Source organism: Crassostrea angulata, chromosome 2 (assembly GCF_025612915.1).
Source record: "Crassostrea angulata isolate pt1a10 chromosome 2, ASM2561291v2, whole genome shotgun sequence".
In the NCBI taxonomy this organism is placed as follows: Eukaryota; Metazoa; Mollusca; class Bivalvia; order Ostreida; family Ostreidae; genus Magallana; species Magallana angulata.
The window spans coordinates 358713-430801 of record NC_069112.1 but is presented as its reverse complement, the minus strand read 5'-3'; the positions used below and the strand labels follow the sequence as shown (position 1 = coordinate 430801).

The 72089-nt window shown below is 35.2% G+C and overlaps 4 protein-coding genes and 1 pseudogene across 4 annotated transcripts; 2 read left to right on the top strand and 3 right to left on the bottom strand.

Annotated features, from left to right (window-relative positions):
- Window positions 1-14162: 14162 nt before the first annotated feature.
- On the bottom strand, window positions 14163-16111 carry LOC128173520 (glutamic acid-rich protein-like). Its single transcript, XM_052839222.1, has 2 exons — window positions 14806-16111; window positions 14163-14618 (listed from the first exon to the last, which is right to left on the bottom strand). The coding sequence occupies exons 1-2, from the start codon at window positions 14820-14822 to the stop codon at window positions 14312-14314; spliced, it is 324 nt and encodes a 107-aa protein (XP_052695182.1). The 5' UTR covers window positions 14823-16111; the 3' UTR covers window positions 14163-14311.
- Window positions 16112-21777: 5666 nt separating this feature from the next.
- Window positions 21778-23810, top strand: LOC128171863 (uncharacterized). The gene is made up of 2 exons (XM_052837638.1): window positions 21778-22016; window positions 22683-23810. The coding sequence occupies exons 1-2, from the start codon at window positions 21888-21890 to the stop codon at window positions 23808-23810; spliced, it is 1257 nt and encodes a 418-aa protein (XP_052693598.1). The 5' UTR covers window positions 21778-21887.
- A 1029-nt stretch (window positions 23811-24839) lies between these two features.
- On the top strand, window positions 24840-27142 carry LOC128171862 (uncharacterized). Its single transcript, XM_052837637.1, has 2 exons — window positions 24840-27005; window positions 27089-27142. Exons 1-2 carry the CDS (start codon window positions 24840-24842, stop codon window positions 27140-27142), a joined length of 2220 nt encoding a protein of 739 aa, XP_052693597.1.
- Window positions 27143-29677: 2535 nt separating this feature from the next.
- On the bottom strand, window positions 29678-30993 carry LOC128171861 (uncharacterized protein F54H12.2-like). Its single transcript, XM_052837636.1, has 2 exons — window positions 30777-30993; window positions 29678-30687 (listed from the first exon to the last, which is right to left on the bottom strand). Exons 1-2 carry the CDS (start codon window positions 30991-30993, stop codon window positions 29678-29680), a joined length of 1227 nt encoding a protein of 408 aa, XP_052693596.1.
- A 13394-nt stretch (window positions 30994-44387) lies between these two features.
- LOC128171860 (uncharacterized) lies at window positions 44388-46959 on the bottom strand (annotated as a pseudogene).
- Between the last annotated feature and the right edge of the window lie 25130 nt (window positions 46960-72089).

Genomic DNA, 72089 nt, shown 5'->3' with positions numbered 1-72089 from the left:
CCCTCTAGGTCCCTAATATTAGGGGCCAGCCCCTTTTTCTTGGTATCAAATGAAAGGTCATTTGATTATAAAGACATTTTGTTCAACAAGTGTTCAGAAAATCGTTACCACTCTTGAGATATCTGAGAAAGAATGTTTTAGGGGCCGGTCCCTTATCTCCTTATTGGGGCCGCTGAACCTAATTTTTTAGGTTGCATGGTGTTAAGTACATCATTTTGAGCATCTTTTCTTTTATACTGCATTTCAAAATATTTTTCCGTTTTGAGATATAGGTGAGCAAAGTTTTGGACATCTGACCCCTAAAAATCCTTAATTACGTAACATATGAGAAAATCGTTATACTGTTTGGCTTCATATATGTAAGATAAACATATTTGCTTATATAATTTATTACAAAATATCCCTCGGTAAAGAGTAATGGGTAAAAAACTTTAGAGCCCTTTAGGTCCCTTATTTGAGGGGCCAGCCCCTTTTTCCTGATATCAGCAGAAAGGTCTTGTAAATATAAACTTTTTTTACATTACATGTTTTAACAAAATATTTTCCAGAAAAGAGATAAAGAGAGAAAAGCACAAAAAATTACAACGCTTTTTTAATGTTAATTTTCGAGCCATAGCGAGCTTTGACGCCAGTAGTGCTAAACATACAAAACAACAATCATGCAAAACTTCAATCTTTCGTTTACCAACCGTAGAAATTTGAGCTCAAAATCTCTTATAGTTTAGGAGAACGGCCGCAGACAAAATACCCATATAAAAAATAGAAAAATCTCAATATCTCCAAAACGGATGTGACGTCATCAGTGCAAAAAATTTGCTATCAACTTCAGACCACTATCTATCACATCTGAAAATTTTATGGAGATCAGTTGTGCCGTTTCTGAGAAATCGCATGCACAAAAATGGGAAGAAAAAAAAAGAATAAAAATAATAGGGAAAAAGAAACCGAAGAATAACAATAAGGTCTTCCGTTGGAAACGGAAGACCTTAATAAGAAGAAGAAGAATAAGAAAGTCGACAAAAACAATATGTCTCCCCTTTGAAAGGGGAGACATAATAATCAGAAGATCTCACCGGCAAGTATGGATATGAGATCGAAAAGTGTTCATATAAGTAAGAAACTTGTTGTAAATATTGCTTGTGAAATGAACAAAAAGGTATTGACCTTTATTTTTTATGTACTTAAAGTCTAGAGATGTTTTACCATATAAACAATCCTGTTTATGCATGTATTGAGTCACTATTAAAATATAATTACAAACAGTACGAATTTTTTGTCATAAATCATATTTCTAATGGATCCATTGTCCTTGGATTATGAAACGACAAAGACTCAAGTCTAAATTTTTTAAATTTTTTTTTATTACTTCTGACTTATGAAGTAACATACACTGAAAATAGCAGCTTAAAGATGTTAGACTGTGTGTTTCTCCAAATGAAGTTATTACCATGGTTATTTTGACCACAGCCCAGAATGTTTCATGTTCCTGGAGCATCGTATAATCATAAACTCTTATTGGACTTGGCGTAAAATCTAGATAAAAATAAAACGTACCTTCAGAAGGAGAAAAATCTTCAGTTACTCTTCCATCAATTTTTCACTTGTAGTACATTCTGGTATATATACCGTAAACATTGATTTAGGCATATTAAGTTCTTAAATTCATCCATTGCTGTTTTAAAACACATTGTGGTATAAACCGTACATATTTATATAGAAAAATTTCAAGGTAACCTTCTGAAGGTGACATAAGCCTGTTCTAATTATCAGGATGACTCCAGACTGTTAGTGACCTCAAAAGTTATCCAGGCGGACTTTACCCTGAACTGAACTCATTTATCAAGGTAACCTCAAGGTGACCTGACCTTAGCAGGTGACCTGAACTCGACCTCAGTTGACATGACCCTGTCTTTGACCCTGGCCTAGTGACCCAGGTGACCTGACCTCAGTTGACATGACCCTGACCTAGTGACCCAGGTGACCTGACCTTGACCTCATATGACCAGACCTTGACCTCATTTATCAGGTATCAAGGTCATTGGTGACCCTATACTGACTTCAGACTACTACCCTCACTACTCACGAGCAGCACTTTATGTGCAATTTGGGGTTGAACTGTTTGCAGTGAATTTTCAGTTAAACAATAATCTTTAACATTTCATGTCATGGAAAGTATAATGGTCTATATAATTATTACAACCAAAATCAAAAATTAAAATTATGCCCCCTCCCTGTGGCGGTTGCCGGTTTAAGATTTGCCTCTGTGTGCCTACATGTACATCATCGTGTGCACAGATTTAGAGAAGGGGTGGGAGTGAGGCGTCCAGAACCCCCCCCCCCCATGAAAATTCATTTATATCAATAGTTAAATTACCAAAAATACGCCTTGGACCCCAATGCTCTTACAGACATGTAAACGCTCTAACCCATTGCGCTTCAATGTTAGGTAACATTATTTGGGGGGTAAATATTTAATTAATGTTTAATATACTCCATTGTTTATCTCAATAGGAAGTATACATCACAATATGCAGGTGTCCTGCACCACCTTAAAACTGTTATTTACCTAATAAAATAGTCAAGTGGATTTGAAGAATAAGTCATAAAAATACATGCATGTTATTAATAACTGATCTTTGTCTGAAGTTACATACACAACACAGGTCTACAGGTCTCATTAGCGGGTACTAGTTTTACCCAGCTCTTCGATTAGATGGGTTCACATGTATACATACATGTATTTGTTTTCCATATGCAGAAAAGGATTAGTTAAGATCAGCTAAAGGAATTCATTATTGTGTTTTAATTGTATTATCATTATGATGTTGACCAATATAGGTAAACATAATACATGTGCAATTTGGGGTTGAACTGTTTGCAGTGAATTTTCAGTTAATCAATAATCTTAACATTTCATGTCATAGAAAGTATAATGGTCTATATAATTATTACAACCAAAATTAAATTATGCCCCCTCCCTGTGGCGGTTGCCGGTTTAAGATTTGCCTCTGTGTGCCTACATGTACATCATCGTGTGCAAAGGTTTAGAGAAGGGGTGGGAGTGAGGCGTCCAGACCCCCCCCCCCATGAAAATTCATTTATATCAATAGTTAAATTACCAAAAATACACCTTGGACCCCAATGCTCTTACAGACATGTAAACGCTCTAACCCATTGCGCTTCAATGTTAGGTAACATTATTTGGGGGGTAAATTTTTATTTAATTAATATACTTCATTGTTTATCTCCATTGGAAGTATACATCACAATATGCAGGTGTCCTGCACCACCTTAAAGCTGTTATTTACCTAATAAAATAGTGCAAGTGGATTTGAAGAATAGGTCATAAAAATACATACATGTTATATATAACTGATCTTTGTCTGAAGTTATATACACAACACAGGTCTTCAGGTCTCATTAGTGGGTACTAGTTTTACCCAGCTCTTCGATTAGATGGGTTCACATGTATACATACATGTATTTGTTTTCCATATGCAGAAAAGGATTAGTTAAGATCAGCTAAAGGAATTCATTAATGTGTTTTAATTGGATTTTCATTATGATGTTGACCAAAATAGGTAAGCATAATACATGTGCAAATTTGGGGTTGAACTGTTTGCAGTGAATTTCCAGTTAATCAATAACCTTAACATTTCATGTCATAGAAAGTATAATGGTCTATGCAATTATTACAACCAAAATTAAAAATTAAATTATGCCCCCTCCCTGTGGCGGTTGCCGGTTTTAGATTTGCTTCTGTGTGCCTACATGTACATCATCGTGTGCACAGATTTAGAGAAGGGGTGGGAGTGAGGCGTCCAGACCCCCCCCCCCCCATGAAAATTCATTTATATCAACAGTTAAATTACCAAAAATACGCCTTGGACCCCAATGCTCTTACAGACATGTAAACGCTCTAACCAATTGCCCTTCAATGTTAGGTAACATTATTTGGGAGGGGGGGGGGGGGTAAATATTTAATTAATATTTAATATACTTCATTGTTTATCTCAATAGGAAGTATACATCACAATATGCAGGTGTCCTGCACCACCTTAAATCTGTTATTTACCAAATAAAATAGTGCAAGTGGATTTGAAGAATAAGTCATAAAAATACATGCATGTTATAAATATCTGATCGTTGTCTGAAGTTACATACACAACACAGGTCTTCAGGTCTCATTAGCGGGTACTAGTTTTACCCAGCTCTTCGATTAGATGGGTTCACATGTATACATACATGTATTTGTTTTCCATATGCAGAAAAGGATTAGTTAAGATCAGCTAAAGGAATTCATTTTTGTGTTTTAATTGGATTTTCATTATGATGTTGACCAATATGGGTAAACATAATACATGTGCAATTTGGGGTTGAACTGTTTGCAGTGAATTTTCAATTAATCAATAATCTTTACATTTCATGACGGTCTATATAATTATTACAAACAAAATTAAAAATTAAATTATGCCCCCTCCCCGTGGCAGTTACCGGTTTTAGATTTGCTTTGTGTGCCTACATGTACATCATCGTGTGCACAGATTTAGAGAAGGGGTGAGAGTGAGGGGTCCAGACTCCCCCTTCCGCATGAAAATTCATTTATATTAATAGTTAAATTACCAAAAATACACATTGGACCCCAATGCTCTTACAGACATGTAAACGCTCTAATCCATTACGCTTCAATGTTAGGTAACATTATTTGGGGGGTAAATATTTAATTAATATTTTTACTTTATTGTTTATTTCAATAGGAAGTATACATCACAATATTCAGGTGTCCTGCACCGCATTAAAGCTGTTATTTACCTAATAAAATAGTGCAAGGGGTTTTGAAGAGTAGGTCATAAAAATACAAATAACTGATCTTTGTTTGAAGTTGCGTACAGAACACAGGTCTGCAAGTCTCATTAGCGGGTACTAGTTTTACCCAGCTCTTCGATTAGATGGTTTCACAACATGTAAGTGTTTTCCATATGCAGAAAAGGATTAGTTAAGATCAGCTAAAGGAATTCATTATTGTGCTTTAATTGGATTATCATTATGATGTTGACCAATATAGGTAAGCATAATACATGTAGTAGCAGTACCACAATATAATGAGATCCCAGCGTACATAAAATTTACTTTCACTTTATAAATGTGATCTCCCTTTGACAGCATACTGTATCATCATCTTTTAATATTTAAATAAGCTTATCAGCGTTACCTATCCTAACGCATTTATAAAGTTTCTGTCATTTTAGTTGCAAAAGTTATTTTTTTCTTTTGTCAGACTTACACTATTGAGTTGACCCCGTATAAACAATTTCGTATTTAATTTGTGTATTACATGTAAGTAAGTGTAGACACTTATCATTTTTATATGAGTTATAATGCATCAAATACAATGTAGGTCAAGACCTTAAGGGGCTGTTCGGACCCCACGAAACAGGAAAATGCAGAATATCATTTAATTTTAGTACATGGACTTCATGGTGAGCAGTTAAGAGAAGCTATGAGTTCAAAAAGGAAGCTTGTTGACCGGGAGATGTTCATTCAAGCAAAGAAGCCAGTGTATGTACTGAGTGACTTTTTCGAGAACACACACTGCTGAGGATGAACTCGAACATCTCTGGATTAGTTCTTGTGATTTTGCGGAGCTGAGTAGTGTGGACGAGGCGTTTGTGAAGGAGAAATCGATGAGCAGCAAGTGTATGGTGAAGAAGACGGTGAACGACGAGTGTATGGCGAAACTGATGGTATTAGCGACGATGACAGTGATTTAAGTGGTAAAGGTAAAAAGACTTACGAAAACAACAATGTTACAGTCCTGGAACGATCAACAATTTGCCTAGTGTTGAACAAAACGGTGATACGTAAACCGGACGGGACAGAAGAGGAAATTAGAGACTCTCAAATCGTGTATTCAAAGGACTTGAATCCAGAAGGCATTAATTTCATAGGCCACTGAGATGTTACGGGAGGTTCCAAAACATTTTGAGGATGGCAACATAAGAATTGTAAGAGGGGACCTGTCGGTGTAAATAAACATTGGATAAAATTACTTGTAAATATCATGAAACTGTATATATGTACAATTTTGTTTTTGATGTTTTATTCTTTTTTATTTTGCTGTGTGTTGAATATCTGGATATCCTGCTTAATGTGTTAAAGTAGTATTTTGTATAATTATCCTAAGTTAGGAATTGTTTAATTGCAGATGTAATTATTATTATTATATGCTGTAAATTTATTTTGAACGGAGTCAAAACCTTAAGTAAGGGGGAGTTGTAACGATATTTTAAATTCTGTTTTAATTATAACGTCATTTATTTATCATTGCTCTCCGCGAGCAATGTCATTACATAATTGACCCCGCTTAGAAAGATTGCTCCTCGCGAGCAATGCATATTATGTATATATAGGACGAGTAAAAATTACGGGGGGGGGGGGGTTATTATTATTCTATTGCAAGAAATACATGTGCAGTGCAGTTCAGCCGGTGATGTTTTAATATTTTATTTGTGAAACTTTGGATTTTTATCGTGATGTGAATAAACTGAAAATAATTCTACTTTCTATTAAACTAAAGCGTATGCTTTAGTGGTTGGCGTATTATAATCTCAAGGATTTAACTGGGAATTATTAAATTGTGAGTTATCTACCTGTGGATTTCGTAGAATAGAGCCATTTACCGCTCGACGGCGCTACATTAGTCTCCTTGCCAGAAGTACAACAAATTCTTTACTAGTATTGGCTTTATTAATCGATCACTAAACATGTCAGACTCAGACTGCACTGGTTTTCTCTTATCTAAGTGATCATGTCAGACACAGACTGCACTGGTTTTCTCTTATCTAACTTTCCTAGACAAACGGCAAAATTTGTATATTCAGCTTTTATGTGCAGACAATCTTTCCTGTATAAAAATAACAATGCGTAAACTTATGATTTGTATATTCATGTTAATAAAGTGACATATAGGTCCGATGGGCCGGGTGTTTATTCTTTAAGGTATTATATCATATAAATGTATCTTTATTTGTTTATAAAACACATGTCACTATAATAAATCATTTACTAACTTACTTACAACCAATGGTTTATGTAAAATGACAAATAAAAGTTGTGTACCGATACGTGATATGATGCACTGACAAGCTCAGTCTATGATTAGTGCAGCATGTTTAGTTTGTGGATATTTATATTCCATGTCTAATAATGTTATATTTAAATGAGCAATTATTTATTTTATAGATGTCGAAAATTCTTTAGCACAAACCATTATTGCTTGACAAGAATCTGCAACCCCTGCATTGAGGTTGAAGGATGTGGAGATTCAGAAAAAGAGAGAATTCGCTAGGCTAAAAAAATAGATTTTGAGTCTAGTTGGAAAGCAAAGGGACATTATTAACATTCGATTCCTGAAGCATGTAGCTATAGGCATAGCAAATGATGTTGGGCGCCAAAGTAAACTCAAATTGTTACATCCTCTATTATAATAGAACGTGGATCATGTCCCTCCAGATCTCATGAGGGTGAAGCAGCTAAAGAATTGAAGGATTTAGGTAAGTTACGATCCTCATTGGTTAACAGCAAAGCAGCAGTACGTGTTGAATTGATCATTCTTGGTTCAACACCTAGCGAGGCAGGATCATGCTCGATTGTCAGACTGACTGACGTTTTTCATACTAATTGTTAGACCATAATGAATCACCAATGACTAAGGACTTTTCCGACTCTTTTTTTCGATTACGACAATGAGCAAATGGCGGGTGTGACTTGTCAGCGGAGGATGCTCATTACTCCTAGGCACCTGATCCTACCTCATATACCGGTATTTAGAGGTCCGTGTTGCATCAATGAAAATCATAGCATTACTATTTTACGGGAAAATGATCATTTTTTTTTTTATATTTCTTTCATATAAATACATTATGCTTAATTCGTTCAAAACTAAAAATATTTATCATAGATTGACATTGTCTGAAATATTTACTGAAGAAACCAAGTCGCTGTAAGGTGCGCCCGATTATTTTTTTTTAATTAAGCGATTTTACGTATGTATGTATGAGTGTGTGCACTCCATTTCAATTTTCTAGTAAATGAAAAGAAAACATTCCAATAGAATTTCCTCAATCTTTGCACAAATATCCCTTATTGTAAAAGATTAAAACAAATGCAATGTCATATTAATTGGCCAAATTTTTATGCAAAAACTTAGATTAAATTACACCATTGTAAAGAAAGGGGCATACATTATGCCAAATTCGTTCAAAACTTAAAATATTTATCATAGATTGACATTGTCTGAAATATTTACTGAAGAAACCAGGTCGCAGTAAGGTGCGCCCGATTTTTTTTTTTTTAATTTAGCGATTTTATTACAGCTTAAATATCTGTGTGTCTTACTTAATAAATGTGTATATTTATTTAACGAATTCCCTTAGAACAGCACATATGTAATGTAAATGAATGTTTACGAAAATAAATGTCAAAATCTTTTTAGGGATTCATGAGCGAGTTCATTCAAAACATTTTCAACTTATAATTAGATGTTTTTTAATTTGAATGAGTTTACAATATCAGCACGTCAAATTTGACGGATGTAAAGGAATGTAGCACATGTCAGAGTCAGTGTTTGTGGGGGTACGCCAGATAGTGGAGACTTCACAACAAGTGGCCATCAGGAAGGAGACAGGAAAACAGGGGTTCTGGTGGATACTATTCCACTTTATAATAAATTTATTATTGTGAGTGGAAGTCAGAGAGAAGGATTCAAACCGAAGGGACCAGACACTGGCGTAGTGCTCTAGCCAAAACAACCATCGATCATCACGGACATCAAACAACACCTGTAGTGTTTGTCGACTCATTCCGAGTACGACTGGATCACCATGACGGGCTGTGACGTCACCTGGCGGGAGCCCATGCTGCAACCTGATCGCTTTGACAAAAGGCGACAGAAGCAAGTTCTACGACAGCTACAAAGAGTGCAAATGAATCGGTAAGTTCGGGGCAACCCATGTTATTGTAATATAAGTGTAAAAACACTATACACCTTAGCTTTCTACGTCCTGAATATGCAAGCTGTGTTGATGAACTTATAAACCGATAATTAACAAAAGGCTTATCAGTGTGCTTAAGTTTGTGGAACTTCTCCGTGTGTCCCGTGCTTTTCGTGAACGTAAGAATTACCAACATCAGTGATAAATTCCTGTATTTTGAGACAACAAGTTAGAGATAATTATATGAAATTTGTGGACGGACTTTTTCCAGATTAAACTTCCATATGAAGGAGCAACATGAAGTTGAAGTAGACGGTTTGAAATGTATTTTTTTTTTATTAGAAAACGTCTGTACGTATGAAGGAGCAACATGAAGTTGAAGTAGACGGTTTGAAATGTAGTTTTTTTAATTATTAGAGAACGTCTGTACGTAGTTTTGAATCGACGAGACACAATAGAGTGATACACAAGTTCGTGGGACAAGACTTAAAACGTGCGATTGAAAAAGAGATACACTGTCAATCGCCAGAATTGCGGGGAAGCTCGGTAACTATACTACGTACTTTTTCGCCACGCAGGCAGAGAAGCCTTCTAGCGCGAATCATAGCAATGATTGAAACTTAATAAAGAAGGTATCACTTGATTCAACTGAGGACCGTGTAGTCATCGACTTCTCTGCGCGTGACTCTAAGCATGAAATAGACACTAGCGGAAATGCTCGAATTACGAAATCTACGGTTTCGTGATAAATAGTCACTTATCTTATCTAGATGGAATAACGAGAGTTAGTTAAAAATTGCATATCATGTAATCTGAGGATGCAGATCGCGAAGACGCGGATTTTCGAAGTGCTGTGATATCGTTAAAGAAGTCGTCGAGTGTTAACGTGAAGGAAGTATCCAGGAGATGAAGCAGTCGTCGACGAAGATGGTTTTGAAAGACGTAGAAAGCAGACCAAACCGAGATATCTTAATAGCCAATGCTCACTACTGATACGCCTCGATGTCAACTCGACATTTTACAGGAAATTGACATCCGGTCGGTAGATGTCACCATTAAGATGCCTAATTGAGAGTGTTAACCTTTTAGACATCTGTAAATTTAAATTGCTGGGAATTTTTTGACAATTATTTGTTGGATAGTTTATGCTTAAAGTGAACGAATTCGTCTTTCAACACGAAGTTGATGTCCTACTGCTTCAAAAATAGACTTCAACGTATGGGATGCCAAATCTAAAAGTTTGTTAAGATGTCAAGCATTGCTTAGTCGTTTAAAAGAAAGTTGACATTTGATTGACAATAAAAACCGATATCATAATGTTGCTTGTTTTAGGCTGAAAATGAACAAGGTTGTTATTTGACAGGAAGTTAAAGTCCAACGAGTACAAACAAAGATCCCAACATATAGCTGCTTCGGAATCTTTGACAAAATTTTGTTTGAAAATGTTGGCTACAATGAGCAAAGTCGTCATTTAAAATTAAATTAACGTCCGACTGGTACAAAAGTAGATCCCAACATAAAGTATGCCTAAACAAAGAGTGTGTAAAAATGACAAATACCTGCAATGAATTGTGTCTGAGTGAGAGAAATGCGACATCAAATTTTGTTACGAAGGGACAGACAGAAGGACAGAGTGACTCACAAGGGTTAAACAGTAAGCTGTATGCATTGGGGGGGGGGGGTGCATTATAAGTTAAACTTTACATAAATAGTGACTGTAAGAGGCTTGCAGGTCGCTTAGTACTGTCACCGTGTGAAAATGACTTATTTCGAGTGACAAACTGTTTCTTGATTCAAGTGCTAGCTAGTTTTAATTGGACCTTGACCGTTGGACATTATTGTGCTACCTGTTGTTAAACTTAATTATTTCCTTTAATTAATTAGAATTACTCTGTTGTTGACTTATGTCTGTTTTGCCTATAAATACGTCGTTATCCGCTATGGTCATCAGTTAGATTCTGGACCTTTTATTGTTCATACCGGTTGCATAGATCGCATAGAAACGGCCAGTTTAGGGCGTTAATAAATTGTTATGCGGTATACCGACTTGTGTATTTCTACCGGTCAAAATACCAAAAGTTAACAAGTTTTGGCCCCATGAGCTAAGGTTCGGATAATACGAGATTTTTGCAAACTCTTATACCTCTTCCTCCACACACATACACTTGCACACGCCAATTTGTCAAAAGCGAATAACTCTTCATGTCTCCCGAACATTCATGCAATAAATAGTTTATGTTACCGAATCAGACACAATGTATGTATAAGCTATTAAATATATTGTATCAACAAATGAATAAATGTTTTTCAAGCATCCAAATTTATAAGTATGGTAACAGAGGAAATTCGAATTAGCATTTTACTCGGGTGACCGTCACGGCCTGTTGGTCTCTTGTTTGGTGAAGTCCTTCCCCAATTAATTTTCTTCTATATATAAATATGCTTCAAACTAGAAAATGGTATCGATTAGCCTTGTAAAAACAACAATAAGTTGCTTTGTTACTAAAATTGTTAATGTGCGTCCTACTTGGTGCACGCAATATCGCTGACAAGGACTAATCGTGATAGGTCACCTCAGTGCCTGCTAGGGTAAATAAGTTACCCGAGCGGCTCGGGTGACCTGGATAGTAATTAATACACGCTTGCGTTGTATAATATTAGTAACTACAATCACTGATTACACATGCCTCACGTGTAGTCGACTCAAACGTAAGGGATTTATTTCACGTACAAACTCTCTTTAGTGCCACCAATTTATCAAGTTAACTCGTACCTTAAAGTAATTTACTAGTTATGCAGAATAAATAGAGAAAATGTTATGTTCAGTCACTGAAGATAATCTATATACTAGTTAATTGTGAGGCTTTATAAACTGAAGTTGATTGTGTATACAACAGTTTATAAACCAAGCTGTAAAACTATTGTTATACATAAATCCTAATGGAATACTCTCTCGTGCAAGTTATCTCTTATAATAAAAGATTGATATTGTTAACTCATACTAAGAAACGTCGTTTTGTTTTCGGCATGAATTACCGACTATATAGTACTCAAACTTAAGAGGTTTTTTCCGATGACTCAAAGAGTATGTAACCTAACTATCACAGTGATGGTTCAACATGGTCACCTCATGGGATGCAGGGGCAAAGCTCCACTTAGAGTCTGGTAGCGGAGCCCCCAGCTATCTCAATTAGGCGGAAGCGCCTATTGCACTTGCGTTCATGATCTACGTCAAAGGTCAAATTCCTGCCCTTTTTCATGGTAAACTATCGGATGTTATTCAAACTAAGGGCACACAACTCTATAACCCCCCCCCCCAAAAAAAAAAAACTGTTCCGACCCCCGAATAAACATCGTTTTTGATAATAAAACTGGTATGTCTCTAAATTTTTACTTCATCGTTTTTAATTATCCATTGAAATTGCCTATAACAAAGATAGCAAGTGGTAGATCTATATATGAGTTTACGTTTTTGATAGTACAGGAACGAATGTGATAACTCTTGCGATGGTCTGCGACATAAACAAAGGATAAGCACGGAGTCTGAAGCCTGTAGATGAAATTCTGAGGGAAAAATAGTTCAATTTGAAATTGCGTGTTTATGAGTACAGAAGGAAAAATTGATAGGAAAACAGGTAATGAATGGTTTTTTTTTAAAAAAAACAAAGGGTGGGTATAAATCTATTTAATAAAATTATTAGAATGATACAATAGCAGCATATACAGTGATATAGAGGTGGAGGTATAGGCGATGACGTAATTATTAGGGCCACCTAGAGGGTATTTTTAGAAAAGGTAGCAATATAGAGGTCGTGTTCTCATTGGTGGACTGTATATAGAGGTGATGACGTAGTTACTATTGAGGCCCTATAGAGGGGGACTTTTTAGAGCAGTCAATTTATAGAGGTCGTGTTCTCATTGGTTGTTTTTAGAAAGGGAGGTTGAATATACAGATTTAGTGAGCATGTGTAAAAAAAGTAGGAGGTTTTAGGTTATGATGAAACCATAAGATGATTCTATGGTTTGAGAGCATGCGCTGTAGTATCGATAACGTAAAATAGATGATATTAAGCAATACTTGAATTTTATTTAGAAAAAATAGATCGATTTGGATGACCTATTTTGAGCAAACAGTGAAAATAAGGTGTACTTACCTGTGCACAGAGAGAGAGATATTTTAATAAAAAAAATTACATGAAAAAATGAGGTGATGTAGCATGCGCACTTGAACATTAAAAAAGGGTGTATATTAAAAAAATTTAGGGTATATTTTAAAGAGTAGTTACAATTTTTTATCATTTTTTAAAATGCCCTTAACACCAAACGATTCAACTCCTTCGGCTGCGGTAAGCGGGCTGGATACTGCTTTACCAATCCCTGAGCATGAAGACTGGGATTGGGAAATAGCAATGGATCCCTATCCTTCTGGGAGGTTAAGAGACATTGATGGTAGACTAGTGTATATGTTTGATTATAAGTACGAACAGTACTTACAAAATCTACAAGACCAAAAAGAAGAAAAAGAAGAAAAAAAAGAAGAAGAAGAAGAAAAAGAAGAAGTAGCAGAAGAAGAAGAAGAAGTAGAAGAGAAAGAAGAAGTAAAGGAGAAGAAGGAAGAAGAAGAAGACAAGAGAAAAGAACAGTAGCTTCTTTGAAGCTCAAATATTTCAACGGTCGTTTTAACGGCCACCAAATTTTTCGAAAAGATGTCTCTAATACAATGAAACGTGTGCATTAGAGGAAAAGTATTATTCGAGTACAGTAGGTGAAAAGGTTTTTTTTCCCACCGAATGTACTGTATAATGAAAGATTTTTTCTTGACAACCTACAGTTAATTTTTTCATATGCTTAATCAGTTAAGTTTGTGATAAATAACTGTAGGAAGCAAGAAAATTGAAAAAAATAACGGAAATTATATGCTTTTTAAGAAGAAAACAAATTAAAATTATGTTCAATATTTTTTATATAACATTTTTTTTTTAAAAAAACATAATTTTTATAAGAATAGGTTTTATATATAGAACATAATTGCTATCATTTGTTATAATGTCTAAAAAAAAAAAAATAAGTGAACGGTATTGCATAAACGTGATGAAATAATAATGTCCTTATACGTATTTTTTACAAAGAATAATTTTAGAAATGATAAATACAGACATATATATATAAGGCAAAATTCTTTTTTGAGATATAGGTATTTTTCATTTCACATCTAGACATCAGTGGAAAAGGTAAGTTTTTAAATCATGATAAATTACTTAATGATGAGAAAAGAGAGGTAACTCTACAAACTATACAAGCACTGCGAAAATTTCCCGTTAATCCATTAAATACATGATATCCTCAAGTTCTTGTTCAATGTTATCAACTCTCGATTGTAAGTCTGTTAAGCGTCTTTCAATTTCTTCTTTCTCTTCTTTTAACTCTTCTTGTCTATGAATCATCCTCTCCAATATAACACCGTCAATGTCAATTTCCATTTGTTCTGCCGTTTGCTCTTCTTCTTCTTCTTCTTCTTCTTCTTCTTCTGTTTCTTGATGTTGTGTTTCTTTATTTCTGAATTGCTGTAGACCTTCACAAGAAGTACCTACTTCTTTGGTTGATTTTAAGGGGAGATTGGAGTTACTGTAATTATATAAAAAAGAGGAGGGTCAATGTTACATAAGTTTATATTTTGTGCTTAAAATAAGTGAAAATTAAACAAAGAAAAACATTCGGTAGAAAAAAAATTGTTTTATATAAAGTTTTTTTTAAATATTTTTTTCTATATTAAATTATCCTTTTTTTCATTTGCTTTAAATAAAACGCATACCTGACTGTGAAATGCATGGTATTTTCTGTAAACTGTATGGTAATGCTGTTATTAGCTGTCAAGTCATTTCTAAAAAAAAATGAAGAAATGAATATTAAAAATTTAAAAGGATAAATAAAGACAAAAATAAATAAAATAAAATCTGCATAGATGTAAAAAAAAAACTACTTACATAATAATTACTTCCATTTTTTTTTGGAGGGTGAATTGAATTGTTCAGATCTGGTCAGAAAAAAATGAACTTGTCCTATTGGGTTTAAGATTGCAAGGTGATTTTCTTAAAATTTAATTTGATTTTTATAAAAAAGAGATGCATTTTCCCTCCAATTTTTTGTACTGTTTAAGTTTTTTCTGATTGGATATTGGTTTGATTTTGTTATATATTGTGAATGTTGAATTTCCCTCCAAAAACTATTTTACTCCTACTCATTGGATACAAAAAACAAATTCTTTGCAATTAGTACAGCGTAAGATTTTCTGATTGGATATTAGTGCTGTCTTGTTATACATTGTAAATGTTAAATTTCCCTCCAAAAACTATTTTACTTTTTCTGATTGGATGCAGAAAATGAGTTCTTTGCAGCTGGTACAGTGTATTGAAACAGGTTAATGATATGTATATTATCCTACGGGTGTAGATAAAATTGATACCGTAACCCTTTCAAAGTTTGATAAGATTGTACTTATAATGATGTGTAACGTGACGAGAAAGAATTTTTTTTTGTTAAGATGACATCGATTTCAAAAATTGAAAGAGAAACGCATAGTTTTCAAAAATTGAATACAATACTTGATACATTGGTAATGGGTTTTGTAACATTAGTTTAAATTTTTTTGCGTATATTTAAGAAAATGCTGAATAAGTGAAATACTTTTTAAATAGGATGACATTATTGAATGAGAAGTGCAAATCACCCCTCACCCCCCCTTTTTTTTTGCAATTAATTGTAAGAATGAATCAACCCATGGATGTGATATGCTTTGACTCTGGTAAAAGGGCACAAAGCTGCTGACTTTGTATTTTTTCACTTCTTTTGGAAAGGTTTGACCTAATAAAAGTAATTGCATTTACAATAAAATCAGCTCGATTAGAAACTTTTTTGACCTAATGGGTCAAGTTAATTTCTACTTTTATTCAATATTTTTGTATTAGTGATTTCGGTTGACAAATAATTGTGCTAGTTCAATTTATTTTAACACAGATTTACTACACTTCACTTAATACAATGAACTGTTGCTAAAAAAAGGGCACATTTTATGTCATCATGTATAGGTCAGCTCTCTTCAAGTTTTGAAACTTTGGGGGTTCTTCAATTATAGGATCAATTACTACACCCGATTCTCCATTATCGTTTTTGACCCTCTAATGTTATGACGGTCACAATTAAACTATATAAGTAAAGGTAAAAATTTTATCAGTACCGCACTTTGACTTCATTTCACACCGAGTATCTTTAATTACGTGTTGAATTGTAAAAATGCAATTTGCTGTTTTTCTCCTGTTCGGAATTGTTGGACTGTCGGTCCAACAATGTAATAATGTGAACCGTTGTTGTCGGGAAACCGCTCGCGGGTTTGATTGCGCCGTGAAGAGGGATCCATGTTCCTGTATTTCTCTGTGCGGGGTGGCAGACAACAAGATTGTGGACATTGGCCGCGCTACCCACAGAATATTTGCTTCAGAGAAAATAATTGTCCATCAGCAGAGCTCCACAGTCTTTACAAGGATGCCATGTCAAGGTATGTTTTTGACAATATTTATTCAAAGATATCATATTTTTTATGTAAAAAAAAATATTTACAAAAAAAAGGGGGGGGGGGGTATGAATTTGTAACTGTTTAAAAATTTAAATAAAAATCTAAAATAAAAGAAATGTTAAAATTAAGTATAAAATAAAAAAAACCTATGCTATTTTATAAGTAAAAAAAAATAATTATGGGGTGAGAAGACTATTTCGGAAAAATGTCGGGTTTTACGTCATCCCTCTTCAACTATTGAACTTTATTGAGCGCGCATTCTTCGAAGCAAAATGGTAGGTAGATGACATGTGGATTGTCATCCCGACACTTAGAATTTTATTATGGCTTACGGCCATCTAGTTGCCGGATAATCTTTACGGCAAAGAGTTCAGTTATCTGAACATGCGCGACAAAAAATAGTTCTATTCGAATGTTGCAAAGTTAACTGTTTGTTGTTCATAATAAATATCTTTAAGCAAGATTATATTTTCCATATGTTATTATCACTTATGTTATTGTAACCAATAAAAAAATGAATTGACTTTATTCAAATAAACTCGAAATCTAACGCGAATGAATATTTACTGCAGTGTTTTCCCTAGGCCGGTTTTTGCGTAGAGGTATAGGCCCCCGCCATGCTTCACACAGTGCGCCATGCTTTCCGCTATGCGTACTTGCATGTATTATGAGCAAAAAATCTTTTCCCAATTATTTCAGATCCTAACAGTGATAAGTAAATGTAAAGTAGTCGTTATTTCGTTCAATGTTCATGAAAACGTTTGCACCCGTAGAGAGCGTCGCTAACTTCGATCGACATCGATCTCAGCAAGGGGGAAAGTGTTTAACGGTTAAAGAACTGAACTTATGATTGAGATATATTGAAACTGGGATTATAAATCGGTAATAAATGCATAAATAGAGGGGTAATTGCTGCTTGTTTTAATATAATGTGCCTTCTTCGACACCTCCGCCATTATCGAATGTTGGGGATTTTCCAAGATCTAAAAATAGCACAATGTTCCCTCGATGGAGTTACCTTGGTTGTGCTATGATTGAACTGTTTATTTGTCGTAAAAATATTGGAAACTTCAGACCAAATGTACTCAAATAAGAAAACAATATACAGTTAAGCTTGATTGCAAGTCATATACGGAAGCGATATCACATTACTATAACATAGAGACATCATATAGAATGCCTCTGAAAATGACTGTGTACACAAGACTGACTGCAAAGTTTTAGTGCAGTAATTAATTTTAATTAAATTTGGTGTCAAAACAAGTTTGCTGTAATTGCATAGTTCTGCCTGTTTCTTGCCCCCCCCCCCCCCCCCCCTCCCAAAGAGTATCTCTGTACAAAGGGAAAAAAATAAAACAGAAGATGTTAGAACTGCCTTGTGAATCTATATTCTTATAAAAGCTTATGACGGTCAGCCTCTTAAAAAAGTAGAAAAAACCCAGAAAAATATGAATAAATATATATTTATGAAATACAAATAAAATGGAATAATACTTGTTGGTTTAGATTTCATGAGAATTCATTAATTATAGTACATAACATGCAGTACATTTCATCATTTGGTTATATTATTTTTACGCGCAGTGATTTCGCGCTGACTGTGGCGCTGTTACGTTGCACTGTGCACCAACTTTCGCACACGTTCATAGTGCGTAGGAATACAAGGTATACTGATATTTGAGAGCATGATGGTTTTAAGTGTTTTTGTGTCCGATATACATGTAGCTGAATGAATTTACAGTTTATGTACTTCAGTTGTTGGATAAAAGAAAGAAACAATTTGTCTCATGTTGGAGTTTGAGTCTGACATCATCATTATTATTTTATGCAGTCTATGATTTTCCTTAAAGCAATGGTGGTTTCAACCAACTGATAAAAGAGGCCTCTAGATTTCAATCCTGTCTGTTTCGGTCACTAGGGTTCGACCAATCAACAAATGGGGCATGTTGATATTGGTCCTGTTAGTTTCTATAGATCTATGAATTACATGTAGCTAGTTACTTTCTATAAAGCTATAAATAAACTAAAGTTTCCGTAAGAAATAGAGGGAATCATACTCGATCCATGTAAATATAGTCATATCAAACCCGTAAGCCATTATGGCCCTTCAGGCCTTTGATATTTTAATATTGGGGGCTTGATGGAATGAAAATACTTGTTAGATTGTGAAAGGTGTTTAATGTACTTAACTCACGACCCATTTATTTTCCCATTAAAAGATCGGATTGCAGACGACGGTTACCTGTCAAATTGTCATACCCCGCGATTTAATTTACGGAACACGAGGTCACATTTTTTTTAGTTGATGCATTGCATCATTGAAGGGTGGGGAAAAGGAATAAACTGAAGAAAGTTAACAGATAAAGAAGAGAATACCTTGTGTTTTGTCATAAAAAATACCTACATATTTTTTCTCAACTCGATTTACCATTCGAATTTCATCATCGATTTTTTTGGTAACATGATTACGCACGTGGGGGCCAAATTTCGATAAAAAAACATTCACACCATGATTTTCACACACTATGTCAGAATATTTAGATTTTTTATGATTAAAAAAACAATTTCACTTAAAAGAGCAAAAATATTAAAGCAATGCATATTTAATATGTATATATTTTTTTTGTTTTGAAGAACCGTCCAATAGCAATCGTGAGGCCGATGAGGCGACAACCAGTAAGACCAGCGCCACCGGAGGGGATGATCGTAGTTCATCTCCCTCCGAGGACCCCGTCCCCTCCGGTGAGCCTGTCTCCACCGCCCTCCCCATTCAGAATGCCAGTGAGCCCTCAGAGAGGAGCGAGGCCCCAGCCACCAGCGAGGCCCCAGCCACCAGCGAGGCCTCAGCGACGAGCGTGGCGGCCACCGGGGGCCGCCACTTCCACACCGGCCTCCAGAGGACCCCCACACCCAGTAGTGGTACGCCCACCACCACCACCCCAGGGTGTTCCAGCCCACAGGAGGAGGCCGGTGTGGAGACCACCGGGGCCGCCACCGCTACCCAGGCCGGGAGGAGGAGGCCACGACACCAGTAGAGGAGGGGGCGAGGTTTACAGGTAGAATAGGTAATTCTACCCACCCCTCCTCTACTGGTTCAACACCACCTGATGTTTCGCCTAGTTCTACCACACTCATATTAGGTAATTTGCAATCAAATACTTATCATATGAATTTAAATTACCTTTACTTTTTATTTTTACTTGTGTTGTTTCTTCCAATAAGTATTTATAGATTTATCATTTATTCTCAAAAAAAGCAGTTTGATACTAGACAAAAAGCCATAAATATGGCTGGTGTTTATAAAGAAACCTGTATTTTAAACTCTTATGAATCAAACAATATTGACATGGATGAATATTTTTCTGATTCATCTTTTAGTAATGATTATGCATCTATTGCATCTATTGTATCAGTATCAGAAAATGAATTATATCTGGAACCAATTACCAAGACTATAATAACCAAACTTTAATTTTTTTTTCAGTCACATCCATTTCCATTTCCATCTGCCTTATCATCACCATCATATTTATTGTCATTAGAAGAAAACGCCACACTACCATCCATAGATTACCTTCACCAATACCATTTATCCAGGAATCCCCTATCTATACTCCACCTTCACCACCTTTAAGTATTGACATGTCAACGCCATTACATACACCCTCATTGTTTTCAACCAGTACATCAAGTTCAGAGATATCATTATTTGATGTTTCAACGGTTCCTGCAGCAGCTTCTTCTAAACCATATTATGAAGAACACTGTGAAATGTCAACATTTGGTAATATAAATAGAAGGGTAACGAGATCAATGGTACATAAGAAAAAAGATTAAATCATTTTTTATAACTCAGTTTTTTTTGGGAAGGGGGTGATTTTTGGAAAAATTTTTAATAGACTTATTTTTTTTCTGGGGATGGTAGGGGTATTTTTTAGGAAATTTTGTTTACAGACTCAAATTTTTTTTATTTTGGAAATTTTGGGGTAATTTTTTATCTAAAAGTAAAGATAAGCTACTGCAGGAACTGTCGAAACATCAAAATACAGAATGTTAACATTTATTCTATGAAGTATTTAAAAAGATTTGATAGTTTTGCTACATTATTTGAATTATTTTGTTAACTTAACAATAAGTATACATTGAATTATTTTTTTTGTAAGCTTTACAATAAGTATATATGTATGGCTGAGTTTAACAATAAGTATACATTTGAATTATTTTGTAAACTTAACAATGAGTAGATTTGTATGGTTGTGTTATGTAATTACACGCCACTTTTTGTTTTACTAAAATTTAAAAAATGTATATACTTATACATGGTGATGTATTTTTTTAAAAAATAAAATTAAGGATGTGACTAATTTGTAAAAACTAGGCGAAACATCAGGTGTCATTATGTTAAATTGATTTTTTTATGTTTTTTTAATTTTGTTTTACAAATTTTTACATGTGCACATTGATGTGCCAAATTGTTTTTTAATTTTTACTTTAAAAATATGATATTATACTACAGTAGGTGCCATTTCTTAATTCTAGTCTTTTTTTTTTACCAAAACTTATAAAACTATTTTTCAAAATATTTGGTGTAATTTTATATTATGTAATTAATTTCTTAAGATACCATTTTTTGCTGTTTATTGTAGTATAATATCATGTGTATATTTTATATTGTAGTTATACGATGCATGGTCATCCATTTAATAAATTTCGTAAAAAAAACTATCTTTTTTTCTGTTGTTCTATGGAGAAGGGAAAGATAATTTGAAAAGCCAGGTTGTAGAGTTATCGTTCTTTTTGCAGTGATAAAAAAGGGGAAAAAACAACAGGCAATGATGACTTTAAGAAAAAAGAAATAAATATTTGAAAAGCAAAAAAAAAAAAAAGAATCAGAATATGTTCATCTTTTTTTTTATATAGATGTCAGATTTCCTATGCAAGTACTGCGGCTTGATATTTAAGAATCACCTTGAAGGTCAAATGCATGAAGATGGACATAACCGCCCAATGCTATCGAATAATGATGATGATGACCCAGTAATGATATATAATTGTTACCAGTAACTAATCTTAATTACATAATCATACATTTTTACTCCGTTTTAGAATATTAATAGTAAAAATCAACGATTTCATCTTACTATGAATTACGGAAATATCACATCCTTAAACGTTTTCAATTTTAATATTATAATTGAATTATTGTTTCCGGATTAATCAAGAAAGTAGAAGTAAGTAGTAAAATTATAAAAAAAAGACCATTACACTATTGAGATTAAATTGCATGTTCATTTTATGAGTACACATGAATATTTTTAAACTAGATGAACACCTTCTTCTTATGCGGATACTGTGGATTATTGTTTGACGATGACAACGAAGGTCAAAGACACGAGAGTGAACACGAGCTTCATCATGACGGTGAAAAGGGGGCAACATTCCATTCAAAAACAGTTATTATTTTTTTACTTGCTTTTTTTTATTGATAACCTGCAACACTGAAGAAAAATGGAATATTATTACATTGCATATTTCAAAGCAAATACACTCACCCTTGTTTATAAATGAGTCACATTATAAAAAGAATTGCAGGTGGGTTTATCAAGTAATTGGGCACAAATTAGCCATGCATTGAAGAGATTTCAGTGCATGTTTTTTTCTCTTATAGTTAACAAGGTACACATTCCATGCAATATACCTCAAAATGTGTAGTACATTGACTTTTAAAAAATAATTGATACAACCACTTTTTTTTGTTGACCAAGTTTTATATGTTTGAAGATAGAACATTTTTTAAATCCAAAATTCCTGTAGGTGTTGGCACGATAAAAGATTCCCTCATTGACAAAATATTCATTACAAAGGCACTGGTCTAAATTCCAGACTGTAAACTTAAAACAAATCAAAAACAGTAATATAATGAATTTATTTTTCTGAACTTCTACATTTTTGCATGAAAATAAGAATTTTTTTTAAGTCTCTACTGTTTAAGTTTGTGTGATGCATGGTGAACTCACCCTATATTCTTTGTAATACAGATTAATACATTACGCATAAAGGCAAGAACAATTTCACAAAAAAAACATTTTATTATAAAAATTTTAAACCGTGTTTTGTAGGATCAAGAACATCATTGCCACCACTGTGATAAAGTAATGAGCAATGAACAGGACCTGATGTTTCACGAATTAACTCATGATTTGGATCAAATGGAATACAGCGGTGAAGGTCCATGGTCCCCATTGATTCCCAATTCAACATGTGAACCTATGGAAGAGGACCATGTCGCAGATCAAGAAATGGCTCCTGAATCCATGGAATCCGATGAAGCATCAACCTCTACTAGAACCAACTCATCTCAAATTGGTTTTGGCGGTGTGAAAAAAATACCATATACCATTCAAAAAGTAGGAGAACGAACTATAATGAAAAATAATGCTATCGATGTAAACTACAATATTCGGTTTAATGCAGAAAACCCTGAACAAGGAATGAGGCTGACTGATCTGCTTCGTGAATTAGAAGATATGTTTGACAACATTCTCAATGAAACAGCTCGAGGACTTGACCCTTTTTTGGATCTTGGACGAGTCATCATTCATCACATGGGATTGTACAATCCTGTGTATGTACCACTAAGGCCCTTGAAAGATCTTACTGGAAAAAGTGTGATGGAGAACTTACAAAATGTCTTAAACAGCCATGAAAATCTTTCTCTAGATAAAAGTTTTTATTTAAATGTGGGGCTTATTAAAGTTCCAAAGGGCGGTATAGCAGGCAAAAATATTAACAAAGTTGGTGACGGCAATGATTCTCTCAGAATCAAAAGATCATGTATCAAAATTCAAAACACAGATGAATTATGCCTTGCTCGAAGCATTTGCATGGGGTTTTTCAAATTACATCAAATTCCAACATCTGAATGGCAGAAATTAGCACACCAAAGTGACAAAGGAACAATAGAAGAAAAAGTAATGGAATTGCGGAAATGTCCTATTTGGTTCTACAAAGAATTAATGAAGCACAACAAAACAAATAATGAACGTCAAAAAAAATTAGCCATTTTGTTATGCCAGAAAGCCAATGTAAGCAGTGAGAGACGTCTGTCCATTCAAGACATTTATGCTTTTGAGAACGTATTGAATGTTGATATTCTAGTTGTCAGTGCCACTATTGGTAACAAATTCATACGAACTGTTCCAAAAGATGTAAGTGAAGATGAGCAAGGGTTAGAAATTCCGAAATAAGATCGTATTTTTTTATATCATTCTGAGCAAAATGGAAATGCACATTTTGATACTATTGTTAATGTCTGTGGGTTCTTTATTCAATCCAAATTTTGCCATGAATGTTTGAAACCCTATCAAAAACTGCATCAGTGTCAATCAAGCTGCATTGTGTGTAAAAGAAAAAAATCTTGTTTTGTAAAACACGAATTAAGTTGTCGAAATTGTCACATGGTTTGTAGATCTCTGGATTGTTTTAATTCTCATAAGATAAAAAGTGGGAAGTCAAAATCATCTCAGTGTGATCGATGGTGGAAATGTGTGGTTTGTAAAAAAACTTTAGATAGATGCAAAAGAAAACCAGAGGATCATATTTGCGGAGAATGGCAGTGTGAAGCATGTAAACGATTTGTAACAGGGCCTCATTTGTGCTACATTAGGTCCAGAGAATGTAAAGAGAAAAAACCCAGATATATCTTTTTTGACTTTGAATGTATACAAGAAGATCTTTTGCATTGTAAAGATGGATACTCAATGAAAAGAAATGATGAATGTGTTCAATGCAGTAACAGCCCCGAACCCTGCATGGAATGCTGTAAATGTGTAAACTGTCATCAGTCTTGGTGTGGAAAATCTCAGCACAAACCCAACTTGGTAGTGGCTCAAACAGTGTGTGAGGAATGCTTCGGTCAAGAACTCACGCCAAATTCTAAATGCGATAACTGTGGAACTAGGTGCAAAAAATGTAATAAGAAAAACAAACAGACTTTTATTAACCCACCATGTAAAAATACATGCGGATTTCGAGAAATAGTATTTCGAGGAGATCAAACTGCAAATGCCTTTGGTTTGTGGTTGTTCACTGAAACTCACAAAGACTTTACAGCTATTGCTCACAACATGAAGGGATATGATGGATATTTTTTACTAGAGTATCTAATAGTCAATTCCATCATTCCAAAAATTATCTATGCTGGATCAAAAATCATGTACTTACATGTTCAAAGAGGGCTTAATATAAAAATATTAGATTCCCTCAATTTTCTTCCCATGAGATTGGCTGAACTACCCAAGGCATTCGGTTTACGAGAGCTAAAGAAAGGGTACTTCCCTCATTTCTTTAACACTAAAGAAAATGCCTACTATGTTGGATCCTATCCTGCAGCTCATTTTTACGGAAGTGACATGATGAATGCTAAAGAACGCAAAGACTTTCTAATCTGGCATCAGGAAAAACTGGAGAAAAACATGATCTTTGACTTTGATCGAGAAATTTTAGATTACTGCCGTAGTGATGTGGACATACTCAGACAAGCTTGTTTGAAATTCAGAGAAATTCTTATGAAAATCACAGGAAAAGAAGAAGTGGTATTTGAGGATGAAATGCCAGAGAAAAAATTAATGGGAGGCGTGGATCCTTTTCAATGCACGACCATTGCTGGGGTTTGCATGGAAGTGTTTAAAAGCAAATTTCTTCAAGAAGAATGGCGTGTCAAAGTTAGAGGCAATGATGGAATAAGTGATTGGCTACAGGCCCGCCGACTGCAAGGGGACTTTTCCATTTTATTCAAGGAACATTGGGTTACGGGTGAAGAGTTACAGAATCAAGAATACGTAATAGAAGAATCTGAATTTGTTAGTTCACCTATTTCACAAATCCCTTCCACGGGTTATGCCCCTTTTCTCGGACAATATAGTTGCGTATCGATACAGTGGCTCTCATGGATACAAGAAGATCATTTCAAAAAGACAGGGCACCGCCTCTACATACAGCATGCCTTAAATGAGGGTGAATTTCAACTGCCGGGTACCAATTACTTATTAGATGGATACTGTCCTGAAACCAACACTGCATACGAATTTCACGGGTGTTACTGGCACGGATGTCCCATATGTTTTCCTACTCAGCGTCAGCAGCTTAAACATATAAGAACCAAACACTCCATGAACGAGTTACTGACCATGACCTTAAAAAAGAGAGACTACATTCAGTCTCTGGGTATGAAATATGTCTACATTTGGGAGCATGATTTTGAAAACTTACTGAAGCAGAACCAAGGCGCATCTGATTATGTTCATTCCCTAAACCTGCAAGAAAGGTTAGACCCTCGAAAATCTTTTTTTGGAGGAAGAACAAATGCTGTTAAAATGTACTACCAGGTCAAGGAAGGTGAAAAAATCCACTATCTTGATTTTTGTTCTCTTTACCCCTCGGTCAACAAGTATGGCAGATATCCCGTAAAAGAACCAAAAATCATTACAAGCAATTTTACGGAAATTACAGACTATTTTGGGTTGGCCAAAGTCAAAATTTTACCTCCTAGACAATTGTATCACCCCGTGTTGCCTCAAAAAATTAACGGAAAATTAACTTTTGCACTGTGTCGTACCTGCTCGGAGCAACAACAACAAAATCCATGTCAGTGCAGAGACGAAGACCGGGCAATTACAGGAGTATTTTGTACACCAGAAATTGAAAAAGCCATAGAATGCGGTTACCAAATTCTACAGATATACGAGGTCTATCATTGGGATGAAACTTCACAGTACAATGCAGAGACGGAAAGCAATGGTCTGTTTGGCGAATATATCAACCTATTTTTAAAGATCAAACAAGAAGCCAGCGGCTGGCCTGAGTGGGTGCATACCGAGGAAGACGCAGTGAAGTACATGGAAGAATACGCTCTTCGAGAAGGTATTCAACTCGAACGAGAGAACATTACCAAAAACCCTGCTCTGAGATCGATTGCTAAACTACTGCTGAATTCGTTTTGGGGAAAGTTTGGCCAACGACTCAACATGCAGCAGACGACATTTTTTCACGAAAGAGAGGCTGACAAATTTTTTCAGCTATTATCGGATCCTTCCAAAGAAGTCTCGAGTTTTCACATTGTCAGTAAAGAAATTATTCAAGTTTCGTGGCAGCAAAAAGAAAATTTTACTAAAGAAGATTACCAAACAAACGTATTTATTGCTACTTTTACAACTTGCTGGGCCCGCCTTAAACTGTATGAAGTGTTACAGATGCTGGATAGAAGAGTCTTATATTTCGATACGGATTCAGTCATTTTCGTCAGCAGACCTGGAGATCAGGAACCAAAAGTCGGGTCATTTCTTGGTCAACTTACCAGTGAGTTACAACCCAAAGAATACATTACAGAATTTGTTTCGGGAGGACCTAAAAATTACGCCTACAGGACTTTAGAAGGAAAAGAAGTATGCAAAATCAAAGGATTTACCCTAAACTATGTTAACAGTTTAAAACTTAATTTTGCTTCCATGCTGGATTTGGTACTCAGGCCGGATCAGGGTCAACATTCCGATTCAACAGGTTCATGTACAACGATTGTTAACCCACACAGAATTATGCGACATAAGCAACAGCAAATTATTTACAATCGAAATGAAGAAAAAAAATACAAAATTGTGTATGATAAAAGAGTGATTCAACGTAACACTTGGGACACCTTACCCTACGGATATTGATTGTTATTGTAGTAGTGAACAAAATCATGTGAACACTATAATTATATTGTTTAAAATTGATTTTTTTTCCCATCATATTGAAAAAAAATTGTAATTTGAATGAATTGATATTATTCAATTTGTTTTTTTAAAGAAATCTCTAAAAACGATTTTTTTATAAACGTTTATTAAAAAACATACAGTTGTCTTTACAACAATATATTATCAAATGTACATTTGTAATTTTTTATTGATGCATTGTTTCATTAAAATTTTAACCACTTTATTTTTGTCTTGGTCAGTCTCTTTCTCTTTGGAGGATTGTAATTAGGAGGTGCTCCGTTCGTATGTTTTTTAACCACTAAGCCACTGCCAGTCTGTTCTCCAGAGTGCTTCATCATTTCTTTATTGTGGATGAATGAAGTAGGGGCTTGAATGTCCTTTAAGGCTTCATAAAATTGTCGATATCCGGTAGGAGTTCCTCTTGAATTATGAGTTAGTGCATGTTTGATCAAATCTGTAATATGCGAGCCTTCAATGACATTGTCTTTGTAAATCAAATTTCCATTATCTTTCCAAGAGAGTACGTCACCGCCATACTGAGATAAGAATTTAAGCAATCCTTTGGCTTTATTATGAAATTTATTTGGAATAACATGTTCCAAGATTTCGAGAACGTGCATCTGAGTAGGAATATCTTTGTCAGTGGGTGGGTCCTTCGTCGGCTCCAAGATTGTCTCCATGCTCTTCGGGGGATGATTCTCTGTTTGCGTCAGTTTTTGGTATTTTTCTTTTGGAACGAGAACTAGTTCTTGAGCCATTTTGAAAAAGATGTAGCGCAGGTTTGATCAGACGAGGTATGATGCTCTGATGCCTTAACAAAAACTTTTTACGTTGAGCCTTGTTTACTGTTCTGCTCACAAGGGTACTTATGACATTTTTGTACGGATACAGAGTTTTTATGTACTGCTTAGAGACCGGAATGGTCCCCTTGTAAACATTAAACATCACCTCACACAAAGTCTGCATTTGAGAGGGTGTCATGGTCGACAACAGTGCTCGTCGCTGTTTCATGTTCGTAGCGTTTAACAATTCTAGAAATGATAAATGCGTTTTTACTGTTCGGTTCATTGTGAAATAATGATAAAAAATCAAAAAAGACAATTAATTTATTTAGGCAGATAAACAATGGTATCTTCGTTAGGTAAGATGCGCGTGCGCAATCTGTACTTGTCCTCAGTCCTAGGACTCATGTCTACTATCAAATATCCAAAGGGTATAGATGTGGCCTTGTCGTAAGCCTCTTTAAAATATTTCAACCTTAAAGGAAAAACCTGAGATCCAAAAGTAAAGATCTGCCTAGAATCGCGTACATTACGAAAGAGAATGACATAATGACAATTTAAAGAAATAGTTCTGGCAAACTTTCCAGGCATGTATAGATTCTGAGCTAACATGAACACACTGACTCGACGATGGTGTGCCGTCACGCAAAATAAATTAAGAGATTCCTCGCTCTTGGCGACTTGCATCATCATGTCATCTAACACCAAGACAGTGTGCTGTACACCCTCGCTCCATTCATCGATCTGGTCTTTAGAGGGTAACCCTTGATGCAAAATCAATCTATCGATGTTTTTTTCCATTTCTTCAAACAAAGGTTGATATTCGGTATATGCAATTACTATTCGCTCGGGTGGCGTTTGAAACATACCATCGGCATGTTTTAATATTTCGTAAATAAGAGAAGTTTTACCACTCATGGTGGGACCCACGATCATAGCTGTGGCGGGAGAATTAAAGGGTAAGAGTGATCTCTCTTTCCACCAAGCTTCCATGTTCATTGATTCCTCAGTTAAGACTGATTTTATTTTTACAATACATACTATTTTCATAGAATAAAAAAAATAGATTACATCATTTTTTATTCACAAAACGTATGCATATTTATGGTAAATACAAAGGTTAAATGCACTCCGTTTGTTGAGATATAGTTTGATACACAAAAACATCAGGATCATCCTGCATTTTAAGAATATGTACAATGTCATTCATTGTATAATTTTGACATTTCATCATTAAATAAAATAGTACATGATAACCACAAGTCAAGGCATTTTTTTTCTGAATTGGAATTTCATTACAATTTATTTTTTTCGAATTATGATTTAAAAAGTTTTTGATTCGTATATCGTAATGTTCAGGAAGTCGACCAAAACTGTCAAAAAATTCCGCTGTTCGGAAGCCGTCTATCCACATGACTATCCAGTGGGACCCTGGTAAATGAGAGGGATCTGTATTACAAACGTAGGCCGAAGGGTAGGCTTGGACTCTTTCTGGTAAGGTATCCGGTGAAAATACGCCTCTGAAAAATTTGCTAAGCAACTCGTGTCCTTTGGCAATGCACACAATGTCTGATGAATTCATACTTTAGTGTATTTGATGTCCCGTGATTGGTCCACTTCCAAAAGGGCCGGAAATTCTGCGTAAGCCAGACAGTTCAAGGTTTCCGTTGTATCGGCAGCAAATTTGACTTCAAGTCTAACGTTTCCTTGTCTCACCAGGTTTAAATACTCTTCACCCAGGTCACTTGGTGCCAAATTAAAGGCATATATGGCATATCCTTTGCCAAACTGGCTTCTTGTGACTTCCAAGCCGGCATCTTTGTTCCATTTCTCAGCCGCTTCAAATAAATTGACAAAAAGTGTCACGTAATTTTGATTGGTCCCTACGTCAATTTTCATGGGTCGGGCTGGCATGCTTTCCCCGTTTACGTAAAGTGCAATTTCTTCTGCCAAGTTCTGAAAGTTGAATGGGTTCTTCTCATAATTTCCATTAACGGCTTTCTGAGAAATGAAACAGAATGCAGCTTTGGCTGGTAAGGTGTTGGACCAAACGTTCTGCCAAATAAACGATCCAGAACCTTTAGGACAGGTGCTCATTTTTACTTCGGTTCTAGTCAGGGGGTATTTGGCCGTCTTCTCTTTCAAGATTTCAGCATGGTTGATCAAAATTCCACTGTCCACCTTAATCATGCATGCTTTAAAGGACACGTCTAGTAACTGCAACTTGTAGCTAGGGGAGGCTTCTTTGCTCATCAAGACAAAGGCAGCGGGGTTTCTAAACAGTTTCAAGTGTAAATCTACCCCATTGATCAAGTATTTATCAGTTCTGAATATATCCTCATACAGTGGACCTTCCATGTCAAATATTTGGCTGTTTTGAGTAAATGCATAGCGATTGTTAAGGCCCCCGTTGTTGCCTCCGTATGCGTCCGGATTGTCCATGTCGTCGTCGTCTGGATAGTACAGTTGGGATTGTAACTGGGATTGAGAGACATCACTGCCACTCGAAAGGAGAAGTTTTAGGTAGGCTTTCCAAGCATAGTAGCTAGTATTGAGGGACACAAGCTTTCCGTCATATAAGTGTCTATCTGAGACCACATGGTTTGCAGTGGCAGATTAATGATCCCCGTTTTTTCCTGTGATGCCAAGGCTGCACCGTCGGTTTTAACAATCTTACATTTTACGTACAGGCGGCTTCTTCTTAAGTCTATGTACTCGTTACCCTGGCCAGGCACCGATATCTCGATCGGAGCGTCCTCCGTATCGAAGGAACTTACAGGTCTGCATTCACTGAAATAAATTTTATCCACCGCTACTTGATTGGGTGGAACGGTAAATAAAGCCAATTCTGCCGGAAGTCCAATGTCTGTAATTTTGTCGCTTAAAAAGGCCATTCTTATTGATGCTTGACTTTTTTCTTGGCTCCACTAAAAATACTGTCTCCTGTGTCTCGTTTTCTCTTCAGTCCTTTCTGAGGTGTTTTCTTTTTGAGTGTTGGCTTAGGTTTGATAACAGGTTGCCTTTTTTGTGCTTTTATAGTCTTCTCCGACACGTGAGGAATCTTCTCTTTGATGGCTTCTTTCATTTCTTCTTTGGCTCTCTCTTCTACGGCTGCCATAGGCGTCACGTGTTTTCCCACAACTTGATCTGCCGGTTCCTTCCGGGATAGATGTGGGTTGACTGGAATCATGTACGGTTTCTTGGAAAACATACCCCCTATTCCACCACCTGTCTGCCGACCTCTGTATTTACTAGGTTTAAATCCTCCTTCGAACATATTTTGATAAAATGTTTTCCACACCCTATGGTCTGACACATACGTAGAACCCATTACTGTATTTCAAATAAACGTTTTTTCAGCAGTAGTGTAATAGTGGTCGTACCTTTCAAATATGAAGCGGGTTGATTATTTGAGTCCCTTATATACACCCTCACGTCTTGAAATTCCCCCAATCGCAAAGGTATTTCGTAAGGAAAATTATAAATGATATTTTCCGCTTTTTTATAATTTACCAGTCGCAAGAGAGGTAATTCTCGCTCCCCCACTACAGTATCTTGGCATAAATTGCTACAGACGTATAATTCTGGTTGAGTGGATGCCGTAGACAAATTAAACTCCAACAGAGAAACGGTCCAATGTCCTTGTAGATACAATGGCTTGGGTAGATGAACTACAAAGTCGTAAGACGTATTACCACTATAAATCTGTTGACTATCAGTAGATCTTAGAACCAATCTGATGCTCATGTTTGAAAATAATGAATATCATAAAAGTGATCAGTCCTATTTATACGTTTTGCATGTCGGATTTTTTTATCCAAGAGTTAAATTTAGCAGGCCATTGGTGCCAGGACACCAGGATCTCTATTGTTCCTTTTCTTTTTCGTTCTTTTAGAATTTTATCGATCTTCCAGATAAAATTGTCACTTGTGCTTACTTTCTGAAGTTCCTGTGAATAAAAAGTTCCAGTTATAGATTCCTCAGCAAAGTCTTTTAATTTGTAGACAGGCAAACCTTGACTACGGTATCTTCGACAAACCTTAAAAATTTCTCCCGTCCATTTTTGGTCGTATTCTCTCTGAAATGTCCGTCGCAAATGAGATATTCTAACTTTATCACCTACTTTGAATTTATAAGGTTTCTTTTTTTCTGCTATTTTAGAGTTTTTACTTTTTCTGGATACAACACCTGGTCTTTTGTTCCTTTGTAAATAAGCTCTATAACGAACCTCCTCTTCGCTCTCTTTAGTCACAGATGCAGGAGTTATTCCCCCTAAAGGACGGGAAGGAGTGTTATTAATGTTATCAGTAACTGCTTGTAGCTTACTCAAAAATTCGTAAGACTGATTTTGAGTAAACATGCGTTGCAATCTGTTTTCTAAGTTTTGAATACTCCTTTCTGCAAAATTACTTTTTGTTTCATTTTCCGTAAAAGTTTGGTGTACGCCTTCTTTTTCCAAAAAAGAGGACACCCAACGATTTTTAAATTCACTTCCTTTATCGGTTCTGAATACTTTGGGTTTTCTTCCATTAGCAAAAATCCCTTTTAAAGCTTCTATTACATACGACGCCGTTTTTTGTTTCAAAGGAGCTGTAAATACATATCTTGAAAATATGTCTTGCAAAACCATAATATACTGTATGCCTTCATTTTCCTTGGATATGTTTCGCACGTCTTGTAAATCACCATCCCATATGGTGTCTATAGAATCGGTTAAAATGTGACGTCTGGGAAACTTTCTCTGAACTCTCTTTTGAAGTGAATACGGTTCTAAATTTGACAAAAAGTCTCTTATACCCTTTAAACCAATTTTTTGTTTCCCTTCTTTTTTTACAATTTGATACAATTTGTTAGGGCCTGCAAAAGAGGCAGCATGTTTCACATCAGTCCATATGTTTTCCAAGTACCGTCGTTGTTCATCAGTCAACACCATTTTGATTTATGAACCAAACACTGTTTAACATCTCTTTTTAAATTTAGACAAGATTTTAAAAAATTATAAGAATAATGCATAGTAAAACATTTTTTATTATAGTACAACATAAATGATTAAAATAGCAATACTATCATGATAATACAAAAAAAGGTTTTGTACATGATCTAATAAAATATTTCTTTCATTATCTTTACATGTATTTAAAAAACTTTTAAGCATATTACATACATAAGTAACAAATATAATTACATAAATATATCACTGAACACAAATGGTACTTTGAACACACTGAAATGGGTTTTTTTTTCACAATCTAATAGTTATTACAGTCATTTGGATTGCAACGTGGACATTGCAAAAAGCCCATCTGATTCTGGTGACTTTCGGAATTCTCGCAAAACTCGATCTCCTTTAACTGGTCACCAATTTTCTTTTCGACTTCAGGCATCAGTTCCTTAAGAGTTTCCCACTGATCAAATGTAATGGCAGCTCCTTTCTTCGTCGGAACTATTTCATCATTCCCAGGCGGCATCCACCACTTCCTGATATTTACTACAGGGTAGTCGTTGTCAATCGTCATGTAGTAATTCTCCCCCAAGTGCTGATTATAAGCTACCTGCATCTCAGCATCATGCTGATCAATAGCGCTATCTACATCATCCTTGTAATAGGTAATCTTTTTCCATTTTTCTAAATCGAGTGCAATCCCTTTCCTAGTTGGGTAGTTGGATCCGTCTTCTTTTTCTTCATACACTCTTAAGTGTACTTTAGTGTCACTATGAAACTTTGACACCACGAGGAACATGTTTCGTCCTATGTCCTCCTTCAGAATTGGGGCCTTCTCTGTCTGTTCTTTGTCCATCTTGGGATGTTTAGCCATAGGAGTCTGGTCTTCAGTTCGGTCTAAGTCGATGAATAATCTTTTCCTAATCCGATTCGGTTCCCCAGAAGTCTCCACGTCTTGGCATTTCCAGTAGGTTGTCGGTTTAGTAGCCATATCTTCTAAATTGTGCCTGCTGCAGGGAAATGTAGATGCAATAGTAATGTAGCTCTTAATTCATCCTCAGTATTTATACTATGTACTTTACATCATCATCTATTTTTACTTTTTTATTTACCGTAAAACATTTCATAACGCACTGTAATATAACATTTTTTTCTTTTGTTAAAAATTATATCATAAACTAAATTTAGTCCCCCCTTACATACTGTTTTTCTGCAAAATCATTTTTTTTAATATATTCTTTCAACATGTTGTGCAATATCAGCACTTTAAACTTTTTACTTAAAAAAAACCTCATTATATCATATACTAAATTTAGCCCTCCTTACATACTGTTTTTCTGCAAAATCATTTTTTTAATATATTCTTTCACCATCGTTGTGCAATATCTACTTTCTCCATGGTTTTCAACATGTTGTGCAATATCAGCACTTTAAACTTTTTACTTAAAAAATCCTCTACCTTTGCAATTTTTTTCACCCGGGTTATGCTTGGTTACACTCCAATAATTTTATTTTCTTATTCAATATAGGCAACAAAATTATCTCTGTCTGTTGAATTCTTCTCCTAAAATGGGCTCTATCAATGGCATAATTCATCCATTCACCTTTCCTATCTTCGTATGGAACTAACAGAGTGTGAACGTTATCGTTAAACTGAACTTTTTTCATTGATAACTTTGTCTGTCTTGCATTCATCGTGTTTCATATCAGGCGTTCACTGGGGCATAACTCTACGTTTTAATAAAATTTCTTTAGTTCCCCAGCTGTCTGCAAAATCGTAACCGTTTCGGGTCACTTCTCTAAAATCTTTTATACAAGCTGTCTTATTGTCAAACCAACGACTCTCATTCAATGTCCACGTTTTGGGATTTTTCTCATCTTTTTTCAATGCACTCCAAGCTATAATTTTCCATTTGTACTGTACTCCTCGACAATCCATAATGAAATGATTGTTTTTACATAAATGAATAACTAAAAATCATTTTTTTTTGCGCATGCTCATTATCTGGTATAGTAATTAACTCTATAATGAATATGTTTCTATGCGAACTCTATAATGATACCTTTCTAAATATAATGGTGACGAACAAGCTCTGTACAGAACCTTTTCTATAAATAGCTACGCCATCACCTCTATATTCAATCCTCCAATGAGAACACGACCTCTATAAATTTACTGCTCTAAAAAGTCCCCCTCTATAGGGCCTCAATAGTAACTACGTCATCACCTCTATATACAGTCCACCAATGAGAACACGACCTCTATATTGCTACCTTTTCTAAAAATACCCTCTAGGTGGCCCTAATAATTACGTCATCGCCTATACCTCCACCTCTATATCACTGTATATGCTGCTTACAATGCCTGTAAATTATTTGTAAACATACCAACTGTAGCGCACGTTCTCCGCCGAGCGTGCGGTCTAAACATTGCCGAGTTACAACACATTTAACTTTGATCCGAATGAATGTATTAAGTATAGAAAAGTCGTTGAAGAGTTTACTAATTTATTTACATATCTACGCACTAAGTCTACGCATCACATAAGAACAATCCACACAAGAAAATAATCCACACATGTATAAATCCAAATATATATTCGTTATCTACTGCTACTCTAATAAACTGCTCTGCTACTACTATACTCTACTCTACCACTTCTACTACTCTGCTCACTGCTATTACTACATTGTCCACTGCTATTACTACATTGTCCACTGCTACTACTACACACACTGTACCACTTCTACTACACTGCTACTAACTGTCCTCTTACTGGTACTTTCACCTTCTTATATAGTGAACAGTGCCTCCTCAGTGTGGGGAGTGAAAAATCTACCTCCTCAGTGTGGGGAAGGAATACATAATATTAAATAATTATAACGGGTTGAGACAATTAACTAATTATCACTAAAATAAAAAGGTAATTAGGGGTCAGGCATAAAGATAGATAAGACTAACGGTAAATGAGAAATTGATAAGAGATAACACCTTACAATCTGAACATTAATTAGTACAATAAGAATAAATTTGCTACAACTCTCCCCCACTTAAAGGGACTTGGACACGATTTGAGATCAAAAATCTTATATTTTTTTTAATGTATAAAATGGTTTACTGGTGCATTTTAAATGATCGACCAAAGTATTGGATGTTAAAGTCAAGTTACAAGCGAGATACATAGATAAAAATTGATTGTTATGTAAACAAAGCTCGAGTCTTATAGTTGTTTACAAAATGAAATATAGAGAATTATCATTCTTAGACAAAATGACATGTAAAAAAACAATTCAAACTAACTCGATATCTTCATATACACTATTATCAACAAAAGAAAGTAACATTTGATTGAAAGTTACGCCAATACAACACATATGTACAAAATGATAATATTCTAGCTTTGTTTACGAAACAAAGAATTATGAACTCCATATCTTGCCTATAACTTGATATTTGACTTTCAAATTTTGACATAACATCATAAACTTCTCTATTTATCATTATAAACATTGAAAATGGAAAAATAAAATTTGAAAATTTTCAGTCAAATCGTGTCCAAGTCCCTTTAAGTTTTGACTCCGATCAAAAATAACTATACATGTATATCTAAACTAAATGAAATATATTATAAACCACACGTCACATGACTACACATAATACACAATACCTTCACAGAACATGTAATCATAAAAAAAATAAATAAATTGAAAAGCATAGTCGTGTGCAAACAACACATAGTCATGTTACATTGTTCAATAATAAACAGACACATGTAATCATGGCAATAATAAACAATCAAATAAAATAAAACAATTGATACTGGTAGGAAATGTAAAAAAAAGAAAAAAAGAATAAAATTATGAATACTACCAGTGCAATAACAATTCAACATGAAAAAAACATTTTCTTAAACAATATGCATAGCATCACTTCCAATATTTTTTTTATAGAATGAAAGTTACAAAAAAACGCTTGGATATTTTGACTGCACGACCCCTGCGTGTCAAGGTGGTGGTAGGCTGCGATACTTTGTCCATCTCCTTTCCAGTCCTTTGAAGTTCCGCCGATTCCATATGGGGCGTCGCGACAGGCGGGTCGGTTCGGTCGGGAAGTGGTTCACTAGAATCGTCCGGTTCGTCTGAATCGTAATTTACACCTGATAAAGTTTTACTGCCACGGTATCGTTTAAGGTTGTCTGCATGAATAATAACGGGTTTTGAATTCTTAGCGTGTTTTATCTGGTATAAAACGTCTGAGAGTCTTCTTGTGACGATCCATGGTCCAGTCCATTTCCTGGTCCAGAACCATTTGACAAAATCAAATAATACGTATTCGGTGCTATAGTTCGAGATTTTGATCCTGTGGGAAATATATTCTGTGTTATGAAAACCACGCTAAGGCGACGATGGTGACAGCCTTGGGTAAATAATACTTCCATGTCTGTATTTTGTACGACCCTATGCATTAAATCATCTAAAATAATCAGTGTGTGCTCTCGCACTGAGGTGAGTTCTTCTATCGTTTTAGTAGATGGTAGACCGTGATGTAATTTCAGATTTATAAAACGTCGTTCCATGTCGTCAAAAAGAGGTTGGTGTATTCTGTAGCAATACAAAATACTTTTCATCTAAATGAGTTAACAATCAATACACAAATCTTGTATTCCCACATCTTGTTTGCCCACTAATGCACATACTCGAACACGGTTGAAATGGTATAGAAATCTTGTTCATTTTTTTTTTATATATTTCTTTAAGTATTCTTATAATTTATCTGGTTTTAAAGGTAATTTTTTTTTTATATATTTCTTTAAGTATTCTTATAATTTATCTGGTTTTAAAGGTAATGCGTAACCTATGGCACAGCTGAGCAGGGAAATCCACAGCTCCGTAGAACCATTTTGTAGAGACAAGTTTACAATGGAGGTTATTATTATAATGTAAACCACACTCATTTGACAAAAGTAAACGATTTCTGATTTGGGAATTTTATTTCCCAGTAAACTCCAAGGTTCTGTAGAGGAACTGTTAGGTCTGTCCATGATTTTTTTTTTTTTTTTAATACTAACTCCTTCTTATAACTTTAGTAATCAGTAGTGAGTGAAATTATCATGTAACGAGCATTATATATTGTGATTATAATTGTTAAGTACAAAACACTTGTAATGAAGAATTTATTCCCCTACCCCCCCCCCCCCCCCCCTTTTTTTGAAATGTAAAAAATAAAATATATGTGATCTGGTGTCAACATGTTTCGCATTTCGTTTGTAATAGTGGTATCTTTTCTAAGAGTTTGGTGGCCCTGAAAAGGGCCGTTTGTTTGTATTCTTTAATCGTTGCCTATACTGGCAAAGACGTTGTAATAGTGACATTCCTCTCCCTACTCCTCTCCCTACTCCTCTCAATATTCCTCTCCCTACTCCGCTGAACTGCTGGGGTGGTTCATGCTCCGGATCTTCTCTTTCCGCTATGTCGGAGAAGCGACATACGGGGCACGGCAGCCAGTCTCCCCATTCAGTAATTGCAGGATGCACTCCCTGCATGCTGGACGTTGTCTGCACTGTCTGCACACATATAGACTAAGACGACCCGTCTCTAAACACACGGGGCATCTATTTAAAAGTAGGCTTCTTGCCCGGATACCCCAACTTGGAATTATCTCTGTTCCAGGTGGGAGATTTAGAATTGTGTTCCGTAATGTTAAATCTTCCTGATGTACCAGGACAGGCGGGGATTGGTACACTCTCTCTCTCATTAAAGTGTGCCAGGCGTTTCCGTCGCCAAACTCGCTGACGACAACGAGACTCTGTCGCCAAAACAAGCTGGCTCCGCGGTTTCTGAAAACCGCCTCCAACCTCTCTTCATTTTCCCTAAACCATGCTCTAAAATCTTCTTGGTCGCCCATCTTGATGAAACAAGGAATACTTACAGAACCCGATTTATATTACAAGAAGGCGGAGCAAAATTATGTAAATCGAACCCCATTAACTTATTTGTGTGTTAATTGTATGAATCAAGAAGTTATCATAATCCTTTAACGATCCCCACTTTAAGGATTAACATTAATGTGTTCTCGTGAGATAAATAATGAGACACCAATGACTTTACAAACATATATTTATTGACAAAGGATTACACCAGATGGTACATAAGCACGTGTAATGTGGTTTTGGATTATAGCTAACAAACTTTTAATCTGTAATAGTGTTTTCAAGTTTATAATAAGAAGACTTAAAATAATATATACGTTTATCCTTAAAGTAATGTTTTTTTTAAATCACTAAAAAAGAGAAATATGCGATTCTGCTTTTTTTTTTATCAATGTGACATAAATAAAATCTGAACACAATAAATAAAGCAATATTAAACAAATATTTACACTCATGATAAATGGAAAATGTAAAACTATTTTCATCATGCAACCAGAAGAATGAATCCTATATTCGACAGACAAAACAGTGCTTTTAAATTTAAAAAAAAGTGTTACTAGTAAAATAAAACTAAACTCAGTCTTATGAGGTCAATAGACAAAACGACCATTTATAATTTAAGGTATATTTTTTTATATTTTTAACGAGAGCTGTAATGAACCAATTTACACCTTAATATCAGATTATTTATTAATCTGCATCGTTCATTTCGTGGAGCAAATGTATGAGTTCTGAATCATAGTCGTCAATTTCAATTTCATAATCGCGTTTACTTTTAACTGGACATAATTTTACATCTAAAGGTACGGTGCTGATGCCGTCAGATTAAACTCTGCACTTACAATAAAAATACGTAAATCCGTTTCGAACTTGACGGTACGTATAAATTTCGTTATTGTGTAATTTAAACCCCATATTTAAACTTGGTGACGATTTCTGAGTTTTAATGACGTTTCTAAACGTAGTTAAGGGAGCTTTTACCCTTATCTTTGAAATACCTTTGCAGGAGAACTTCGATTTATTAACAATTCTGTCTTTTACGCGTTTTCTGTATATAGAATTGTTATTTTTAGCTTTGTTAAGTAAGCGATCAGCCGTAATTCTTGTATTAGACTGCTTCACTCTTTCTCGAGTCGAAACAATGTATGTCTTTGAACATAAACCAATAATTTCGTGTCCTTGTATTCAATTTTAAAAAGACCTGGAGTCCTGCGATCGTGTTTGGCATGAGCCTTGCAACAAGTGCGAGGAAACCAATGACGATCGCAGTATTTCACGTCCTGAAATTTTTCCTGATTCATAATTGTGGACCCGTATGCACTGTTTCCCTCTAATATCCGGGTGTCCGCGAGAATGGTTTTAGAGGGATCTACATCTCCTTGACGCCGGGCATCACTAACGTCGCGCACGAAACTTTTAAAACATTTTTGTCTGTCATATTCCAGGTCTGGTATATTTTAGTAACCTCCAGACCGTGACTTATGTACCACTTGAGTAATGGAGTTGCGATTAATAATTGGCGCACGCATTCCCCCTATTAATAGGCGACGCGGTTTTTCAGACAGGTGAAAACACTTTGCATGTGATGACCTATCACGTCAAAGGGAATATCAGTGGTACAAAAGAGGGGACTCATTTCTGAAAAATACTCATAGGGTGTCATAGTGGGGTAGCTGAAATGAGCAGGCCACATATCCGGTACGCGAATGTCGCACTCGACCATGCCGAATAATTTTTCAGTCATAACAGCAACAATGATGTCTTCCGGAGACATTTGACGTCGACTCATACTGGGCTTGCGAGAATCTGTAAATTTTTTCAGTCGCAAATTAGTGCGCATTTTATTACGAAAAAAAACAGTATAGCATCTCTACAACCTTGTAACCTTTTCTCTTCAGATAGGTAGGTGTTTTGCGCGTCTTCTTTTCGCGATTAGTCATTAACTTGTCGTCTTGAACATGACGAGTCAACCAACAACGGTGGCCGTGCCAGTAGCAACCTTGAAATTGAAACACAGTGTTGGAAGATTCGTCATAACCATCGACCGGAAAACGACCTATTTTCTTTTCCTTTCCGGAATTTAACTTATGTATAATATTGTATTGACCACTGTGGTTCAGCCACTCTAGCCAATCATAAGCAAGCATGTATTTATCACGCCTCTGTGCCTTAAACCCGTCGCCTATCTTACGACGCACAAAAGCACCCACGGGCATGTCTTTTCCTGTGTAGATAGAGAGCATTAGCATCGAAACCAATGATCTTACCACAGGGTTTCTGGGAATTTCCACGAATGAACGATTTCCCCGCCTCGTGGTAGCGCGTGAAAATAATACTAGCCCCCCCCCCCCCCCCCCCCCAATGATATTTTGTTTTACCGTGTCATACAAGTCTTCGTTTGACTTATCAAACAAGGAGAAAAGAGCCCCTTCTTTTCTACCACTTTGAACAACATTTGTCGCGCTAGACCCGGTACCGAAATGCTACATTTGAATATATCAATGTTTCGTTCGAAATAATTATTTATTTAAGTTAATTATATTGTGTCTGTAGTATATCGATCCTTACACCCCTCCCGTTTTACAATAAACCAGTCCGGCGATTTTGGTCTTTCGGGACGGTCACACCAACAGGTGTCCGTGGGGGGGGGGGGGGGGGGGGGGGGGTGATAGCAATATGCTGTATTGCACAACGTTCATCTCTGGGTTTTTTTCTTTTATTTAAATTATTTGAAATATTAAAACAACTTAAATGATTTGTATAAAATTATTTTAGATTTTATAATTCGAGTGTTGACACCGGTGTTCTGCTAAGACTTCAAAACAAAACAAGCTCCACCCTGCTCCCCCTCCGCTGATGTGTTGTATTGGTTCGTTTGGTGTTTGGGGGTATACACAAGGGTGGGAGATTTGGGAACATATTCACAAGAATGAGAGAGAGAGAAAGTTGTTTTGAACTTGTTCTCTACAATTTACTTGCGTGAAAAAATCCCCGTTTCATAAACCATTTAATTTTGAATATATTCATTCATTTGTTATATACATTTATGTGTTGAAGATAATAGTTTTAAACGACACTTTGTAGAAGACTTTTAAACGACACTTTGTAGAAGACATCATACTAGTTTGTATAAAAAACTTGTTGACAAGACACAATTTGCAGCGGGAGCCAATCTAGAAGGCACAGGTTCCAACGTAGTAGGCTTGGAAAACACTGCAGAATCTGTCTCCAAGCAATGGGGTCTGCAATCTAATTTGGAAGTCATGCTTTCGTGAGGACAGTCTCGTAAATAAATCAGAAATAGGGTTCATCGTATTTTATATAGCAGTCATCACGTGATTATAATGTTTGACGTCCCAGTCAAGGAAATACCTGTGATGTCATGAGATTTTCCATGACATCACAGGTGATGGTGATACAATCTGCTGATATCATTAGCCAAGAAATATCTTAAATTTGATTCCTCGTATTTTAATTCATATCTATTGTAACAACAATATCTAATTTCCCTCAACTTTATTACACTTAATACATATTCTCGGGAAATACATATGGACACATTTCATTAAATTTGTTCCCCATAAATTGTGATTTAAATTATTTATCGAAATGACCTTTATCAAAATTATTACTTGTCAAATTAGTTTAATATGTTAATATTAATGTATTGATCAACGGATTAAGTTCTTAAAAGGATTAAAACAGTCGTGTTATTGATCTATTCATATCAGATTTTGACTTCCTGAACTTGTTCTCTTGGTATAATACACTTCCGTGATCTATCGTCAGCGCCTCAAATTAGTTGGCGCCTCAAATTAGAACGAACAGCCCCCACTCTATACTACTCTTGTCCTTCCTCACTACAGATACTCTTTCCTCCCATCTCTTTTCACTTCCGACTGCATTTCTAACATCATAAACTTGAGGTGAGAATAATTTAGGAGCTGATTTCCTGTTCTCAGTAAATCTTATACATTCTTCCTGCATCGCTGCGGTTACTGCCTCTGCTAATGTTTTAGATCGAGTTCGTTTAACTGCCAGCCTGAAATGGTCATTTCCGCTGCAATCTCATAGAACTTTCCGCAACATATTCGCGGTTTTCAGGGTAGGCTCGTCTATATAAATCCTAGATGGCCTGGCCAAAATCTCGGAATGTTTCTGTGTCCCTTTTTCTTCGCAGTTTTGCTTCCGCAATGCAACTATCTTTTAAGGCTGTGTGTCCAGATCTCTGATTCAGTGCTGCCTTAAGGGAGTTATAGTCTTGAATTGTAATATCAGGTAGACCCTAGGCATATGCCTTTGCTTGATCTTGTAGCGTTGTTAGCAGTATTCGTCTCATGCGCTCCTCCGTCCATTGATTCACGTTTGCTACATTTTCAAAGTATCTGATAAATTTGCTCCATATTGAAGTTCCGTTCCCCTTAAAAACTCGTTTCACAGAAATATTCACATCTGATTGTCTGCTTTGGGCTCTTTGTAACTGTGTTGAGTAAGCTGGCCGTGGTGTAGAAGTAGGACGTGTTCGTCTATCCGTGGTCGTAGGAGACTGACGACTTTGCTCTGTGCTAAATCCTCGGATGCGACATATTCTCCACAGAATACTTATAAATATTACAAACAGAATAGTCAAAATCACAATAAGTTTGAATTCACCGGTAAATTCTATCACAAGCTGTCTTGGAAACAACATAGACTCCAAATGCTACGGATGCACCAAACGCAACAACAATTATCCAGTTTTGAAGAAAAACCCACCATCCGTCGCGGTTTTCACTATCATTTTGATATCCAATAAGTTGGTCACCTTCCACACATATAGGTGTTGCCAAATCGAAGTCGACTGCAGGTTCACGCTGCACTGTAGAATTATCTCCTTGAATTCCGTAAATAAATTACGACGCACGGGTGGAGTTTTCGGCGTTCTCGGGGTTTACGGTGAGACATGATTTTCTATTTTCAATTATCATTTAATCCTTAGAAATGAACACATCACATATTGTTTGTAATATCCTCCTGAAATGCTTTCACTCGGCATTTGCAGCAAAGGGCACCGGTAGAAGTAAGTGTAATCACTACCTTTGAACTGGGACACTCTTTAAGTGCAATTAAGTCCACCCGTCCCACAATCTCTCCATGTCCATTTTCATCAAAATCAATCAAATTTACATAACGCCGTTGTTGAACAGAATCTCCTGAATTTAAATCCATAATCAATTAATTGCTGTTAATATCCAACACAGAATAATTGTAAAAACTCGCATATAAATCCACAAAAATGCAGAAAAATTCCACCGCTGCCACCAGTTGTAACGCAGTCCGAGCAATTATTCCCATTTTCATGTAATTAATTAAACCAATTATCCACCAGGTAGCTTTTTAATATTTAAGTACTAATCGCCCCAATTTCCTCCTTGGGAATAAAAAATCGGGTATAAACAATGGGGTATCACTCCTAATGAGTGACTTGGTATAAACAATTCTAAAAATAGCACGGGTGACTGAAAATAAGGAAAATGATAGGTAACTAATTTGATAAAAAATAAATAAGACTGAATTTTTTTTAAAGTGTTACAATAAGATTACTCTTTTGCTTCAGAAAACCCGGATTTGAAGGGAATAAAAGTGCACCCCTTTCCCCTCCTTAACAAGTACACACTTATCCATTGCATACTGACTGACAAAAGGCCACCAAACTGGGATTGGCAATAATTTTGGAATAACCATTGTACAAGCCTCAACACCCTGGTTTTTAAGGCGTCGAGCTAATGCTCGGCAGCCTTTTAGCGATCGTATGGATTGGTAATCGTCCAAAAATGCATGCTCTGCACCGCCTTTTAAATGCTCACAAGAAATAAGTTCTTTAAAGTATTAAACGTATTACAAGATTTGTATTCCATTTATTCAACTACACTGTGTACAAAAAAATCAGAATTGCCTCCCTGGTTCTTGACAACTCATTGCATAAGTATAAATTTGCCTAATCAAGAATGGTGGATGAATACAATAAGGTGTAAACATTCACTAAATATTATTATACCCCCCGCAAAATTTGGGGGGGGGGGTATATAGGAATCACCATGTCCGTCATTCTTTTCTGCACTGCTTGTTTTCTTTGTACAAAACTGTCAAGAACTCTTATTATATGTTCGAATTATGGAACGAAATGGATTGAACAGCATCTAACATGGATTTTTTTTTCCAAGCATTTGTAAGAGAAATAGGGTCGTGTTTTGACTTTGAACCGATTTCGCTTTGCTCCGATCCCTGATAGGATAAGAATGTCGTGTAAGTAGTAGTAGAAGACATACTACTGGTTTCAGAAGTTTTGTTAAGGTTCTTGGAGCAGAGGCCAGACCGAATGGGAGTGTCTGAAACTAAAACGGCTCCTGTCTCCATTAAAACCTTAAAAACTGTGGATCCTTTATGAATGGGACTGTTAAATATGCATCTTTCAGATCTATTTTGCACATGTAACAGTTCCGTTATATTAGATCTGGGACCATGAATAGTCCTTCTATCTTGAAATGTGGATATAGAAGGAATATGTTTAACAGTTTCAGGTGTTTAATGGGCCGATAACCTCTGTCCTTTTTGGAATTGTAATCATATTGCTGATAAACTGATGTTGGTTGGGAGCAACTCTCCCAACTGCCTCTCTTTGTACCAAACTTGTTATTTCCTCTTGCAAAAGTTTTTCTTGCTCTGAATTCAACATTAGGGATGAGGAATTTTCTCTTGGACTGGATAACTTGTCAAATCAAAAGAAACCCATTGAACTGTGCTTAAAATTATCGCATCACTTGTTATTCTTTGCCAATTCTTTATGAAAACTTTATTCTCTCCCTACAGGGATCACATTTTTTATTATCTATTATTTACTGATTCAAATTTTGAATTTCTGTGCTTATTTCTGAATTTTGTAACTTGTTACTGAAAATAAATTTAATTTTTCTTCTGCAGATATAAGAGTTCCTTCCCTCTCTATGATTTGAGATATTGTGCTTGTACCTGTCAGACTTGTTCTTGAAGTACTAGTATTGGGTTGTTTCTGTTGAACTTGTACCCAGGTCTTCGGCCCTCTGTAAACCTACCCCTCCTGAAAGGGCTCTCTGAATCTAGACTTGGTACCATAATTATATGGACGATTGTAAGGACTTTCTTCTCTTTTTCTTGTTTGGCTCAAAGGCATCAGCAATTTCATTCGCCTCCCTACGCCTTTTCCCCGTCTTCTTTAAAATCTTGATAAATTTTTTCCCTAAAAAGTTTGCTGCCACTCTTTTCCAACGCGTCGGCATTCTCATCTTAAATTGCTTGAGCTTTCTTGTAGTCTCCAGTAATTTTTACTGTAGTATTCACTCTTCTATGGTAATGAACTGCCACACTGGCTTGGACAAGTAAACAACCCGTCTGTTCGATAAAGGAACACATGTGCACAACATCTACATTATCCACTTATGTGAATTTTTTTGAAGCAGCACGCAAGCCTTCTAAACTACTCTTTAAGTATGAAAGTGTTCACATGACCTTCATAACACGAGACTGTATATTTTGTGCACATTTGTCAGCTCCCTTGTCGAATTGCTTGTTTCTCTTCTCCAATAAAGGACTAATGAAGCTGTCTAGTGACTAGTTTGTGTCTCATTACTAAAAACTTTGTGAAAAAGGGACGACAATATTTCTTCTAACTTCTCACCTGTTGTGTCATTTTCGATATCAAATCTCTCATAAACAGTTTCTGATGATACACTGCGTACAGGTTTGTTATTGCTACTACTTTTTTTTTTCTTTTTTTTTTATTCAATTTCGTACATGTAGTTTATATATATATATATATAAATCATACAAAATAAATTGAAAAAAAACCCACAAAAAACCATGTGTCTCACAATCTTATAACAATTGTGTTACATTTTCAATCACATCAATTCTTAAGTCACATTTACTAAATTTCAATACATTTATCCAAAAAATAGTACACTTTTTAACATGATTTCTTAGATTATATTCTGTTTCATCGAGACTTTCTAGTCTGCAAAACATCTTGTATTTGTAGATTTTTAAAGCAACAAAAGAAATGAGGTTATTTAATAAGCGTGTCTTTTTGTTACATTCAAAATAAAAGCCAAAAATAACATCTTTCCATTGAATTCTCACATTGATTACAAAAGATAATATGTTCCAAATGCTTCGTACATTCTCGCACGTGAATACAACATGTTGAATATCTTCAATTTCAGAGCATAAAGTGCATTTGTTACATGTGTCTTTTTTCCACTTAAACATGATTTTCTTACAGCACAACATGTTATGTAACAAATTATAATTGAACTAGTGGGTATTGTTTTTTTACAAAAAAAACACATGTCTCCCCTTCTCCCCAAGGATTGTTATATGGGGCAAATTTAACAATTGAAAAAGAATGATGTCAACTATATGTTACCCAGACCCAGACAAAATTTTATTATCTTTTTCTTAATTTGACCTTGAGTAAAACATGGTCAAGGTCATATATAAATCAATAGTACACCTAAGTTCTTTGTTTAAAGTTTGAAGTCCTTCTGTCAAAGTATATTCAGGAGTTGAACAATGAAGTTTTTTTCTAATTTGACCTTGAAATAAATTTTTTAGGTCAAGGTCAAAATTTTTGGTAAGGTTCAACTAGATTATATACCAACTATCCATGATACAAGGTAAAAGTCTGTATGTTAAAGGAGTCTTGTGTTATGGTCCGGACAATATTTTTTGTGAAAAGCCAGACCTTTTAAAGCAAAATAGGTCAAGATCAAAACTTTTGGTGAGGTGCACTCCTTCTTATTACCATCTACCTATGTTCCAAGTTTGAAGTCTTAATGTCAAAGGGTATTAAAGTTATGATCCAGACAAAATTTTATTTTTTTCTTAATTTGACCTTGAGTAAAACAAGGTCAAGGTTGAATATATTTTTCAATAGTACATCTAAGTGTATTATTATTGTTCTTTGTTTCAAGTTTGAAGTCCTTCTGTCAAAGTATATTCAGGAGTTGAACAATGAAGATTTTTCTAATATGACCTTGAAATAAAAATTCTAGGTCAAGGTCAAAAATGTTGGTAAAGTTCAACTAGGTTATATACCATCTATCTATGATACAAGTTAAAAGTCTGTATGTTAAAGGAGTCTTGTGTTATGGTCCAGACAATATTTTTAATTAAAAGCTTGACCTTGAAGAGCAAAATAAGTCAAGGTCAAAAAATTTGGTGGTGTGCACTCCTTCCCAATACCATCTACCTATGTTCCAAGTTTGAAGTCTTAATGTCAAAGGGTATTAAAGTTATGACCCAGACAAAATTTTATTATTTTTTTCTTAATTTGACCTTGAGTAAAACAAGGTCAAGGTCAAATATTATTCAATAGTACACCTAAGTGTATTATTAGTGTTCTTTGTTTAAAGTCTGAAGTCCTTCTGTCAAAGTATATTCAGAAGTTGAACAATGAAGTTTTTTCTAATATGACCTTGAAATACAAATTCTAGGTCAAGGTCAAAAATGTTGGTAAGGTTTAACTAGGTTATATACCATCTATCTATGATACAAGTTAAAAGTCTGTATGTTAAAGGAGTCTTGTGTTATGGTCCGAACAATATTTTTCATGAAAAGCTTGACCTTGAAGAACAAAATAGGTCAAGGTCAAAACTTTCGGTGGCGTGCACTCCTTCTCAATACCATCTACCTATGTTCCAAGTTTGAACTCTTAATGTCAAAGGGTATTTAAGTTACGGCCTGGACAAATTTGGATGAAGAAGAAGAAGAAGAAGAAGAAGAAGAATAAGAATAAGAAAGTCGACAAAAACAATATGTCTCCCCTTTGAAAGGGGAGACATAATTCAGCAATATTTCTATCTAAAGCGAATTTGATTTTTTGAAGATATATAGATCTCCAATTTTCAGGGAGTATATTATTCATTTCTTTGTAAATACAATTATACTTTGGAGGTTCAAATTTTCTATATAATAATATATCATAGAAAAAATTACATTTCTTGTTTTCAATTGTACAATACTGTTTAAAAAACAAAAACGTTCTCTTGTTTTTTATATTAATAGATTTTGCTTGAACTCCGTCAATATTTTTAATATTCTTAAAGGCAGAACTTATTATCTTATATTCACAAAGTAGATTTGCTTTACTGCAAACTTCATCACCAATTTCATACAATGATTTAAACCTATTGTCAGTGAATAGGTCTTTAACATACAGAATGTTTCTTTTAATCCAATTCTTAAAGAACATAGGTTTTCCATCAAATACAAAATGCCTATTATTCCATATAGGCTCTTGTAAAACATCGTTTATATTCATACTTGATATTTCTGTAATTTTTTTTACATTGATTAAAATACATAAAAATTTCTTTATAAAACAAAGGTAGGTTTTTAAACATTTCAAAGTTAGCCAACTTAACACTTAACACAGTTTAATTTCAATATATATTCAAAATCTATATTGTTACTTTTTAATAGATGATCCAGGTGTTCACCCAGAATACTTCTACCTTTATTTCTCAAAAATCTTGGAATCCAAGCTGCTTTTAATGCTTGGAATTTTAAAAGTACATCAACAATACCTGTCCCTCCTTCCATTTTTCCAATTATTGTTTTTCGTTTAATTCTATCTTTATTATTCCATATGAAGTTAAAAATATGGCTATACAATTCTTTAATTACATCTTCATTTGGTAATGGTAAGATTGATTGTACGTATATAAATTTACTAATACCTAGTTTTACCAAAAATTGTGAGTTTTCTCCTTTTCCAAGATTCATATAGCTTTTTCATGTTTTCACATTTGTCTATCCAATTTTTCTTATAGCACTCATCTTTATTATGTCCAATATAGATACCTAAACATTTAATGGATGACGTGTTTATTTTTATTCCAAAAATATCATTTTTACAACATTTTAAACGACCTGTCAATATACATTCTGTTTTGTCAATGTTTAGTTTAGACCCTGCATGTTTAGAAAATTCTTTTATAGTCTTTATGGCCTCTTTTAGGGATTCCCTATTTCTTAAAAACAATGTCAGATCATCTGCATGTTGTATATGTTTAAACTCTTTACTATAATTACTTGGTTTTATTCCTAGAATTTGATCATTGTTTTTCACTTTTAAAGCTAGAATATCGGCTACAAATTAATATAATATTGCCGAAATTGGACATCCTTGTCGTATTCCTCTGGACATATAGCATGTTTTAGAAATCCATCCATTATTTTTTATTCGAAACATCGGGCTATTGTACAGAATCTTCATCCACTTTATAAAATTATTTTTGAATTTGTATTTCTCTAGTGTTTTTAATAAGAAGTTCCATTCTATCGAATCAAAATCCTTTTCAAAATCTAGGAAAAATTCCCTCATTATTTGTTTCCTCGCAATAATCGAATAAATCTAAAATTATTCTTGCGTTTTCTCCAATATACCTCCCTTTAATGTACGCCGATTGATTTTCGTTTATTAAGTTATCAATCACTTTTTGAAGTCTTCTTGCAAATACAAAAGCTATAATTTTATAATCTGTATTAGTCAAACTAATTGGTCTGTAATTTTTAATATTGGTTTGATCGCCTTTTTTAAAAATAAGGGAAATAACTGCCAGTCTCTGTGAATAACTCATTTGATCATTTTCAAAAATGCATTTTAGTGTATCTTGAAATAGTTGCTTTAAATCTTTCCAAAAGCATTGATAAAATTCATTAGTTAGACCATCTAAACCTGGAGATTTGTTAAGTTTTAAATTATGACAGCCTCAGTACATTCTTCACAAGACGGGAATTGCTCGCAAAAATTAGCATCATGCTCGCTAGTTTATTATCAATTTCTACAGATGATAAATATTCATCAATGCAATTGTCGGAAACTTTGTTCGAGGAGTATAATTTTTCATAGAAATCGCACATTACGCCCATAATGTCATTTGTTTTATTAAATGTACCGTTCACAGGATGAATGACCATCTTTAAGTCCTCCTTAAAGATAGCTTAAAGGTGTTTAAAGGCTATATGTATTGCTTAAAGGTGGCTTAAAGAAAGCGTAAAGATGGCTTAAAGGCAGCTTAAAGACTATCTTTAAGCCACCTTTAAGCACAACTTATAGGTCCTTAATGTCCAAACTTCTTTAAGCCACCTTTAAGCTACCTTTAAGCATCTTTAAGCCATTAAAAAAAAATTAATTCAATATTGTGCTTAATTTCCAACAAAATGTATTAACTTTATGAAAGAAAAGGTATTAAAACGGTTTTTGTTCTAGAAAGAAAAATGAAAAAAAAACACAAAAAAAATACGGCCACAGCGAGAATTGAACCCGGGACCCTTAGTTTACTAGCATCACAACACATCCTCTGCGACACGGCAACTTACATATATAAGAGCGTTTTTATATCCTATATATCAGTGGATATTGAATCACTGTATTGAATGTGTTTACTTGAAAAGATTTTGACAAACCATTCAGTTTGTAACAATCAATTATATCTAATTTATAAATTACATGCATGCATGTGTTTAGAATGAAATATGGAAATGGTCTTCAGTGAACAAAAATATATTATACCTAAATGGAAACCGTTAGGTTCACTATAGTAGGCGTTCTTACATGTAGTTAATAAATTTAAACCGAGTAGATATACGTTCATCTTATTTATAGCTATAAAAATGTAAGAAAGAAAATGAAATCATTTCTTTTACTAAATGCATTGATACTATTAGGGTATTTGTTCAATTTCCCGCAATTTCCCAGTTTTCATGATCGCGGCGCCGTTCCAATATGTTTAAATATTTACATGTAATTGTATGTACATGATTTATAAACTATCAATTCTATAACAAACAAAATTACCAATTACCGGTGACGTATTTACTGCATGTGGCAATTGCAAATGACTTGTACATACAATTGTATGATGTGCCAGGCCGGGTATATTTGACAAATTTACCCTTATACATATATTTAAATACTCAACCCCTATTTATGATCACCGGTACATTAATTAATTAGCCTCAAGATTTTACTCTTACATACATGTATCGTTAATTTGTAGACGTAACATCTTTGAAACCAAGAGCTAGGAAATAATACTTTGAAAATGAATTACAAATGTAAATTAACTTTTATTCACTAGACTTATCGTATACTCGTACATACTAAGATTCAACGCCTTTAGAAACCCTGACGTGCACCTGGGCACACGACACACCTGTTGTGTATATCTGGTATATTCTGTGTTAGTTCCAGGGGTTTTCTTAACAGGTCGAGACCACTATATTTTGTGACGTCGGCATAAATTTGCATACTAAATTAGCCATCTGTTTACTTTTATCGACAAACCAATCAGGTGAATGAGTTGCAAGGCATTGTGGGCTACTACAAGTTTCAGTGTATACAAAGCGTATTGAAAATATATACCATTTTGAATTGTCCTTTGGAAACTCATTATGGATGATTTTTCAGAATTTATGAAATTAATATGGACAGTTATGTCTGAACTTCAATTTCTATGCTCACATTTAAAAAATATTGCATATGAGGACTTATATCAACCTATTTAAATACCCCATTGTCACTGTTCAAAAGAGAGGTACGTCCTATAGAATTAGAAGCAGCGAGTACCGTTTTTTCACATGAAATCCCATATTTAAAGCAACATTATTAGAATGCGCGTTGATATTTTCTTCAGGGACATTCATCAGAATGCTTCACGGACAAAATACTATATGCTGCACAGCTTGCGCTTCTGCGTTTGTATATTTGTGCATTTCTACTACCGTGGCTATTCACGTATTTTACAAATGTACAGTTACCTGTATTTATTTCTAGTGCACAATGATAAAGTCACCAATACACAACTGTGCAGTTTTTTCTTATCAAAACCTGTTTGTACTTGTATGCGTATGTTTGTCAGTCGTTTGATACTGATCATTTTTGAAGCAACAATTGATCAATTAAAACAACAGTATTTTTTAATGTGAGCATGGAACAAAGTTAATGGTACGTAATCTTTCCTTTTTTACCTTCTAAAGTAAAAATCAAGATGTACAAACATTCCGGCAAGCAATTAAATAGTGTGAATAAAACAGACAAAAACCACGTGCGTCTGTTGATTCGTAGACACGTTGTAGACCGTCATGCATTGCAACTCATTCACTGGATTGGAGAATCTGTTTGACGAAAATACTGTCACGTGTTAAATAATGCTATCCATATAAGGTAGTGTACCCGACCTGCTTAAGTTGGACAAACAATAGACTTTAATTAGATATACACAAACATGCACCTGGGCACACGACACAACTGTTGTGTATATCTTGTATATTCTGTGTTAGTTCCACGGTTTTCTTAAGTTGGACAAACAATAGACTCTAATTAGATATACACAAACGAACAAAACTATGTCTAGACAAACAAAGCAGTAATATCCTGCCCGATATAACAAAGGCAGTTGAGAGTCTTTTCATCTTTAACATGTATCTAGCAGATCTAGAGTTAGAAATAATGAAAATTGAAAAAAAAAATACAAACCTTAAACCGATTAACAAATTAGATCATGCATTTTTGGTTCATTATCTTTATTTTGTTTAATAACCGGATGAACTGAGAGAGAGAGAGAGAGAGAGATTTTTTCACCGATTAATTTATAATAGGAAACTAACATACTTTAATTAGTTTTATGCACATATTAAGATACAGAGACTGCGCTCATCCCTACAATAATTTTGAAACCCCCCAAAAATCATAAAGAATTTTATAACGGCAATCTGTGTCCATCGGAGCGGTGCTGATGATAGCGATCTGTGTTTAATGGAGCGACGATTAAAACCGCCTGGAACACCCCCCCCCCTTCCTTGGAAATTATATTATCACTCGGATGACCCCCTCCCATCTTTATAAAGAGCTTTTGCATTTAACATATGTTTTTATTGTTCAGCTTGATCAATATTGACTTAAAGGCCACTTAAAGACAGTGTAAAGGCAGTGTAAAGAGAGCGTAAATGCCACTTAAAGATGCTTAAAGGTGGCTTAAAGGTGGCTTAAAGGTTGTATAGCCCCTAAGCTCCTTTAAGTCACCTTTAAGCCACCTTTAAGGACTTGCTTAAAGATGGTTTTTCGCCCTGTGGTTGTCAGTTTTTAGTTCTTTAATTATACTTTGTTTTTGTCTACTTTTTTCTAAGTTAAAAAAATATTTTGAAGATATTTCTCCCTCTAACATCCATTTAGACCTTGACCTTACAAATGCTCCTTTACATTTTATATCGTAAATTTTATCCAATTGCAATATGATGAAATTCCAATTTTTCAATGTCGTCTATTTCTTTTTCCAATGATAATATTCTTTGTTTAATACTTTCTTTTGAGTTTTTTGCAAAGTTAATAGAAAATTCACGAGCTCTTGCTTTGAAAGATTCCCACTTTACCATAGGATTGGTGTTTTCTTCATATATTATTTCGTTAATCAAAGTTTGAATACCTTTTTGATAATTTTCGTCAGATAAGTATGAATTGTTAAGCTTCCAATAACCGTTTCCCCTTTTGTTAATATTTGTTTTAAAAGAAGTTTTCAGAAGTCTATGATCAGACATTCTCTTCCCATTAATTGTTCCGGGAATTTTCCGTAATGTAATTTTTTCAAAATCATAAATAAAATTTCTGCTCACAAATGTATAGTCAATTCTGCTACTAGGAACATTATCTGCGTTACACCAAGTATAACCATCCAAGTCGGGATATTCTGTATGCCAAATATCATACATTTCTAGTGAAGAAACAATTTTATTTAGCTTATTTGAACTTTGATCTTGTGGATTATTAGTTTTACAGTTAAAATCACCACACATTATTATATTATCAAGATCAACTACGCATCTTTTGTGTAAAAAACTGTTTAACTTAATAAAAAAATCATTTCTATATTTAGCAGAGTTTGGTGCATATACATTTACAAGAGTTAGTTCAATGCCGTTAATTTTTACTTTCAAAAACAGTCGTCTACCATCTATAGACCCATGTTTTTCTATTAATTCTACATCTAATTCTTTTTTAAAAAGAATTGATACACCCCTACTAAATTTTGAATCGCTAAAACAATGATACGATTTTCCTAACCATCTAGCATCATATTTTAATACATCTTTTTCTATATAGTGGGTTTCTTGCACAAAAATTATATCTGTTTGAATATCATGTAACCATACATATAATTTAGTTCTTTTTTCATCCGAGTTCAGGCCTCGGGCATTAACTGTTAAAATTTCAAACTTATCCATTTAAAATTTTTTACATGTATGAAATAAGCTATCGTTCTAAATGAAAAAACAGTACAGATTGAAGTATGTTTAACAATATACAGTCTACAATACGCAGTCCTTAAAATCATGTCCGGGTCGATCATCAGACTACAGTGTTTAAGAGCGCGCACTAACCACTATCATAGTCCGTACCCAGTGGTTTTTCTCCGAGAGAGTTGACATCGGTGTTTTTGTAGCCCGCATTTTTGCGCCTGTTGGTCCGCATAGATTTACGCGGAGACCGAGAGTGGTCTTGCATAGTAGACGGCTGCTTATCAGCTCTTTTGTCGGATTTTCGAATCGAACTCAACATGTCTGAGATATGACGCTGTGAGGCTGCCTGTAGATTCCTAGGAACAGACTCAGATCTCCGTGGTGGCGCCGGCCTTCGCGTACTGACGATCTTACGAAAGATCTGCCCCAGCACATTCTGTCCAGGCCATTTTCTGTGATCGGTATGTTCTGTTCCGGCTTTGTTTAGACCTGTTCCCCAGAAATCGTCATAAACACTCTCAGCAAAGAGTGTTCATTGTTCTTGTTTGTCCGGAATTTCCCGGAAAGCTTCAACCTGATCATACTTTGCATTCACAATTACTTCCATTAGTTTTTCCTGTTTATCAATGAATTCATCATTAATCTGGATTGTTTTACTAATCACTTTTGCGTCTAGAGCCGTTTCTGCTGCCTGTATAGCTGTAGCCTTTGAGAGATCTCCGCAGCGAATGGCTTTAACATATTGAAAAGCGTGGTCTGCGGAGCGTTGATGGATCCCAAAAACATGTATGGTACACGGAAAGAAATTCGATAATGGGTTATCGGCACCGGCAAAGGATATGACGTTCTTCTGGTTTTCGACAAAAGCCTCACACTTCTCTGATCCTGGTTCATGATCTGTTTTAAGGCAAATGCGACAACGCTTTTTGTCGCTGCATTGGGTACGCCAGTGTTCTCCCAACAGTTTGTACATTTGGGTACTAGTACTCGTTTTTTAGATGGCTGGCCTTTATGGTAAATGAGACATTTAATGCCTGCACAAAAAGCTAATCGTGGGAGTGATTGGCCATTTTGTAGAGGTTTGGCATACACAAAACGGTTCCCATTTAGGATGCTTGTCATTTTGTGAGTAGTGGGATGTCTAATATTTTCATATTTAATTGGACTTGTAAGGCTAACTTTGTAGCTATCCAGCATTTTGATAATTTCACCATCGTCTACGGACAATGGTACTCCCTTGATTGTGATTCGCAGAACTTCCTCTAAGGGCGAGTTTGTTCCCGCAGAGAAAGGATTTGTTTCAAAGACATTGATATGTGTATTTCGAAAGTCAAAACCTTCGGTTAGTAGTTTATCCCTACTTTGGGTAGTGTTCACATAAATTCTCCAGAGACCTCGGTCTCTTTGAATACACTTGATTTCACTAGTACAGATTAAGACGGATTCAAGAAGTTCATAGTCTGTAACAGGGTTTGAATCTTGTCCGTAGACAATTAGGTGATCAATTTTGGTTAACAATTTGTAAGAAAAATGTCAGTCAGCATTCGACCCAGTGGAAGATTGTATTTGCTGACAAGGTCGTTGCATCGGCCATTGAACTCGCGAATCAATCATGACTCCAATCAAGACTGTTGGTAGTCTTGTTTCATACATTTTTTAGTCAGTAGCTTGCGTCGCCTCAGAAACTGTTGTGTCTCATGAAAGCAACCATTTATCAAACCGGAGTTCTTTGTTTTTCATCTGTCGGGTTTGTAGTTTAGCATGCTGGTTGTTCTTTACTGGACGACGATCTGCGGTTGCAGGTAAGTTTGTTTTCAGACAACGTCCTTGAAACATTCGCGCTGGTGACTTTCGCCCTTGAATTTCAGTGTTGCGACAGTCCATTAATGCTTTGTAAGGATCTTTGTTTTTCTTGAGGATTTTGTACCATCCTCTCTGCCTGTCCATTTGATCTAGGATATAAAAGACTTGACGTACTGTGTACAAATGTACACATGTATTCCTTAGCAGAGTTTCTACACTCTTTGCTTGCATATTGAGGACCATTGTCAGATATCAATTCATCAGGGATTCCATATTTTGAAAAAATGCTCTTTAGCGAGTTGATAACTTGTAGCGATGACAGGTCCTTTAGAATCATGATCTCAGGCCATTTGGAGTAGTAATCGACTATACGTAGAAAATGATTCTGTTGATACACAAATATGTCAGATGCAATCTTCGACCATGGAGTAACTCCACACAAATCAAAGGTTCTTAAGGGTTTGAATTTTAATTTGCGCTGCCATGCCGGGCCAGTTATTGGGTGTATTGTCAGTGTGACTGAGGGGGTCAAGCTTAATAGAATGGAAATTAAAGCTGGATATATCTAAAGAGACAAACAGTGAGTTGCAGGTTCTAAATAGATTGGTTTTAATGAAAAACCATCGACATTCTGCTTACGATACATCTTGCGGATAGATTCTATCAGAAACCAGCATCGTGGATATTTGGGGTGGTGAAAACTTGGAAAAATGAGAGAGGAGATTCTTGCCCAATTTTGAAGGTGGAATATTCCAACAGTACACAAAGCTCTAGAGCCCTCAAAATGGTCAGAGAAATGGGCAGCGTGGATACCACCAAATTCGATGCTGTGATGGACACCCTGACATGGAACCCTGGGCCTGCAAGTCAATACTGGAGTGGACAGTGGATGACAACCACTAACCCAAAAGACTGGCCAGAATCATGCCAGAGGTTTCTTCTCGAAGCGTTCGATGAAAATTTTGCCAACAGCCCTGGCAGGAACGGCCTTCATGCCCTGCTGACATCTCTGCTGACATCTTCTACCTTAACAATATACAATATTGGAGGTGGGAGTACAAAAAACAAAAAACTTGGACGATTAGGCATTCAATACAATTACTATAATTCAGAGAATGTAAGATTAGAGATGATAGATCTCGAAGAGAGTACATCGGAATCCTCGCCAGAGAAATCCTTATCCTCGCCAGAGAAATCCTTATCCTTGTCAGAGAAATCCTCGCCAGAGAAATCCTCTCCAGAGAAATCCTCTCCAGAGAAATCGACTGACTCCAGTACTTCTAGTACTACTACTGAATATGACGCGACTCATACACCTGTAGTAGATTGTTTGGTCACAGGGCCGGACACCTCCATCCTTGTGGGGTCATTGAAATCAGGGCCCTTACGCCCTGAGCATCTGGAACAGCTCAGACTGGAGCTGTTGTCTCAAATATCACTTGATGCTCGTCAATGCAGAGTGGCTGGTGTTTTAATATGCGAACTGGAAGCCAATCTCTTTATAGCTGCCAAGGATCCGGGCGCAATAAACATAACACACATGAGCAGTTACAAATTTACCAACGGCAACCACACGGTGGTGTTTTCCCAATTCTTGACAGATCTGGTAAATCAAGTCAAAGCATGCGAGACCCAGCAGGATTTTCCGTTGGAGTGACCAAATAATTTCTAGCACGATCTTTCAGTGCCAATTGAACATTTCGTTTTATTTTTCTCATCATTAAAAACTCATAAGATTATAATTGATCAGTATCTTAACTTTTTAATGTGGATACTTGTATATAGTTTGTAGCAGTAACTTACAAAATCTCAAATCTATACATATCTTTAAGGGATAAATTTGTCATCTATACCAAAAAATCTTCTATATGATGCCATAGCCTATTAAATTGTATATCTTTAAAAAAAAAAAAAAAAAAAGAAATATTTAATCCAAGGGGATAATTTTTATGTTTGGGAAGTTTCAAGGCGATTACTACTTTTAATTTATCCCATTCACATGCTTTTCAGTAAAACTGTTCTTGGAGGATATATGCTTATGCACAGATTTTTTAAACTTACAAATGTAGCATTTTATTCACTGAACTCCATTTATATTTGATTCACAGATTCTTCTGAGGAAGACAAAGATTACATTCCAAGTGATATCTCAAGTGATGAAGAATCGTTGGAAGAAATGTGCACCAAATTACCACCAAAACGAAAAAGATGGACAAAGGATGAGGAGAAAGTCCTCAAATTTGAATTTAACAAGAATTTTAAAGAAAATAGTATACCAAGAAATGCAGAAACTCTTTGATCTTTTGCTTCATTACTTTGTTCAAAGATAGAACTTTCACGTTAATCACGTTGTCTAAGCCAATCGAAAAAGAGTAAAGTACAGCACATGCTGAAACATAAATAAGTTCAAAATTTAGGAATTCTGTCTTGCAGTTGAACATTGTTCTGTGGTAGACTTGTTCAATTTTGTATCCAATTTAGTGTATGCTTAAAAACAATAGTATGTATAGTATGATAGACATTGCTAAATTAAACCATATTTCAATGGGAATGTGTCATTATGCCCTTATTAAGCTTAATTAGATTAGAAACGATTGTACCATTAGACTGTCATTTTTTTAGCTCACTGAGAGGAAGTTGGCTTATGCTTTACCAAGTCTTTTGAGCAGGACCTGTATCTAAGTTATTACTTGTCCTATCTTCACCCAACTTGTGTGGTTGGTGCATCTGCACCTAGTTATGAACCTTAATAGAGCTGGATGCTGATCTGGGCTATGAATTTCAGATGCTGGATGAGGTTAAGGTTTGAGGGGTAGGTTAAAATTTTCGACCTATCTTTACCAAAGTTGCATTGATTGTGCGTTTAATAATACTCGTGCAATTAACAGCTTACATGCTGAATATGAGCCAAAGGTTTTGGATGCTTAAAGAGGTGAAGGTTTTCGGAGCTGGTGCCCTTTAATGGCAACATCTTACTATCTACTTGTCTTAACTTTGCCAGACTTGCATGGATGGTATCCAATGACTTGACAGGCTTGAATGCTGAATCTTAGGCTTAGGTTTTGGATGCTGGATGAGGTTAATGTTTTTGGAGCTGGTTAAAGTTGTTGTAGCAGATGCCCTTTTATGACTATATCTCACTAGCTATTAATCTTAACTTCACCAAACTTGTACGGATGGTGTGTCTAATGATACTTGTTAACTTGACAGGCTTGAATGTCGTATCTGAGCCCCGATTTTGTATGCTTGATGAGGTAAATGCTTTCCAAGCTGGTTAAAATTTTAGTGCACTCTGATGACTTAATATTGCTTATAATAGGTTCTAACTTACTAAACTCGAATGGATGGTGTGTCTTATGATACCTTTGCTTTGCACAGGCTTGAATGCCGAATCTGAACCTCAAGTTTCAGGCCTCGGGTGCTGACTGACGTATTCAAGCAAGTGCCTTTTGATGACAATAGATATATTATAATACTTTTCTGAACCTCACCGAACTTGGATGGTGCATCTTATATACTGATGCACTTGATGACAGGCTTTGATGCTGAATCTGAGCCTTACGTTTCAGATGCAGGAAGAGGTTAAGGTTTTTTAGAGCAGGTTATATGTTAATGTAAATAATACTACTTTCCTATTCAAACTTGCATTGATTGAACCATGTGCATGTAAATGAATCACAGAGGTAGCTTCAGATACCGAGAGTGTTCTTCATACAGTTAATATCACTATGGTTGTGTAAATAGAGGTAGCTTCAGATACAGAACGTGATCTTTGTTATTTTGATGCTTGAGCAAGTGTAAACCATTTTTAAGTAGTTTGATGTAGGTTTGAGTGTTGGAATATTGCTGTCCTGACCAACTGTCATGATTCAAGTAACTTTGATTTGAAACATAAGACTACCTTCAGATATCAATGATTGTTCTGTTACGTTTGCTTTCTTACGGGTTACTAGTATAACCGGAAGTATTCTAATAGTGTTCAATTGTATCTTTACGGGTATTTAGTGTATCCGGATATAGTTTAAGAAGTAATCAAAACCGCATGGCTTGTGCAGCCAGTTTACCACTTTGGCTTATAAATAGAGGCCCACAGGGTAAAACTCAATTGAGAAATACTATTTGGTGAATTTATCCTTTAATATCTTACATGTAAAACCAATACTTTGTAGTACGAATGTGTTTTTGTGAATGTGTAATGTGAATTTATCCTTTAATATCTTGCATGTAAAACCAATACTTTGTAGTACGAATGTGTTTTTGTGAATGTGTAAGTAAACATTTGCATTTTGTTTTTTCTCTAGAATTTACAGTCATGACGACAGTGATGCTAGGGTTAATAAACTATACAGATGAATCATAGTCTCTTTTTTTCGCTGAGGACAGCACAGTAAATTCCTGGGCTTTTACGTGAAACATGCCGGACAAACAAGGGAATAGAAAAGCTGCATCTCATAAATCAAACTATAGTTATAAACATTCCGGCTCCTCAAGTAGCAGTTACTTTCCGATGCAGCAATTATGAGAGCGAAAAGTCAAGGACGAAGCGGCTAGGGCGCAAATGGAGTATGTAAAGAAACAACTTGATAACAAGAAAATGAAGGCAGAACTACTAGAAAGTGAATTTAAAGTCAAGGCGGAAATTAACCGTAGACAATCTGAAATCCAACCAACTATGGATGTTCTGGATGCTGATATGAATCTAAGTGTAGCAGAAGCTGAGTTGAAGATTTTTGACGACGAGGTAGAGAATTCTAAAATATTTGACACTTTCTCAAACTATGAAGAGCAGGACCCTCAAGAAAGAACAGAACAATATGTCACAGAACAGCAGCCATTCATTGCATCAGTTTACCCACCTCAAGAATCACTGGTTCCACATACATTAAAACAACAAACTGACAGTGAACAAACCTTTCTTAAACAAACAATCGATCAACAAAATTCCCAACAACAAACCGACGTTCATTTGTTCAAAGAACAACAATTCTTTCATCAGCAATATTCTGAACAACAATCATCCGAACAACAAACATCTGACCAGCAGCCTGTGATTGTGAGTGTGCAACGACCTTCCGAGCAAATTGTGCCCAAAAGCACAACATTCCTTCCTGCGACGCAACTTCCAATCGAGCATTCCTCTGTACAAGAACCCGTTACATCATCTGTGAATGTACAATGTAATACATCATATGGACCCGTTTATTCCAATGAGGCTAGAACGTATGTACCTTCAGTGAAGATGGAACCCCCCAGACAACAGCTCTGAACACAACCGTCATTAGTGCAGATTCACTGTATTATTACTGGCTCTAAAAAGTACTGAAAGTGCCATTTTTACTGAAAGTTTCTGATATTTACTGATATTGTACTGTTAGTGCTGAGAATTGCTGATATTTACTGATAATTTTACTGTTGTTACTGATAATTGATGTTGGTTCTAATATTTACTGATGCTTTTGCTGTGAGCTCTGATAATTACTGATATTTACTGTTGGTACTGAGAATTGCTAATAATTACTGAGAACATTTTAAGGCCCAAAACATTTGTCTTTTAATTATTAAATAACACATATTTCAGATTTCACACAATTTATTTAATTATGTATTCTTCAGTTTTATTTATTTGATATTTAGCTTCTTTTGAACTTCGGAAACTCACAGATCACATTTTAGAGAATATTAGAAAGCCGGTCAAAAATTGGTACTTAAACTTAAGGCAGACTCCACAAAAATTTTAATTTCTAAATGCGGTGGACATTTTTTTTTTAACAATGAAAAACCCGATAATTCTTAACATGATTATTTTTCTTTTCAAAATAGAGAGATACCCGGTCAGAACTTTATAATGTCTTTGAGGTTTTACTTCACAGAAAGATTAGCGAGGCAGTATATGTGTATAGTATACATACTTTCAGCAGATCAAGAGGTTTGAATGTCGCAATTCAACCTTGTAAATTGTCAGTCAAGCACCTTGTGTATAACATTACGTAATATCCGTATACAGGAATCCACGATCTTGAGAATATTTATTCAAAGAGAAAAGTATTATTTTTATTGACAACAATATAAATAACGTATTAGAATGATTTTCATATTCATCATCTTATTTGTTCCGCATTCAATTGATTAAAAAAAGTTGGATAAATAATCTCTCTCCCTCCTACCATTTGCTGAAATCAAAATAGGTAACAATCGGCGAAGAATAATTTTTATTGTCCGACCTTTCACTCTTTCTCTTTTAATACATATGTAATATATCTTTTGTTGCACGGCTAAGTAATGTTGTCATGATCTAGTTCTATTATTGTAAATCTGCCCACCCTGCTCTCTCTCTTGCTCGCATATATGATCTAGTCCTAAAATTTGAGTTTCCGAGTCAAAATGGCATAACGGCATTAGCACGATAAAGTTCTATTTCAGCATCACAACCGCCATTTCAAACACAGATTTCGAGTGCAAACTTTTCTAAGACTACAAAGAACACCAGCTTAATATAGTAAAAAAGTGTTACGGCTTATCATGCTTTTCTCTCTCTCTTATGCATTGGAAGAGCTCATAAAAGTAGTCAAGTGAATGTGAACCAGACAGCCATCTTTTCATCAAAACAAGGAACGACAACAAACCAGGGAAATCAATTGAAGACCGATAATTTGAAACAATCATGGAAGCAGGACTGGTAAAAAATAACCAAGGAAATTGGGAAGCACCCTTGCCATTAGAACCAGATAAACCACTGATACCAAACAACAGAGAACTTGCTCTGAAGAGGCAAAGTCTCTTGAAGTAAGCTCAATGAGAGATAAAACAAAGCAAGAACACTTTTTGACATTTATGTCAAACATATTGGACAAAGGTTTTGCCGAAGAAGTACCTCCACTTCCCGACACCGAAGAGTGCTGGTACCTGCCTATCGTTTATCATCCAAAAAAGCCTTCACAAATTCATGTGGTCTTTGACTCATCAGCGCAGTGTCAGCGCAAACCAAGTCAAGTACACCAGTGTAAATCACGACTATGGGAACGCTTGGGGAACAGATATGACCTCAGATGATCGAAGCAGCACTGAAAATCAAACTTTCAGCTTTCCCGAAACTCTCTTCGCTTTTCGCGTACTTCGACTGATTTTTTCATATGCAATTTGCATTATATATTCTAGCATAAACACTTGATCTTTGAAAACACATGTTGTAAATGTGTATAGGATAGTGTAAAACATGACTTGGTCATCTTTATTTTTGTTGTGTATGTCAGGTTTATCATTTAGACAGTAAAGGTTTCTCTCAAAATGTTTCATCAGATGAACAGTATGCTCGACAGATATGCAATTAGTGATTATAATGTGTAAAACTTCCATAATAATGGTTTTTCAATTTTGGCATAGTGTACAATAAGGATCTGTTACATGTATTTTTAAAAGGTCATTTCATTTGTCATATGTATAATAATGTTTATGCGAGTATGTACTTCTGTTATTTTTGTTGTTATGCAGTATTTGATCCCTCTCACGAAGCGGCAACATGAAACTGAAGAACAAGAAAGATTTTTCAGTCTTATACCTGCATAGTGAAAGTATTTGGCTTTCGTTATCGGTCAAGATGAGCCTGACACTGGTGACATGACTCGTCTGCGTCATATGGACATATGGAGTCAAAAGACATCTGTTTAAGATTCGTAAAAACAAACGTGAGATTTACGTGAAGTTGAAATACATCGCTGGAGAAGTCATGATTCTAAAGGAGAAAGCAGTGTTAGGCGCACGACTGAAGGAACCGGAAGCTTAGTATTAAACCGAGATGAACGAAAAGGAGATAGAAGTCACGCGAGACGTTTACACACCTTTGTAAGGAAGACACGAATTCTAGGACATAAGAGCTCTTCTAAATCAATCCACTGACAATAAACGCATCGTTAAATCCTCATAGGCAGACTCAAAGAGTAGGTAACCTGTGATAAATCATTCGAAAGCAGATAACCGGTACGATCCATGTCCAAGAAATACCATGTTTAGGGTAGCTGCTGTGCTATTTACCCAAAATCGACCATTGCTCCACAAATATTATAAGATACGTCCGTCCCTTGTCAGTTGTGAACCATCAGAACTTAAATAATGCGAATATTAATTCTGCAGTACGCCAAGAACCTTATCACCATTCAGTGTACCATATTAAATGACCGAGTATACCATGTTCTTGGTGAAAAAAGACCTGCTTATGTTAAGACTAATTAGATGTGCACAAGGGCAATTCACATAGAAGTAGAAGAATTGCCATCTTCCCCATTCATAAATGCATTAAGAAGATTCATAGCTGTCAGAGATCATGTGGCATGCCATCAACGCCTAGGATTCTGAAATTAAGAAGTTTCCATTTGACACGGGAACAGTTTGGCTCTTCAACCCACCACATTCCTCCCATATGGGAGGAGTTTGGCAGCGTATGATCAAGACTACAAGGAATATTCTAGATTCCATGTTATCCGAAGTGAGTGATAAAAATCTGACCAATGGAGTGCTTACTACTTTTATGTGAAATTGCAGCATTGTCATTGCATGACATGTTGTTGGTTTCCTCCGATCCAACGAACCCGTTCTTACTTAGTCCATCAACGTTAGCTCATATGACTGATTCTTATCATAAAGGATGACAGTCGTCTGCAAACACACTAGCCAAATCACTGAGATTTTCTGTACCAGCTGTTCAGTTGTCGATGGTTGCTATCCAAGGGCTTACTAAGAGTTTCTGATATTTCCCTCTTTTTCCCATCGCTGATGATGAAATGGGAGTAAGACTTGAGTGAGGTCTCAGACTTATGTCCAGAAACTTTCATAATGTGACAGCCACTGATACCGCAACATCCAATACAGTGATACTTGTAGCACGCACCGAAAGATTCCTTTATACTTTAGAGAGTTTTCCTATATTTGAAATGTCGGACATTAAGCTAGGCAATGAATTTTTCCCCACCAGGTGCATTTGGATACTACACATCATCGTCAGGTGAGAAGAAATCCCCAAGTCGCTGCAATAAATCATCCTTGTTAGTGTTTAACTTAGACACATACTTTTCGAAAGACAGCACGGGGTAGTTCAAGTTTCCTGGGAACAACATTGAAGAAAACAATAAATTCTTCATAATTATGATAATAGCTAGGTAGTATAGTAATAATAAAAAAAAAGATTATGGTCTAAAAAGTGTTTTAAGCTAATTTTCTGCCATGCAGTGCCATGTATGCGTGTGTAAATTGTTGCCGAGCCCACCTTTAGATCCATTAATCTAACTCGGACCAACGGGGCAGAAATCAAAGAGCAGCTAGCCAAAGCATTCAAAAATTTGTATATTGGTTATCAGAATTTTAAGCGGGATGAGAGTGGGTGGTCCATTGATCAAATTTTGAAAATGAAAATCAATACCGCTGAGTTTGCTCCTCTTGCAGGAAGTAGTTTTTTTTCCTTTGCCCCCACGATTTTAAAGAAAAAAGCTGTGTTAAACATTCAGAATTCCGATCAGTAATGTCTATCTTTGGTCGGTGTTAGCTTCTCTTTACCCAGTGAGCAGAACCGAGCACCCCGCTTGAGTGTCAAATTACACACAATATGAAAATAACCTACAAACCGAGGGCTTAGATGTTCCTTTACCGGCCATTGTGATAGCTAATGTTAAACTCAATTTCACTGGTAAATATTCCTTATGGTCCAAACAGAATCAGTTGTTTTCGAAGACGTCAAAATGGCTGGCACTGTCAGAAGTTGATATGGCTGCAGAATAAAAGTTCATTTTAGAGAGTATTTAAGGAATTTTATCGGAATTGAAGGATGTAAGTACCGTGCTCTTAATGTGAGATTTTCAAAGATTAGTGCGAATGTTTCTCGACATGTTGCAATACTGCTGTTGTCATAGGCAAAATCCCACCGTAAACCCTGGACCGGTAAATGTCCGAGTAAAAAAAAAACTGGCGACTTCGAGAGAATAATGACGTATATCTCCGCTATTTTAAAACCCATCAACATGAAATTCGGCATGAGTGTATCATAGAAAATACTTTTCTGAAAAAATACATGCATATTGCGAGTGTTTTACCAATAACTGATTTATCAGGCTTTTGAAGCGAGTTGGTAATTTTTTTTTATCTGGGTCAGAGTTCGATATTAATGGTCACATTGAAACTAATGTTAAAACGGTCTTGGTCCCTGTGAATTTGGGAGCGAGAAAAACAAAGTTTTCCCCTTCGAATCACAGAACGGAGACAAGCAAAACTTCATGTGAACTTACTACTTTTTTTCAAAAGGAGACAAAAGACATTACTGTCTCATTAGAAACTTGAGCATGTTACTGGGGGATAGAACAAATCATGATGGACAAAATTACTATTGTAATAATTGTATGCATGGGTTTTGTAGACAAGAACTGCTCAAAGACCATATTCCTTACTGCTCTCCTCATGGCCCTCAAAAGTTAATTTTCCCAAAGTGAGAGTACGATCAATGGGTACTGTTCAAACAAGTCAGAAAGCAATTGAAAGTACCCTATGTCATTTATCTTGACTTAGAAAGCTTAACATTACCCATTTACTCGTGTTTCAAATCCAGCACATTCCTCAACCACTCCTTACCAAAAACACGAACCCTGTGGATTTTGTTATTATGTCAAATGTTCTGACGACAGCGGGATGTGTACAGAGGACCCAATGCAATGGACCATCTCTTTGAGTGTTTGATAAGAGAAGAAGATATTATTCCAAATACTTCCCGTGTCCCTATCATCACATGAAGAAAATAAATTAAAAAACGCGATGGATTGTCACATTTTTGAGCAACCAATAGGGGCTGACAGGGTTAGAGACCACGATCATTAAACTGGTAAATTCAGAGGTGCTGCACACAGTCAATGTAATTTACAATATAAGTTTAGAAAGGGTAAGAAAGGTATTTCAAACTTTTACATTCCAGTTATTGCACACAATAGTCGTAATTATGACCTTCATCACATGATGAGCGCTGTTGGGAAACTCAAAGATAAGAAAATATCATGCATTCCTAATAACATGGAGAAATACATAAGTTGTTCATTAGATAGCTTGCGTTTTATATATTCATTACAATTCCTAAATGCCACTCTTGATACTGTGGTCAGCAAATTAAGTAAAGAAGGGGGATCCAAATTCCAAAATGTATCCAAACTCCAAAATGTATCCAAACACTATCCAATACAAAGTGAAAGAGATCTCCTGAGGAAGGGTGTTTATTCTGATTACATGTCCTCTTGGAACCGTTTTCACGATCAAGGGTTACCTCCCATCTCAAAATTGGCCAACAAATTGTCAGATTCCGAAGTATCAGATGTTGATGGCAAACATTTGGCATGTGCATTATGGGAGATTATCATGATTTGTATTTAAAAACGGACGGCCTTTTGTTGACAGACGTCTTTGAAAACTTTCGAGACATATGTTTGAAGTCGTGTCACTTGGACCCCACTCATTTTTACACTTCCCCAGGTCGGGCTTGGGAGGATATGTTGAAGATGACCAAGGTCAAGTTTCAATTATTTAATTATTATTCCAAAATACTGTTTTAAAGATTGAGATCGTAACGTAACGATGTTGTGACATTTTTGCAAAGCGCTTTGAGGAAAATATAATATATCATTTACACTGAAAATAGTTATGATAGATGATATACGTTGATAAAGAAATTATGTTCTTGGTAATTGTCATATGGATTTTTAGTTGACAGTCACAGCCCCCTTCGCCACACGATCACAGACCCCTACGCCACATCGGGTTTTCGATCAAATACTCCTCAATTCACACATGTGAGTTGGTTTTCTTTTATAAATGTAGATTCTCTTTTCACATGGAATGATTTTGGACGAAAAAAACTTGGAAGTTCTGCAGTAGGATTCGAAATTTTTAATAAAATACCCTGTAAAAAATACGTGCCGCCTACCCAACCTACATATTGTTGAAGTGTTTTAGCTTTTACAGAGATATCTCAACTCTTATGTTACTAAAGGTAGTTTATCAATAATCACTGTCTTCCGTGCGATACTTTTGGTTATCAAAATCGATTTTAAATAAACATAACAGGTCTTTGAATACTCGATGACCTACTTTCACCGCTTCAAAATCACGGCCCCCGTGTTACACCGATCACGGCTCCCTTAACATTTAATAATTGCGTTAAATATATAAAACTAGACAAGAAGTTTACGAACGGGTGTCCTCAAATTTATTTCAAAATTAAATTTGTTGAGGTGGCAGGGGATAGTTTCGAAGGAAAGACTCGGTCAAAATTTTGAAATAAAGGGAGAGCCTGGGGTTTGGCTGGTTATTTGAGGGGTATAAATTGCTAGAATATTTATTGCATTCATTTTGTGGATAGAGGAGCTCATATCAATTTCATTGATATATGACACTTTAATACTGGTAGCACTTTTCATCAGATATGGAATGAAAATGCGAAACTGTGGCCAAAATTTTCACTTTCGGTTTTGTGCTTGAAAAGTAGGGTGGGTTCAGAACACGAAATGTCACTCGAAAAGAAGGTGATTGACCCCCCATCAATTGGTGATTATTTGCATGGGTATACATTAAGCTACCAATCCTATGGTAGTTTATGGCAGTTGCTCGGGACCGGAGCGTGGTTCTGGACCCGTGAAAATGTGAAAAAAGGGCAATTTATCAGAAACTTTTGAGACGTCCCTGGCTATTCTTTATAGTGCTATATGTAAGTTGTACTTGTTTTATTCTGAAATGTTTAAAAATTCTCAAGAGTCGGGACCATGTGTCCCCTGCATGCAAACCAATTTTAGCAACTTTAAAAACCCACTGAAAAATTAAATCTCATATATGAGCACCATCTGCCTCACATTTCCTCGACCAAAAAAACTATCCCCTGACACATGACGGTTTAAAATTATGAAATTATAGTGTACAGATTCAAAATATTCTATATTTTGTAAAAAAAAAAATACTGTACTTTTTTAATTATTTGACATCAAACTGATCATGTTGATTGCCTCTTGCTATCAATATATATATATATATATATATATATATATATATATATATATATATATATATATATAAATATATATATATATATATATATATCATTATTGCCGATAATTCCTTTAAAAGGAATACTTGCATATTGCCCTAACCATATGACCTGAAACACAGAAATGCGTATATTAACTTGACTGAAATATTTTCGCACGAGTTACTAAATCTTATGAAGAAAATCGAAGTTAACTTGTGTAATGTTAATATCACTTTTTTGATTCGATCATTGTTGCGTATCTAAAATCCCTCTATAAGTGAATAGTTTACTTAGTATAACTATGTTCAAACGATGAAAATATAAACCCTTTTTATAATATAAATGATGCATCAATTGCACATATTATAAAACTTGGTTGAATAAATAATCGTACGATTTAACATTTTTCTTACTGAAAGAAATGTTATGTCGTACAGAGATTCCTTTAGTAGACAAAAATCTCCTCCATTTATGACAACTATTCCTTTTAAAGGAATGATCGGCAATTTACGCTGGTATTCAGCAATTTATTGTATATTAAATGTCATCTACATTTTGAGAATTGAATGTGTAATATATTAACTCTTAAGGATATTAATTCTTCCTTATATAAAATCAAAGGCCGGAAGGGCCACAATGGCGTCGAGGTAAGTTAATTTGAAGAATAAAAACCTAAACAAATTTTAAAAAGTCAAAATAATCTCCACTATTACAAAAATGCATAATTTTTTTTATATGTGTTATTTATAGTTCTCCTTCATTGATCAAATGTACACTTAGGTACTGTAGATTAAAAAAAAATCCTTAAAACAAAGTATGATTCTGTAACTCTTAGTAATGTGTGTACTTAACATGAGATAAACTTTTCCTGTTGTTTTGCTAGAGATTAATTTTATAAAAATTGATTTGGGCGGTCAATTTAACAAAAATGAAATTTAATATAGATTTTATGCAGTCAACTAAAATTATAGAAATATCAAAATTAAGTGTGATTTTTTTTTCATATTTTCAAAAATCATTCTGATTTGGTTATTGACCATTCATTTAGAAATTGGTATCAATTATACTTACATTTTAAAAACAAATATAAAGACAAATACATTAGTCAACTTTCAAAAAAAAGTTTTTAATTATTTTTTTTATCACATAACTAATTAAATTACAATTCATTACAAACTGACTCACCTAATTCTTAAAAAGTTTTGAAAGAAAATTAAAATCTAAGTTTAGAAATATCTTAGGAGTTAACACATTTTTAGATTTTTTTTCTCTATTCATATAGAAATAAATATTAAAATTTTGATTGTGTTTAATTTTCTATATTGTATACTGCTGATAAACACTCTGTCTCTTATTATCAATTTGATTTAAAATTCACATGGGTCCAAATGACATGGGCCGAAAAGATCAGGGGTAGATAAAAGAAAGCATCCAATCACGTTGTTTACAAAGTGAAAGTAGGTCACTAGTTGGTTAAAATAACTTTTGGTTGTAGATATACTTATCGCTCGATGTAGGAAGTTTTATTGCTAAAAGATTAAACTTTTGTGCATTGTCAATATTCGATATGGATACAAAATAATCTGTTTTGCAGGCTGGTATATTTCATAACCAAGTTGAGTATGTAGGCCCAGCTATCGCATGTGTCTCTGTGCTAGTGTATTCATCCGCTAAAACCCAGACATATTGTTTACAATAAAATATTAACATTTTCAAAGACATCAACCATTTCGTATCTGCCAACTTGTTTTGTTGACGTACAGTTCTGCTCGAAATTGAAGTATATCAGCTATTTATCTTCAAACACATAAGAAAACTTTGCACTCATTTGAGTTGTTTGGCTCCTTAAAATCGGCAACTTCCGGACGTACGATCCCTAGATGGCTTTCGAGCTTCGCTCGACGCCATAAAAATGTAGCCTGCTAGATATTGTTGCTTTGAAATAGTTGTGGAAGGGCATGC

Coding starts and splice junctions, on each gene's coding strand:
- LOC128171863 (XM_052837638.1), top strand. CDS start 21,888: ATGAACACCTTCTTCTTATGCGGATACTGTGGATTATTGTTTGACGAT. Junction 22,017..22,682: donor CAACATTCCATTCAAAAACA/GTTATTATTTTT, acceptor CGTGTTTTGTAG/GATCAAGAACATCATTGCCA.
- LOC128171861 (XM_052837636.1), bottom strand. CDS start 30,993: ATGGCCTTTTTAAGCGACAAAATTACAGACATTGGACTTCCGGCAGAA. Junction 30,688..30,776: donor AAGCCGCCTGTACGTAAAAT/GTAAGATTGTTA, acceptor ATGTGGTCTCAG/ATAGACACTTATATGACGGA.
- LOC128171862 (XM_052837637.1), top strand. CDS start 24,840: ATGAGATTGGCTGAACTACCCAAGGCATTCGGTTTACGAGAGCTAAAG. Junction 27,006..27,088: donor GGACTTTAGAAGGAAAAGAA/GTATGCAAAATC, acceptor TTTGGTACTCAG/GCCGGATCAGGGTCAACATT.